The sequence below is a fragment of the Ascidiella aspersa genome, chromosome 9 (assembly GCF_963924565.1).
Source record: "Ascidiella aspersa chromosome 9, kaAscAspe10.2, whole genome shotgun sequence".
NCBI classification, from domain to species: domain Eukaryota; kingdom Metazoa; phylum Chordata; class Ascidiacea; order Phlebobranchia; family Ascidiidae; genus Ascidiella; species Ascidiella aspersa.
In genome coordinates, this window is record NC_139455.1 from 2325846 (window position 1) to 2386793 (window position 60948).

The following is a 60948-nucleotide window of genomic DNA, read 5'->3' on the forward strand; positions in this document are numbered from 1 at the left end:
TCGGACAAAAACTCAGCTTCCGAAGTTAATCCGTTGTAAGCGAATCTAAAAAAAAATTATTTTCCAGCAACTAAATGGCAAGGCTGCGGACTCGGGACTCGAGGAATCGGTTTGTTTTTGCTGGAGTCGGACTCGGGACTCGACTAAGACCTTGTAAAACTATCCGAGTCCCGAGTCCGACATGCGCATGCGCAGTACCAAATTTTAAAACTGAAACAGCCGCCAAATGGAAATTGTAAAAGCGAAATAGCATACGGCGGAATATTTTCCTACCATGTATTGCGAGTGAATGATACCACACCACTATAAGTGGATTGCTGAATATCCACGTTATTTTAGTTTCGTAAATTGGTGAAATACAGGCTGCAGAGTCCGGGCCGGACTCGGGACTCGACGAAATCGCACATTTGACCGGAGTCGGACTCGGGACTCGGGAGTCAGACTCTGGTAATTTTTAACCGACTCCGCAGCCCTGCTAAATGGTATGAGGGCTGCCTAATAACCATTTTAATCAGAAAGTTAGGGATATTTAATAAAATGGGATAGCAATAAAAACAACATTAGGTTTTTTGAAAAAATACATTGCTAAAAGAATGAGATAATTCAAAAACTTTAATTAGTATGCAAACCACTGTAGTAAAAGAAAACACATACACAATTTAAGTGGAAAATTCGACAAAAGAAGTTCAAATTTAAATATTAACGAAAACTTTAGCTCAAATTTGTATTCCTACCCGGAAAAGTTTTCATCGTCTGTGTATATGTCTGGTTCGGAGTGTCTCCCTTTAGCAATCACGGTCACATAATCTTCAACTTCGATTCTATTGTCGTCCGACTGATGCTCCGACTCACATCCACTTACTGCGGCGCTGATTGACTGAGAACCGTGTAATTCGTCCTGCAAAAATATAATTGTAGTTTTTTTTCAAGGCGTGTGTTCGAATGGATTGAGCATGCCGGATGCAGATTTTACAAAATTAAATTTTATAATTTCTTTTTATCTTTTAACTGTTTTTTGAATAAGCAATAATAATTAATCTTTAACAAATCTGTTTTAAATAATTGATGCTACTCTAAAAAAAAAAATTAAAAATTATGCAAATAAAAAGTTAGCATCTATTAAGGTAATAAAGGCATTTTTATTTGTTGTTGTTGTATATATATGAAAAAAAAATATATATATGGTTTATAGAACAAAAAAATATAGCTTATAAGCTTTGCCAATAAGTGAGCTTTTTTAAGTTTGTTGTGTTGCTAATAAACTGGAATAAACTAAAATACCTTTTTGATTGTGAGCGAATGTCTCTTGCCATCCAATTCCATCTTCTTTATTTTATCCATAGAATCGACGACTTGCTTATCCGCCCCGGGTGTTTTGTTCAGCAAAATATCCTTTGCGAAAAACTCGCCCAGGAGTTTCCAAGTCCTAGAAGCGTTAAGGAAACCGGCCTGGTGGGCTACAGCCGAATTGTGGGCACACAACTCGCGAAACGTCAACTTGGAAGTCGCCCCATCGAGTTCGTAGTTTTTCGCCACAAAGGCGAACTGTTTCATGGAGAGATGTTCAGTAACGATGCTTACAGAATCGACTTTAGCGTTCGTTTCCAGCGATGAATTGGAAAACACTGACAACCGAGAGGTGCAGTTTAAAAAATTGCTAGTCCTGGCCGACACCATTGTGGGTGAGGAGGAACCGGACGATATGGCGCCGTCAAAGTCCCCGCCCCCCTGTTTCCACCCCCCAAACAAGGACCCCGTTATTTTGGCCAATCCAGAAGGACTCTGGGCTCTTGGAGTTGAGTTAAGTACTTGACTTGCATGTGCAAGGTGTCCTGAAGGTCCAGCAGCTAAACCACGACTGTTTGAGTTATCAGCTGGGTATAGAGCGTCGCGCATCGAATGCATGATGAGCGAACCGTCTTTGGCGCACGAGAAAATGATGTTTGGGTTGGTTTGCTTCCAAGCTATTCCGGTCGGCGAGTCACGGTGGTCCTTGTGTTACAATAACAAAATGTTGTTTTAGCAGGATTGATATTAAAATATATATTTTTTTAGTGTCTACCAGTATTCGCCCGCACGAAAAAACGCTTGCAATAAATGTCGTAAAATTGCTTTTTGAGTTCCATACCTAATTTTTTTCTCATATGATTTCACCTGAATTGTGTTTCAGAGCGTTAACATAGTTGTTGTATAGTTGGACTCTTGGACTTAATTGTTTGCCGAGGTTTCAAATTCGGACCCCCCCTTTTCGTAAGTGACATTATCGTTTTTTGTTCGTTTTTGTCAGAGTTTTACTCATCGTCCGAAACTGCGTGATTTTCAATGTAATTGGGTCACGCGTCTTAAGCTAATGCGAAACCAAAATCAAACGCAAAAGCCGTTTTTCGTCTTTTGTTTGGTCGACCGTAAATGCTAGATAGTTTTTCTCTTTCCGCCTTTCGTTATTCGTTCGGGTTGGCTACACACAAGTGTGTGTTCGACAATTAATAATATAAATCAACCGGTTTCCGTTTTTTTCTCTCTGAAAACGTCGAGTTAGACGGTGCTGATGTTTCTCGCTGTTTGTTGTCTGCGTTAATATCAGATGTTGGTGTAAGACTGGGGTCGGCAACCTACTGTAATTCATCGGGCCCGTCGCCTCTTTGACAAACTTTACACGAGCTCATTTGAAATACTTTTTGACTATTTTAACTACGTAAGTGCGAAAAATTTTCGCGTTCGCGCGAATCATCTCACTACGTCCGGTTTGTTAACGTTTTGATGCTGTATTTTTGAACTAGAGCTTCTTTACCGTTGCGCCGTGGAAAGCTGCCAAGTGGACAAACCGAAAACGTAACCAAAAATATTTGACATATATTTTTTAACATTTTTCATTTTCGGCAATGTAATAAAAACTTGCCAAAAATTTAAAAGAAATGCCGTTATACCAAAAAAAAAATCGCGCTCGCTTCGCTCGCCAGGTGCGCTCAAACTTAAAACAATTATCAAACGCTGAACTAGATTAACTAACTATTAAAGTTAAAACGATCTCCGTTTAGTATTGCAGGTGGCGACAGACGTGCAAAATCAATCACATATATTTCACGGTCTTGGTTTAGTTTTTCGCCTGAAGTTAACGGTTGCACACTAAGCGGTTTCGCAGCTGGCGCCTGGCAGGATTGTCGATAACGCACGTGTTCGCTTTGCGTCTAAATGTTCGATTTTGCTGGACGTTAATTGGCTGTTTTGGATGATTTTTTTTCTTGTTTATGACGTCATTCCCATCGCTATTTTATGACGTCATTAACGTCAGACGAAAAAACAACGGGGAATTCCGTAAGTTGAAAATTCGGAACCCACCCTTTTTGAATTTTTGCATATGCCCCTGGTAGGCTTCCGACAAAAGAATTAACTGATTAAAAATAATGTTTTCAATATAGGTAAGTGAGCCTAAGAATAGTGTGCAAAAATTAATTCGTCAGTCCAAATGGCATTATTGCGTGTCTTTTACACAACAACAATACGATTAGAAAAAATCATGACATAATCAATAAAAAAAATTTCGTCAAAATAAAAAGTTTCTCACTGCAAAATGAGCGAAGGAGACGTATTTTCTTTTGAGATGCCAGACGTTGACGCTAAAGTCCAACATCATCGACACAGTGGCAAGTTGGTCGACATGCTGGGGTCGCCACTTGAGGCAGGCTACAGACGACATCGTCGGAATGTTGTTGATTTCCTTCTGTTTCGAACCTTCAATCGACCATACCTTTGTGTGGGTTTGTGAAAAAAATTGTGATAATGAACTTGAAGTTTTCAAAAAGTTCAGTAAAGCAATATAATCATTTAAAAAAAAGGTAGATGACAATTACTATATGAAACTTTTTTTTAAGCAAATGTGACAATTACGTTGTGAAAACTTTTTTTTAATATACTGAAATTTTAAACTTGCAGTATTTGTAATTATTAGTCAAATATCCAGTGTTGTACACAAGTCATTTGAAAAATAACTGAAGTCCAAGTCAAATCTTTTGCAAAAAAACAACTAATCAAGTCCTAGTCAAAGTTATCAATTTCCAAAGCCAAGCGCAGTTAACATACAAAAACTTAGATAAACAACCCAGTTTTATTTGAAAATATATTTTGTAAACACTTATATTTCAAACCAAGTTATTTAACACGATACCTCAGGTGCAAGTCAAGTCAATCGCCCCGAAAGACTTAAGTCAAGTCAATTCATTTGAAAACAGTGATTTAAGGGCACTTAAGTCGTCATTGACGTCATGAAAACATTTCAGGGGAGATGAATAATTTAGTTCACTATTTCAAGAATAAGATTTTTTTTTTTTTTTTTGTTTAACTTGACTGGATTTTTATTGTACCATTCTAACAGTGATCCTAAAAGAGAAGTTGTAAATTTTCAATTAAGTTTCATTTCAATATGATTCTAAAAGCAAACAAATAATCCATTAAATAAAGGCTCCTAAAAACCAAAAAACAATACTAGAGCGGGCATAAAGTGCACATATATACATGCATGAATATGAATACAATGTTGCTGCCATGCATTGCTTCAATTGTAAAATTGTTCTTCTGGACAATCCATAAATATGTATCTCAAGCAGTTTTAACTAAACTAGAATAAACTAATGTTAAATTCACATTAATGAGAATTGTTCTAAAACTATAAAAACATATAGGGTATTCAGTATTCACCAAATTGGTTGACCTGCGAAAATTTTATCACAAACAAGGCATTGGCCCCTATGAAATTAGGTATAGTACCATAAATTCACCTTAACCATGTTGTCTCTTCCACCTGTTGCAAGTCTAAACGTGTGTTTTGGATCTTGATGCCAATCTAGCGTATACACAGAACCCTTGTGTGCCAGAAACTGACAAATGGCACTGTTCTTGTGTCGATAATCCCATACCTGTTTATTAAATTTGCAATATTCAGTATGCATAGTTATAAATCAACTATTTCAATATAAATATTGTTGGAAAAATTACTGTTTTATGCCGTATTTTTATTTTTTTTTAAACAATAAGGAAAAATTACTTTATAAGCAAATCTTTATTAAACAAAAACAATACATTATTTGATGTCTTTCTATTGTTTGATTTTAATGGAATTTAGTTACACCTGACATATACTTATAAATAATTTAGTAAGAGTAAAACAACATGGATAAAAAGTTTGTACATTTATAAACAAAAAAAAGTTGCAACTAAAGCTTAGTGACTGAAACGTAAATATGCACAATGTATATTCTGTTATCTAGCCCTTCTGGAGCCGTACTGGCCAACGATAACGTCACCCATCTAAATTCCCTTCAATTAAGGTTAAGTTTGCATGTACAAACAAAATGTAGCAGGCAATGGCATATGGTTATTTCTTGAATTCCTCCCTCTGAGCCTGTGTATCTAAGGTGGTAGAGCGAAGGTCCCGTTATGACCGAACGTCGTGAGTTCGAACCTCACTGCAGACTAGTTGTTTTTTTAGCTTGCATCATAGATTAACAGATTCCGTGAGCCTGCAATGGCTTTCGGTGTATGATGGAGGTTGTGAGTTGGAACCTTACAACATACTAGTTTTACGAACATGATGCAGCAGGCAATGGCATGGTGGTTTCTGACTCGCTCCCCTCTAAGCCTGTGTAGTTCATTTGGTAGAGCGACAGTCCCAGTATGACCGAGGTTGTGAGTTTAAACCTAACCACAGGTGAGTTGTTTTTCTAGCCTCTTTCTTGCACTACAATCCTGATCACACTGACTGATTCTGGTAACCCTTTTTCAAGGCAACTTGTGTAAAGCTTGGCAAAGCATAACTTTTACCTGAACATTTCCGTTGTCAAAACTAGCAGCAAAGAAGAAATACTGGTGAGGGTTGAACTGAACGCTTCGCACGCCGTCAGCCTTGCTCTCCAAAGTCATCACACACTCCTTGTTACGCAGATCAAACAGCTTCATTGATCCATCCTGCAATTACAGTTTGATTATAGCAAGTTTTTAAAAAAGTCAAGTTTAAAAATACTATATGATTCTGGACACAGGGTTGACCTTGAATTAAAATTAACACTGCCAGGTGAGTGTCTACCAATCAGCACATGCCTGGACGAATTTACACTGGCCAAAATGCCTGCAAATTTAGGTTCAAATAAAGTTTTCCAATAATCTAACCTGCCTTTTTAATTCGTATATATGAACATAGTTCTCACATGACAAGCCTTAATTGTTTAAAGTTACAACTATAAAGTGCGTTGTACGTTTTACCAATTTCTTTTAACATAAAGAGCAGATTACCTGTGAACCACTAAGAAGTAGGTTGGACTCTGAGTTATGGAAAGACACTTTGGTGACGGTTCTTCTGTGTTCTGTAAGGACCGCCAGTTTTTTATCGCGTCCAGGTGCGGTCAGGTCCCAAGCGATGATTGCTCCGTTTGTTGCGGCAGTCGCAATTAGGTTGTCGTCCACGTGGCTCCAAGCAACATCAGAACAAGCCATGTTGAGGCCCTATGAGGAAAAGTATACACACTTTCTAAAGCATTCAATGAAAATGCACACACATATGTGTGTTAACAACTGTGATCTCTTGTGAAGCTCTGCTTTTTGCTATCATATCATTAGTAAGCCATGGCAGACTCGCCAAAATGGTGCAAGTGGGGCAGACCATAAAAACAACTCGCCTACAGTGGGATTCCAACCCATGACGTCCGGACATATTGGACCGTCGCTCTACCAACTGAGCAACACAATCTCAGAGAGGAGCAAGTCGAGAAACAACCATATGCCAATGCTTGCTACATTCTTTTAGTACAAGCAACTTCATATTAAATGGGATCTACAGTACTATATCCTTGCTTGAATCATTGATCGGCAGATTTAGTGAGTCTGCGATGGCTTTCGGTGTACACTTTCTAAAGCAGTGGTTCCCTAAATGTATATATTGCTAGTTCTTATTAAACAGTCAAAAGACCGAGATAGACAAGTGAATTCAGTTTTATTGACCCTGGTACAAAATACTTAAATTGATTACAATTTTTAAGTCACTATTTGTAAAATTATTTCTAGTTGTTATATTTTGCCTCTGAATTGAATAAAGCCCCATTTGTAACAAAAAAATGTTTCCACAATCAGTTAATGATATTTTTGAATGTTTATTAGAATAAAACTTACTTGTTTCCTACCAACGTGTAGGTTAATTGGATCGTGGAAACCATTGAATTCGTCGATTTGGTAAATTTTAAGGACTGATCTGCCAGCAGCCACAATCCTGGTATTGTCTTTGCTTAGGCATAATGCATTGATTGCTGAGCCAACGTTTAACTTGATTGTCTTCGTTGAATGAGGCATGGTTGGATTTTATGTTAACGAACACAAATATCTCAATGACAGTTAACACATTACATGATTTAGTCTGTTTTCTGGGCAAGAAATTATATCAATAAAATAAAGCCTTAACCATGGTAAGACAGACATAACAATAAGCGATGCTCTTTTAAATAACATTTATAAACTAAAACTTTAAATAACCTTAAGGATTTATCGGCCTTTCTTTTCAACCTGGCTGGTGAACAGTTTGGGCTAGTGTGGCTTAGATATCAGAATCAGATTTTTAATTGGCAAGGATAAGGTTTTGTAATAAAGTTACTGCTTAAAATTTTAAGGCTGCAAAAAAGCTATTGTTAGACGTTGCGCAACTGAAAACTGTAAAGGCAACTGAAATGTTGCACATGTGTTATCAACGTTAAGCACACGGACACATTTATAGCTATTTTCCACAAAATGCATGACTACGGCCGCGGCTTGAAGTGCAACTACATGGGCACTGCTGAAAAGTATGGCAGATTTCGACGAGATCTCGCGGGTGCACGGCCGAAAAAATCCGGGTGACCGGGTTTAACAACAGTTGAAAAAGTGCACCTCGGGTGCACTTTTAAATTTTCCGATGTACACTGTATTGCATACATTGCACTGTAAATGTATGCCGCACAAGCATTTTACATATTTGGGGTGCATTTCAATTATTTTTTCCGGGTGCACTTTTGAGTGGTAGAAAAAAACCCGCGGGTACACTTGCCATACTTTCCACAGTGGTACATGGGGAATACTATGAATCCCCACACAGGTTAAAATTTCCAATCTGGGTTGCTGCTGTATCTCCTTTTGGATTAGATGGCTTATTTCAGTTATACTCCAGTTGAATATTTCGGTTGTAAGGCTTTAGCAATTAGGGAAGTTATCATTAAACTTGTTTTATTGATTTTTTCTTGTATGGCTAACACATGATTTTAAGTCTGGGACAAAAAATGATTAAATTAAGTAGTTTTGAATAATATAGGGCGTGGTGAAATATACAATTACAACAACATTGTGAACCTTATTCCAGCTCCAAAATACACTTTTCGTGGATTAAATACAGTGCAATGCACAAAAATTAATAAAGTTATAATTTGTTACGTTTTCATACTGTTTAAAATTATTACATTTTTAAACTTTGAACTCAATTCCCAAACACGTCAACATTAAGTAGTTGGAAAGCTATTTACTACGGGAGATACCCCAAAGTTTTAGTACTACAGTAAGCATTTTACAAGAACTTTAATGTTAACAAATTTTAATATATTATAACTTCTCTACAAAAAATATAAATTTGTTGAACTATGTAACTGGATAACAAAATAACAATTGTGCCTTTTGCGTTTAAATTCCGCCCAAAACTACAACGTAGATTGGTAAATAAATAAGGGGTTCCCCATAAATATGCTTGTTTATAACTACATTTTTCTACATTGTTTTGTCTTTTCTAAACCACTGATTTTTAAAATATAATCCTTTTAGCAGAAAACAGTGGAAAAAGTGTTTCTTACTCAAAGAAGATTCGTTCAGCAAGCTAGACCACTGGTTCCGAACTCAGGGCCTTGAAAAAGGATTTAGGGGCCCGCTAGTTCACTCAAAATTAACAGAATGCTACTTTTACCGTTCTTTTATATTTAGTGTGATGACAATGTTGCGTTTAAAGTTTTATCATATTAGTTTGGCAAAAATATTGGTTAGGGTCAGTCTCAAAAAGTTTGAGTAGGAGGCTTAACCACTTTTTGAAAAGCTACAAAATTAAAAAAATGTTAGAAATTACTCATCCATGCTAGAGTACGGTACCAATTTGTTAAATGATTTTTCTCTATTTTATATTCTTTAATGTGTGATCCATTTCTATAACTTAGGCAAGGTGACGTCTATAGTAGAAAAATATAGCAACATTCAGTCTTGGAACGGTGCTAATAAATAAAACAAGGCTAAAGTATAAAATCCTCAAATCACGATATGAAGAAACTTTTATTGACCACAAACAAGCACTATACAGCAAAATTTTGCAAAAAGAACAAAGTAATAATTAACAAATTTCTTATTGTTCGTCGACTATGTAACAGGTCAAATTTGGATGAGCATAATGCATATGCGTTTAGTGAAACAAAAAATCAGCATAAATAATACTTATGGGTGCAGTACCATGATGCACAAATAAAAATAAAACAGTAACACTGTTAACTTGCAAGCGTAAAAAAAGCGTAATCAAAATAATAAAACAGTGTTTTGTACTGTGCGTTGAATTCAATTGCAATACAGTATACTTGATAGGGATAAAAATTTGTTCAATTCTGGTGGAAAATAATCTCATCAAGCACCAACATAAAAGTTGAAGAAATCAAAAAGTAGAATACTGACAGTGAGCAAGATGTTTAACCAAACAGAGTTTGTGTCCTGAAGATTTTGCCATTTATTAGACAAACCACATAAAAATCATAAATAGGCAATTTATTATACTTAAATAGTTTATATACTGTGAGATCAGAATACAAGAAGTAGATTTCACAGTATATGATTGTCAAACGTTTGTCTAAATAGTCGCCGATGTTTTATAGATAAACAGTATAATACACACAAAATCAAGGCAAACGCATTGAGCAGCATTACAATTTCCATGTTGAGTAGTAAATAGAAAAACAAAATAGGTTTGAGGTTGTTATTACAGCTCAGTGTTTCTCGAAATTTGGGTGGCAACCCGAAATTGGTTGGCCGTATGATTTGATTGGGTCGCCAACTACCGTAATTTACATGGTTCGATTTATTGAGAATGGTTCTGAACAAGATATCTCCATAATTTAAAAAAATTGCTGAAAAAATGCGAAAACATGTCCCATTTAATTTAACTTAAATTCGAAATTAAATTTTTTTTTAAAATTAAATTAAAAGTTTTTCATGCTAATGTCTCATTTTTTTCTCTTACAAAAAAGCTCAGTGAGATAATTAGGTAGGCAAAGTGTCCCTGTTAAATTAACCCTAAGTGTTTGGGTCTCCAAGAAAAAAAAGTTTGAGAAACACTGTTAAAGGTATCAGAAATGGCAAGGATTTGCATTTTAACCATCCAATTGTCATTAATCGACTAATTGCAAATAGCTGACTAATATTGACATAACACTCATCGCATTAAAATAAATTGCAACACAGTATAGCAGCAAAAATAAAAAGCGTAACAGTGGGTTTGACAATAACTTACAATGTGCAACAGCAGATATGTGACTGGGCTTATATTGCATGCAAGGATCTAGCTACCAGACTTGAACAACTAGATAATTCTATCTTTCTAATTCAAAGAATTAGAGCAAAATGCGACTAGTTCCAATCCTAATCGAACTTATGAATTGCTTGTACGTTGTAATTCTCGTTCTAATCTAATTCAGATTTTACCAAAAATGCTGCTTTGTCCAAGATGTGTTTGGTCTCTCAGTCGAAACCAAGAATTTGGATTGATGGCAACTACTTATAGGTAAGTTAAATTTACAGCCTGATAAGAATACAATTTGCGTATACGAATAATCATAGGGATATTTGCCATTTACATTTCTATGAGAATAAATTGCTATTTAAATAAATTAGTTGTGAATAACTGAATTAAAATACTTTTGAAACCAGGCAATGTAACATTCGTAAAGTTGTTCCTTTCAGCAATATAATATTGCCAAAAAACACAATTTTCTAATTCAATAATTATATGTAATTCCAGTTTAAATTATAGTTGATATTCTGGTTTTTAATACAGTAATTCTAATCTAATTCGAGACATCATAAATGATCTAATTCTAATTTAATTTGGAAAAAACTGAAATGCTCTAATGTTAATTCTAATCTAATTTCAAAAAGGTAAAATAAAACTAGTTGTCCAAGTCTGCTAAGCACAACTAACTACGCACAAGGTTGATTTTCGGAACGATAAAGACACCGTTTCTTTACATAAGACAGAACGCTTGGATCAAGCATTGATTCCGCTTGAAGAAAGTCTTTTTCTTGAATGGCATTCCTAAATAACACAAAACTCCTTTAAATGAAATTAGGTTCTTCGTTTTCATGTTTTATTTTGTTTTGCATAGTAAAAAAAAATTTTCGTAATCAAGCAAACCATTTTGAATTTTTAGTAACTGCTTTTTGACCTTAACATATTTGTAACTAACAACCTTAAATTCAATTGCCTGAGTAAATTATTTTAGTTAGGTTTCAACAAATTATTTGCTTTTCAGTCCAGGTATCTTTAATATTGTAAACATTTCTGACGTCCGCGATATTTTATATTCTGTTAAGATACTGGTTAACAGATATTTTAGGCTAAAGGTTCAGCCGTTCAATATAATACCAAGGCATTTTTACTTTAATCAAACTGAAGCAACTTAAAGGGAATATTTTTTAGGTTGTTTAGCCAAAAATTGCTTCAGCGATAGTAAATGTAGCAAGCTGTGATTGTTATTCTTTTTTCTAAGAATTTTTTTTCCTGGAAAACGCTGAGTTAGAACGTAAACCCTGGGTAAAGTTTGATATCAGATACTGATACTATTACTTGATGTCTATTATCGACTTTGATCTGATATTTCAATTGTTTTTTACTAAATTAAGTTTTGAAAATTGATACATAATCCTATATTGTTGTGCCAAGTCCACAAAAAAACTAAATAGGTTCTTAAAACGTAAGTAGCATCCATGGATGTTTTTTTTTTAGAATGAAAAAAAGTTTTGTTTGAAACATTGATTAAAATAAACATAACTTGGAACCAGCTTTTTTTTTAACTTTGCACTACAATTACAAAAAACACAAACCTGCATTTTGTCGAACTGATGTGTGCGATTTCTGCACGTCGCGCATCATTGACTATGATCACGGTGCCTTGAACTTTATGGAATATCTGTTGCATTCGGTCAAGCGCGTCGCGCATACACTGACCCTTATTCGGGCTCGACGACGCAATGTTTCGTGGAATGCAAACAATTCCGTACTCCGAAACTATCTCGCTTATCTGTTGAAAAAAGTTATGTCATTTGTGCTGATGGTACAATTTAGAAAAAGGAAACTTTTTCAAAGATATTTTAATTTTTTTTTCTGGTGCTGGTAATTACAGATCAATATTGAATTTTTTTGGTTTTGTTTTTTTAATAATATCAACATCCTAATATTAACATGTGGTAACTTGCTTAAATAAATGTCAAAATTTATTTGACTATGTAGAAAAATCTATATCACCATTTTGCTTTGGGGCATTTAAAATAATTAAGGTAATGACATACTGCAGCAAAAAATGCAAAATGGTGTTTTGCAAAAGAAATAAATCTAACCTATTCAATAAAATTGTCTATATATTTCTCAGTGTTATAATTTAAAAAAATTGGTGCAATTTTCAATTACCTAAACATCACTTGCTAAATATTTTCAACGAATCATATTAAAGGTTACACGAAAAGCAAAGAATTATTACAGCAGGATTAAGCTTGAGCAAAACAGATCTCGGCCATAAAAAATCCATTTTATTGATTACGTGCCTCATCGTCAGACCAAAGACCAGGGATTCCAAACGACTCGAGAAAATCTCCGCCGCAAAGTAACATCACCCTCGTTCGTCGTAGATCGTACGCAGCCCCGTATATAAAGTTGTCCTATGAGTAGAAAATAGAAAACTCTAGATGAATTTTGTGAACATAATTAAAATGTTTAATTTGTATGAAAATAACAGACTCTATATTTAATATATTACCATTACATCTATAATTTTGTGTGAACAATACATCCACAAAAACATTTAAAAATTACATTCATAATTTTTCTCAATATTTAGCTTAATTATTCCCAAAAAATATAGCTAATAATTTAACCAAGTTTTAACAAGGTATTAGTCATAGGAAAAAAGTGTGTATAAAATATAACTTAGTATGTAGGTAAACTAGGTTGCTTAAAAAGCTTTATGCAAAATAGGAATAAATTAATTGTTGTTGAATATGCATGAAATCTGGGACATTGTAATGAACTCTAACTAAGCTGGTATAACTCATTTCTGCAATAAAACCTATTTAGTTGCTAAAAAAAGCTTTTTTAAAGGTTGCTTTAACTGTATCATACAACTCAAAAAATGTTTGTTATTGTGATATAGTCACCTGTAAATTGAAGGCAATCGGTGGAGCACAACACATCTTCTGAAAATTGTTGCTCAGTCGATCAAAAACAACTCCTAAAATACAGTCAATGCAGCTTAGTAAATGTCAATTACTTCCAGTTCTCAAAGTTAATTTACCTATTTTATGCATTGTTTATTAGTTCAAGACTTTTTATGGAATGTTTAAGAAGAAAACAATTTTTTTTTTTTTTTTAAATATGTTTTAATGTAAACTTCTAGTGGTATGTAATTGTATGTTGCTTAAATACGATTCGTAAAGCAAGTGACCGATACAAATACAGCCCAAGGTTCAATGAAGTGTTTTTCGCTGTCTACTTTGCAAATTAAAGATTGCTCGATAAAAATGCATTTAATTTAAACTTTAAGAGTACAGAACACATCAGGAAATAATTAGTCAGACAAAAAGTTAAAACAATTGTATGGGCAGTAGCTTACCAATACAAATATTCAAGATTGCTACACAGTTTCTTTAAAGGAAACAGAATAAAAACAGTTAAAATATAGTTCGTTGAACTGCACTCACATAATTTGAATTAAATTCAAAGAATACCTAAAAGCCTTTGAAAAAACAAAGGGTTTTTTAAAGACTTAGTAACACACAAATCAATTCAAAGACACTTAAAGACTTTGTGGCAACCCTGTACATTGATAATAATTTTACAAAACTTAATGACAATGTAAACCTAATTTATAAAATTAGTTTATCTAAAATTATTCTAAATATTACAGAAAATATTTTTTTTATTATATAAATGATATTAAATTTTTATAGTAATCATAGTTACATATTATTATATAATAAAAAAAAAAAAAAAAAAATATGTAATACATAATAACAATACCTCTGCTGTCTGGTTCTGATGCTTCATTTAACTCCAGACTATCGTCAGGTTTGTTAGTGTGTGTTGAACACGATATCACGGACGGAGATTGCTGCGTTCTGTTGCGATTTTGCATCACTTGGTGGTGTAGTGATCCATTAGGTTGAAGGGTGACCGCGCTTTGCGGAAATCTTGGTGCTTTCGAGTTAATGCGGCTTGGTTTTAACTCCTCAATGCCGTAGTCAGACTGCGAAAAAAACAATTACTTAAAACTAATTTCTAACCATGTAAACTGTGGTCTATTAATTAAGGAAAACAATACTTTTTTTCTCCTGTCAAAGACATGCTCTTCTAAAACATTTGTTTTAATTACAGATAAATAATTTGTGCAACATAATTATTTAAAGATTCAAATTGATGATAGATTTACATAAAAGCAAACAAGTATATAATATTATAGTAACCGAAATTTGATGCAATGTTTTTAGGAATATTTTACATCACAATATTTTACAAGAAAATAAAGCTTAAAAATACTTTGTGACAGTACAAACTGTGGTCCATACATCAACTATTATTTGGGGATAAAATCTACAAGTTTCTACTTTTTAAGATATATGTCTTTTTAAAACATCTAGTAAAAAGAAAGATATGATTAGTATTAAATAATGCTTAAAGATTCCAAAGAATAATATAGATACAAAATAAAAGCAAACAATTAAACAATATAGTGGCAAATTTTTAATTTTTTTTTAAAGATTATTTCTTACAAGGGATAGTCTACCACCAAATTATGTTAATTTGTACATTAACTGATTTATTTATTATATGACAAGCAAATGTGGCTATTACTATGACAAGAAATCCTTGACAGTTGTCTTGACAAAACAAACACTGTGCAAATACTATCATTTGGCACCCTGTAGTGTTAACAGCGTCCAGCAGCTTGTTAACTGATGTTACCATAGAAGTGGACAATGAAGGATTAGGGTCAAGTTTATTAAACAAATTCCAGAGACAGTATAACACAAGTTATATTTGAAGATTATCAAACAAAATAGATAAATAACAGTAAAAATGCAAATTGTATGAGTAAAAAAACGCAACAAAAATTTTATCTAGCAAAAACTTGCTTTACTTCTTAAAGGCCACTTTTATATGAGTTAATATGTGGATAGCATTGAAACTTATATACATATTGGTGCAACAACTGTGATGTGGCCCTTCAGACTGTTTTGTATGTGTTATGTGTATACTAAAATCAAAAAATTTTTGAGGAGCTTCTTGATAGTAAAGAAAACTTTTTTTTATTTAAAAGTTAGGTTTTGAGTTTGTATTACATGTCAATAAATTCTAGATATCCCTACTGATGGCAAAAAAAAGTATTTAAAAGTTAGGAATAAGTGTATAGCTTGTATAGCATGTTACTAAATTCTAGATATATACCCCTACTGGTGGCAAAAAAAAATTATTTATAAGTTAGGAATAAGTGAATAGATTGTATAGCATGTCAATAAATTATAGATATCCCTACTGATGGCAAAAAAAATTATTTAAAAGTTAGGAATAAGTGTATAGCTTGTATAGCATGTCACTAAATTCTAGATATCTTCACTGATAGTGGAAAAGTTACATCTTTAAAAGTTTGAAGGGAAAATACCTTAATTTTGTTGGAGATTTGTTGAAGAACTTTTACAGTTTTTACCCAACCGGTCTGTGATGATTCCCACGGGTCGACACTAAAAGAAATATTAAAAAATATTAGGCAATGAACTGCGAAAAAACATGTTTCAACGTGTCAGGTTTGACCGCATTCTATCGAATGAACAGACTGGGGTTTTTCAGTCTGATCGAAACCCAGTGACACAAGAGAAACAAGGCTAAAAACACATTAAAATTGCATGAAGACATCCGTTCCCGGCTGCGCAAACTACAGAGAGAGCTGTGGCACTTACACATTACATCATCGTTTCATTTAAATGCCTATACTTCCATTGTAGCCTATACCTCAAAAGCAATGATATTAATCTTGGGCATATTATATACTGTTTTAGTTTGATTTTGCTTTAATGGTAGCACATTGCATTTGAAAGGTTCTCCAGACTAATTCCTATTCCATTGGGATTTACTCAGTCATTCTTCCCAGCCAATAAGGCAATTTAAAAATCAATAAGGCACAAACAGCCGTTGAGTTATTTTCTTTTAAAGTCAACCGGATATGATTGACTGTATAGGAAATTTACGGAAGTTTTAAATAACTGAAGAAAATTTCCCCTCATAGACAGATATTTATCTTAATTAAACAAACATACATGGTATCCCTTCATACTTTCAAAACACATTGGACAGAATAGTTGTAAACCTTGCATATTATTTTTTGAACTTTGAAACATGCCATTTTTGCATAAAAATTATTTAAGCCCTCATCACTGATTATAGCGAAATCAAATCACCAAAGTAACAATTCAGTAAAATAGAAATAAATCATATATACACTGTGCAGAAAAGAAATGGCGGCTCCCTATGCATTTTTATGTTAAGAAATTTTTTTTAAATATTATGTACAACCTTGTATTATTTGTGTTTAATTTTTCAGTACTTTTATAACTAAACACACATTTAAAATGACATTGAAACATGTTTATATTATGGCAGATATATACCAATATAAGTTTTCCTTTTAAACTCATATTTTACTACAACATTATACACTGCCAATCAGATTAAAAAAAATTTAGTACATATAAAGTCCTGCAGATTTTATTTATTCAGTTGGATGTGTAATTGTGAAAAAAAAATCAATTAATATTTTCAACAATAAATTTAAAAAGTCCTAAAAATAGTATTGGCCTTTCATCTGATTGAATTTTTACCAAACAACAATATGTTTATCATTGAATGCAAATTTTGTGACTTTGTGTTTTAAAAAAGGTTGTAAAAAAATTGTAAATGAAAAACAGGTATAAAAGTACTGGTATTACAAAAGGTTTAACACAACATATTTAACCAACTTTTACTTGGCATTCAAATGCAGAATTTTAATCAATTTGTGCATTTTTACACTACACTGTTTCTTAAAAAAAATTCCAAATTTGCTTTCACAGAGCTAAACAATATTTATTCATTTTCTCACCTGAGCCAGAGCTGCTTTTTAACGGCTGTTTCGCACATTGCTATCCGTTCTGTCGATGAAGTTCCTCTTGAAGATGGATGTAGATCATGGCAAGGGGAAATAACCCCACTGATGACTATGTGATTTCCTGTGCGCTCCAAAAAATTTCTCGCGATCTCTGAAATTGAATAAAAATTTTTGATAAACTTTATCATATGCAAATAGAAGACCAGTTGTATGAAATTTGAAAAACAAAACATACAAACACAATTACAGTTTCATATTTTGTTTTCTTATAAATTTATCTTCCATTCTGCAGAGAAGTAAATAAGAAGGCCACATAAAACTTTCACTATCAGTTGCACCTGTTTTTTTATGTAATATCGCCGTAAAATGCATTGAGAGGCGAAATCTAAAACGCTTAAAAGTTATGTCCGCTCACGTTTATTAGTAGAGAACTGAAGTTTCATCTATGCAAATTTTAGAAATAAACTTATTTTAGCCATGCAAATTTAAGCTGAAACTCCCCAGCGCGATAGCCAATGATTCAACTTAGGCAGTGGAGTATAAATGTTTTGCAGAAAGAAAAATACACTGGTAAAACCCAAGGTATACAAAACTAAAAATTGAAGAAGTCCTGAACATATAAAATAAACTAACACTCACCAAACATCTGTGTATGAGCGAGTGTGATAGGATTAAAAGCTCCACAGCATAGCAGGACTACAGGGCACCTATGTTCCAGAGACATCTTATTGTGTTTTATATATATTTCGGCAAAATTTACTTTATTCCAGTTATTATGCTACCCTCGTTACTAAAAATAGCTGCCTAATGAGCATCTCAAACCATCCTTAAAAAAGTAAAAGATCATGTTGAACATAATATAGCCACTGGTTAGAATTCTGCCAAATTTTTGTTAGGTGGGAAGGGGGAGAATTAGCCTTTAAGTTGGGTAGGTCAAGTTTTATTAGTACTATTATTCTCCCATATTTATTTATTGATTGCAATTTTTATTTTGACAACTCGTTTCGTTGCTGTAAAAAGCAGGATTTTAGACCAGCGCCAAACTTGACCTTAAAGCACGATTAGATGTTAAAAATAAATAAAAAATATATTTAAAACAGTCAAAATGATACCTGCATCTGTATGGGCTTTAATATTGTTACTACATCTAACAAAAACCTCCAACCATTATGCTGCAAAACACAACATCATTTCATTGTTTTCAACTTCAGCTATTTTCAATTGAAGACTTGTTGCTTATATTCACTGCTTAGTTAAAATACAACTAAAACCGAACTTATAGAAAAAAAGTTTTTAAAACTTTGCTGACCCAATTGCAAAGTGCGAGTTTAACAGGTCTTCATTAATTAAACAAGTCTGCAGACAATTAACACAAAGAGACGTATTACATTTCAAGCAATTGGTCATACAACTAAAAAGCGAATAATTATATCGTGCGCCATTAGCATTGTACAACATCATTTGAAAAACGCCTAAAGAATTCCAAAGCACGTCTAACTTCTAGAAACGAAAATAATACCGAGATACGATCAATTAATCAATCAATAATGCATTTAGCGTAGGGCTCATAGAAACAACACGCGTCTCTAGCGATGCAGGATTTTCAACCTTTTTTCAACCAGCCTCTGTTTTCAACTTTTGGTCGCAAAATGTGACATATTGCTTTCCAAGGTTTATTACGTCTTGTAAAATGACTTAAATCGATTACCACGATTTTAATGTAAATAAAACCTATTTATTTTTCTACTGATGTGTTTGTTTATTACAATGTGCACCCAAGTGTAGCAAAATTTTGATTTACTGGGATTTTCATTAGTTTTCAAGTGTTTTTTGATTTTCACATTGTTTCAGAGTAATGTTAAATTATTGAACAATAAAACCTTTCAACATCTTAATAGTTCACAAAAAATTTTCTTCTGATAAAAAAACGCCATATAAATTTTGGTTTAGTACCGGACTTACTTGGGAAATTAGTTGGGTGAATTTCAATTTTTTAATGTGAAGTCATTCGCAAAATAGCGAAAAGTTAGGTTAAACAGATTGAAGGAGGAAATATCGTTCCCCTAGCTTTATTATTTGGGCTTTAAAAGGGTCTTTTTAATAATGGTCTTTATTTCAACAAAAGGCCTAAATAATTTAACATTCACTAATTTTACGCAACTTTTAATCTGTGCTGACATGTTTCTCAACAATTTTAGTATGTGGCATGACATATTACACCGAACAAAAGGTTTTGATTATTATACCACAAAAACTCTCAGTGAATTATATTGTGTATAAATAAACTTCATACCAACCAACCTTGGTTGTAGCGACTATAATTCGAAAAAAATCTGGAGTCTTAGCACACAGCGCTGCGCAGTCGGTTACTAATAATAGGCCGAGATCGACTCAAGCAATTTGCCGATTTCATCGAGTCTCGAATCCGGTTCCGACTCTATATTGTGTATTACACCATTTGGGCCTATGTCTAAAATGAGATGTAGGCTATATACGGCAATCCATTCAAGGTAGGCCATATATAACTTTTTCATCTACAATAGATGATTGTAAGATTTTCAACCTTACAATTCACAGTTGGCGGCCTTATCGATTTTGAATTTGGTCTCGCGCATGCGCAAGTTTAAATCTGACTTTACTTGACCGAGATCGGGGTCCGACTCGTTCCTGGTCTTACTGGGTCTAACAGACTCTTAGACTCCACCAATAACACCGAAATTGCAATAACATCAACGTCGGAATTGAACACGGTTCGCGATATGGCCAAAATAGAACAATAGTCGGAGTAGGATCAAAATAGTCGAAGTATGATAGAATGAGACTTAAACTCGCCAGAAAAATACGTAAGAACAAAGTAAAAATTTTTTTTTACTTAATCCAAACCCAACCCCTGATTTCATGGTTAACTTCGGCTTGAAACAGCAACAGCGGCGCCTACACTGTGTTGTTCAAACTAGAGCGCCATAACGTCAATAACAAAACAGCCAAAACCAGACCAGTGCCCCATAATCCTAACATAACCTCTCTTTTTTTCTGGTGTTATTTAAGCCGTTTAGGCGTTATTTCGATGATTTTAAGTCTTGTTTCGTCGTAGACATTACTGCGTATTTGGTTTTATTATGTCGTTGGACCTAATTATAGATTATTACACTTTAGATGAATTGTTGCTTTATGTAAATCTTATTGTGTGTTCTGTCCAATCATATCGATACACGTCACACATATGTATGCTTGCAGCTGTAGGATCCATTGTTGTAACGAATTAAGTCAATGCACATAAGTCAGTGTTTTTAAATGACTTAACTAAGGTATTTTGGACAACTGGTTTGAATTGACTTAAGTCTTTTTGACAAATGACTTGGGTGAAATGAAATGTTTACATTAGGCAACTGTTTTATTAATTTTGGTGATTTATCCTAAAGTTTGCACATAAAACAACTTGCTTGCTGTAGCCTATATTGCGTTTTTGGTATTTTTTATTTGAGGTATTCCGCATTACCCGACGGGAACGTGTAATTTTTTTGACAATGTCTTGACTTGGAATTGACTTGCTCCAATTTACTGGGACTTGACTTGTTGTTAATTTGTGGTGGCAGTGGCCATTTTTACATGTTTAATTAATCGTTTTAAGTAATTAACGAATAACAAAAACATGCGCCCCTTTATTATTTTTGTCTATTTATCAAAATTGTCATAACGCATCCTTACCGTAATACATTTTCGAGTTTAGACACATAAAGCTCTTTGATAAATAGATATATTATTACAATTTTGATAAATATACAACAGGATGTTTTTGGTAAGGATGCGTTATAACAATTTTGATAAATAGACAAAAATAATAAAGGGGCGCATGTTTTTGTTATTCGTTAATTACTTAAAACGATTAATTAAACATGTAAAAATGGCCACTGCCACCACAAATTCAAAAAGACTTTGCTAGGACTTATTTTTACAAATGACTTCGCTGGGAGTCGTTTAAAAACGACTTGATTACAACACTGGTTGGATCAGGTACTTCAAAGTGGTGTTTGATAACGATAACGGCTTGCGTACCTAAAGCCGTACAACCTTTGAGAAAATATATACTTGCCACAAAATCCGTTAAAACATTGACTGTTAGCAATGCCGCTCAAGATGATATACAAATCCGCAAATGATTTGTACATACCAACGATGACTTACGCATCCGCCGAAACTTTACACATCCGTCCAACAGCTGAAGTTCAATTTTGAGCACAGTCAAATGATTTTTAGCGGTCATTGCCCCGCATAGGTTTTTTGCCGTTCTTTGGTTAGTAAAGGTTGAACGGAGCTGTCCACTTCAGGTAAGTAGACCTAGCTTTTTCAATATTGCTTTATGTTAGGACGAATATAATACATTTTTGCTTATTAATATTTTATCATTAACAACAGTAATGTCGCATTGCTTTAAAATTATCCGCAGTAATTAAAGATGGAAGAGACGAATGCCTGTGATGTTTATGAATTGTTGACAATATTAAATAAGTCTTGTTTCATTTATTGTAAACTTATGGATAAATTTACAATTGTCGATAATACCGATGATATCAATAAACAATATATATGAGTGCTTGTGCTCATTAAAAACCAATAATAAACTTTGGATTTAAAAATGAAAATCCCCCGCAAACTAGTTAGGTACCTAAACATTTCATACTTCCCTGAATCGCAATGACGTCACAATTTGCAATTCGTACCCAGTGACGTCATCCGTCCGACAGGGGCCTTTCACCGCAATGTTCGCTTTTAGCGACAGACATCAGAGCTAAGACACAAACGTCAAAAGCCAATCTATCTGCTCGGTATTCGCAGTTCAACTTGCAACCGAATGCCTTTTTTCTTTTTCTTCTGGCGCCGGGTCGACAGAGAGTCGTTAATGACGTCACGGTGCGTTCAGCTGTTGTGCAATTATCAGGCCGGGACCCCAGGGGTCGGCTTCGACATGTCTGTGCGATTTGCGCACTTTGTCCGCGCTAACGTTGACTGACTGACAAGGCCAGTGTTTATGGCCCATGCCGTCAAGCCCTGTTGGAGTTGCATGATGTCCTGACATTTGTCTGGCCACTAAAACAAATTAGAAGCAGTAAAACTGTTTGTTCGATTCACAAATGACGTAATATTTAGGGTATTTTACAACTTATTTGGTTAATACCATTATAAGTTAATAACTGAGAAATTCAAATGAAAAAAAAATAGACTAAAATGTATTACTGAATTGAATAGTTAAAAAAATAGTGAAAAAATCCCAAATAAAGTTTTTAAGGAAAATTTATGATTTATTTCGGGTAATCGCGACAATGATTTATTAACAGGGAAATTTAAGTTAATTTTTTTTAAATGTGAATACAAAATGCACCGTTTTATTGAGTGGGTCACTGTGATTATGAACGTTGCGGTCTTGCTGTGCCAAAGTTGTCCTACCATGTCAGAAAAACGAAAAACAATAAAACGCCTTAATTTACAAAGTTTTTGAATTTTCAATTTTTCAAAAGTCGGTTGCACCATTAAGAACCAAAAAGCTGAGAATTCCATGTGAAAACTTGACAACCTGAATGTAACATTTAAATTATGGTTCAGATCTGTTTAGGGCTTGACCCATCATTTATACATGACGCGCAGCTGGATTAGTTGTTAGTTGTCCAGTCACTTCGCTGGGAACGAACACCAATAAAAGGCAATACAACTGTACCCTTGATTTACAAGTGGCGTAACTATTTGGGAATTTAGTGTTCACTAGGCCCAAAGAAACATTAACAAAAGCAGCTGACCTAGCAAGCGATCGATAAAATGGCGATTCAATTCGTGAAAAAACGTTATTTCTGGATAATAACCACCGTTAAAATAGGAATAAAAGTCGACTTTTCCAACAATAAATATCTAATGTTTTGAGCTGTACCCATGCAGAAAATATTTTACAATCTCAAAAATTTTAAAATTTAGCATCACTTTCAATATCTTTTAATTTAAGGTAAAAAATTGATGACGTGCCACCTTACTTTTTTATGTTTACCATTTGCTTAAGTCACAGCACAACTAATAGCAACATGTTAAGGATTGTATACTTTATGTTAATTTTTTAACACTTAAAGTACCAAAAAAACCAACAGCTTGAAAATCCTACGTTATCTTTATAAAGAAACGGTGTCCGATTATTTTGGTACTGTCATAAAACCACTAGTTTATTAATTTCAAACTTCAAGTCCAAGTTTTGGTATCATGTCGATTTTTTTAACAATATTACGAAAACCCCCGTAAGGAAATTGAGTCCCCTTATCCAGATACCGTCACACGATTAACTCAAATGCCTAACAGGTTTTTAGTAAAACACATTTTTAACAAAACAGAATTGTCCAGAATTATTCAGTTGCCTTGTTTATTTTAAAGACTATTTTCCAAGACATAAAAAAAATGTTCGAAAACCGCCACACGCTATAATATTACGAAAACTCCGTAGGTATTCCCAATACAACACTTAGGGAAAATAGGCCCAATTAATCTTGCACTGTCACAACTTGACCGTCACATAATTAACTCAAAATGCCGAACAGGTTGAGATTTTTCGAGAAGCGATCATCGCCTGTAAGCATCACCAAAGGGGTGACGAAAATAGAAGGCAGCCGCCGACAGCCCATCTGCTTCTGAACAGCAGCCATTGCTAGACGGGGTCGTCACATAAATAGTCTTGAAGGGCGAATTCTCGGAGACAGAGCGCAGAACATACCGACCAGCCGCCGACCAGTTTGAGATTACAAGTTCAAGTATTACAGTAAGTCTTGTTTGAGAGATTATAACTCAAGGTCATTGTATTGCTTCATGGTAAGGTTTGACGGTTTAAAGTCGCTACGGTTACAGGCCTTTTAAAAGATAGAGAAATGAAATACGAATTAAACTTTCTGCCAGGGGTTTTAAATAGGCAATTGGTGGGCCAATATCATCGAAAGATAAGAAATGGTCAAACATTAGCCGGTTAAAATATAATTTTAGTTGCTTACCAACTTTAAGTCTACAGAAAGTGAAACAAATCTATAGAAAAGCTGTCAATCTGTAACCGATAAATTAATGAATTAGAAGTCATTCTATTAGTAATTAGACCATTTTAGGCGACATTTTATTCAAACTAAAAAAAAAAAAAAAAAAAATTGTAAATTCGAGATTAGTCTTCCAATTCGTTTTATAGACGCCCTTTGAGTTAATATATATAAATTACAATTTACGATAGTAGCGTGATGCCAAAATATTGCATTGAGATATAGAATAAGATAATGTTACTATTTTACCTTATAAGTTAAAAAGTAAGGCGAGATGCGTTAAAAAATTATTCCACGCGTAAGACATTATGGCTTAAGATGCTACAGACTAAAGATGTTTAATTTTTTTTAATTATTCTTAACTGAGATAATTTAGCCTTGGTCTGATTTAGATTGTGGTTGTCGGATTGAATATTATTTTTTCGCTATTGGGTAAATATAGTGTTGAAAGGTGTTACAGCTTTACAATAGCAGTTCTTATGGTCAACAAACGAAATCGCTTCATTGCTAAGCTTGTCAACTTAAATTGAATCGGATCGGCACCGATATTACACTGCCAGTATCGGACGAATACCGATGTTTGACGTGGCATCGGCCCCGATCCGATATTATCGGGCAATCAATTCAAAAATATTTCTTTAACGTGAACCATAAGCACGTAAAAGCTGATCTGACAAGCGCCGCTTAAGGCTTGTAGTGCGTCAAACGTTTTCAATTCCGCTACGCCCATGAGCAGCAGCAACAATATGTCAGCAAGAACCTATGTTTGGTACTAGGGATAGGTAATTCTTATACTTTTTCCTAAATACTAAATTTTGGTTGAAATTATGGTCGTCTAAATTATCACTATGTGTTTTATTACTTAGTTTGAATAAACAAAGTAAAATAAATCACCCCTTATTACAAACTCCGTTCATCACCTCCAGTCAGGATCAGCAACCTATAATATCTCGCAGAACCTACGCTTTAAACTATAAGGATTTTTAATTCCTTACGTTTTACGAAATCCGATATCTTGCTTTAAATTTACCGATACCACGACGTGAAATCGGCCCCGATTCGATACTATCGGACATACCAATCACCCTCCATTACGCACAGTTAGTAGCAGTAAAGACAGCAGGATGTCCCGAAGATCATACGAAGAGCGCAATTCGAGCTACAAGCGAACATTCGGCGATGGCCCTTCCCGCTTCACCTATTCCTCGAAGTCGCCCGCCCGCAAAGTCACAAGCTCCAAGAACTTCAGGTAAACAGCGTGACGTCAGTAATGATGACGTCATGGAGTGGACGCGTGGCCAGAACAACACTGGATATACGAAACTATATTGACCTTGAAATGAAGTCGTTGGTTTGCAAGTTGTTTGGAAATGTTCAAAAAATTACCTCGCGAATTCTAAACTTGTTATCTCTAACCTCAAATAGAAAATTCTCTAAAGAATACTTGTTTATCCCGCAACTTATTTAAAAGATTAATATTATTACGGTTTGAACTATGATCCGATGTTCAGAATTTTTTTGAGAACTTAAGGAAATCTAAAACGAACCTACGTTTAGCTACAAAAGCGAAAATCGTCCAGTTGTCTGTATTTTAACTTTGCTGGTAAACTAATTTTGCCCGGCATAACAGATTTCTTGTTCGAATCTTACCTTGAGCTAGTTTTGTTCTTGTCTTTATCTGATATCCTTGTTAGGGGGATTGAAAGAGCTTAATATTAGTAATTGGCGCGAAGTTTCCTTTTATTAGTTCGTCTATAGAAGAAATATATAAAAGAACACGTATGTGTATATAATATGCTAAAGCGACTGTTATAAGTTGACAGAATATTTATTTTCAGGCCACCTTCGTGTTTTGGTCGTAATTGATTTTACATTAAGGTTTTATTTTCTTTTAAAATTCACAATTTACACTTCACTAAAAAGCACAAAAAGTTCACTAAATAGCATTTGAGTTTGGGAAGGTTAAATAAATATTATTAAACCATACGCTAACTCGCACCCTAACCCAAATTATGTTAGCAATATAAACTCCCGGGCGAAAATGTGTAGGATTGTAGAGCAGTGCCGAGAAAAGAAATAAAGTACTGTAAAACATTTTCTGTGTCTGATTCCACTTGTATAAACCCTTTGGGGCCTTGCTTTATATGCATAAGCCAGTTTTGGTTTTCAATTAATAACCTGAACTTCAACGTTTCAGGTTTTCCAGCAGTTCAACAGGTGCTGGTCCCAGCGGGCGATCGAGCATGGGTGAAAGAATCCGGGTCTCCAGGGCCCACCCTGTGTCGAGTGGAGTCACCATGGGCGACATCAACGTCATGGCCGACAGCCTTGGTCCGGAATTCCAGGGTATGCGCGTAAACGAGAAGGAAGAACTGCAGCACCTTAACTCTCGCTTCGCCGGCTACATCACAAAGGTCCGGATATTTTAAGCGTTGTTTTTTTTATTTGATTTCGACACCATTGTCTTTCTATTTTGATAAAAAATGGCTGCCGTTTTAACCGAGAATGTTTACATAAAGAAGGGGAATACAAAACAATCTTTTAATTCTTACTTAATCAGTCGGATATATCACAAAGGTCTTGATATTTTGCTTATTTTCAATTAAATTCCGATCGCAGCTTAACACAAAGTTTACTTGTTCCGTTTGGCCCGTCTAATTTTATCCAGCATTCAAAACAACATACGTTTAAGTGTCGATTTTATTTCAATTAACTGGTTGAATTATTTTCAACGGTAATGACACAAGAATACTTATTACAATGGGAATACTATCCCCATGAAAAAATCTATTTTTGTCATAACTTTCTGAATATAGCTTGATAATAAATTGCAAAGCCAAAAAGGTCGAGTAGATCGACATCATCTTGATTAAGACGTTTCGATACGAACTTGTATCATCTTCAGTTAATGTTTCTGGATATAGGTAAAACAAATGCCTTACCGGTACTAAAAAAGTATAATTTCAAATTTTTGTTTAACGTTTCTAATATCTTGACATTTAGCAACGATATCAACACTGTCATTACTTACATTTGTAATTGATTTAGGTTGTGAATAATGAGCTTGTAACTATTCTGGGCAGAGTAACGCGAAAACGATTCTAAAAAAATGAAAGTTAATAATGAGCTAGCGCATTGTAGGTGCGAGCTCTCGAGCAAGCCAACAGAGTTTTGGAAGCCCAAGTTGAACAACTCAGCGCTTCTGCTCCTTCGAGAATCGCTGATATGTACGATGACGAACTAAACAGGTAAGTTTATATGCTCAATAGTAAGAAAGTAATATGGGCAAAAACAGGACACGATGCGGATCTAAGATATATCATGGACATTTTTCGGAGATGACGTTTCAAAGTTACTTTAAAACGTGACGTCACAACATTACATCTATGCGTGACATCATAAAGAAGTAATCTTAAGAAAGCTACACTGTTTGTTTATTTGTTTGTTTGTAGATTTAGGTTGGAGAGGTGTTAGGTTTAATACAAAAGCTACATTACAAAGATGTTATCGATTCAAACAAAGTGAAAAAACGCCTTTATACTTTTTAAGTTGCCAAAACTTTTATTTTCGAAGGTGCGATGAGACATCATATTAATATGGGGTAAAGCGTATTAGAAACGTAATCCAGTTTCGCGCGAGCGTTTGAATACCGTGTTTACCCTAAATTGGGTCCAAAAGACCGTGAAAGGATTTTACATTTTTGTGTATACAGTTTGGTTGAGTAGAATCTAGCAAATAAAATATAATGGGATGTACACCAGTTCGAAAAGTATCAATTTTACAAATAAACACCGATCACTTTTTTGGAAGAAGGATGACAAGTAACATTTCGTTCTCAAATAATGCCCTGTTAGCAGAGGACAAGATATTATGTCACAGTTTTCCCGACACCATGTTTCCTCTAAAATATGGACATACTTTTTACACAATAAAAACTCGATTCAAGTGTTTATAGTTATACCATTCTGTGTTTTATTCCAGGCTGAGAAGAGAGATTGACTCACTGACCGCCCAAAAAGACAACATCCAATTGCAGATGGACAACGTAACTACTGAAGCTGCGAAGTGGAGGCAAAAGTAAGTATGGAGTTCTGTATGACTTCTGTACACAGCAGTCGCTGTTTTGTGAATAACTAGATGCATGTTTCTCAACTTTACTAGAAATTCGGGAAAATTCGGAGCCTTATTTCTAAAGGAAGAATGCGATTAGTATTTTAGGACTTCTTTGGTTAGTTTTTAGCAACACAAGTGTTGAGCCAGGTCAGGGTTTCTCAAACTGGGGTCTGTCGACTAATCTTAGGGGTCTTAGACGGCCTGATTGAATCTTGGTGTATATTTTAAAACTACTGAAAAATTTAATAAAAACACCTTGACGCCTTATTGTTGAATGTAGCTAAGCTAAGCTAGGTTGTTACGCACAATTAAACCCAACCCAACCCCGGGATTGTTATAGAGTTAAAATCAAATACAAACGGTTAAGGGATATGGACAACTATTATTTTGTCTTAGGATTAATCCTACAAACCAACTTTTGAAATTATATTTGCCTTTAAAGTTTGAAATGCCCCTATTTTAAATATCACTGTCGTCTGAGTTTCACTTTAGACACAGCACAGGTGTAGACTAGCATCCATATAAGCACAGTTCGTTGAATAGCACTTAGTTTTCCTATCAAAGAACAGCGGGCGAATTATGATAAGCGCTTTGCATATACTGACGTACAAGGAAGTCGATTGAGTATTAGCCTTTGCCGTGTAAGCCATCATGTGTTGCATGATCCCCTTGAGATTGCGTATTCCCATGAGGCTCTGCAGACATTTAGAGTTAAATGATGATCTATATATAAGAACGAGGTAAGACGGACATGCATAAATTATGTTAGGCGTTAACCTACAGTCGTCATCTCGCAACGAAGCTGAAGTTTAAAGTATTGGGACAAATGTGCAAAACACACTAGCAATACGTTAGAAGAATATTAAAGCCCATACAGAAGTTGGTATCATTTTGAACGTTTCGAATATCTCTTTATTTATTTTCAACATAGAGGGAAGGCACTGACACTAGCAATGTTTATACAGTTTTGTCACAAATATGTCATACATTTTTACAAGCAATTAGGCAAACAAAACCTTAACCAGTTTTCTTTGTACTTTGATGTTAGACTGATTAGTCAATAAATAAAACGGTTATATGGTGGCAATATATAACGACAAATTGTATTAAAATCTTGACAAGCTTTTGTACATCCGTGCTTCATCAGATCAACGCAGAAATGAAACCAATAAAATGCACGAAGTAGCAACACTGGTGCGAGTAAAAGGATATAAGAAAAATGAATGATAATAATTTTCATAGTTGAAAATCACGGTAGTAATTCATCGATATTCTTAGTTGTTTGCATTAAAAACTGTTTTTTAATATTTACTCTCATTAACAGTGCATTTCTTGTTGTGGAACGTCCACTTTGTTATTATTGCAAACACCTCACCCAGTCCCCAAAACAATTATTTACCTCCGTGGCGCCATCCGCAGGTACGAAGAGGAAGCGGTAGCAAAGCGTGACCTTGAAGATGACCTCAACGACATGAGAAAGGACTGTGATGACGCAACACTCGTCAGACTGGATCTCGAGCGCCGCCTAGAGACCCTTCAGGAGGAGATTGAGTTCCTCAAGAGAACCAACGAACAGGTCAGGGTTGGAAACAGTGGTTGGGGTGGGAAAATAATTAATAAGGGGGTTTATAAATTGGTCTGGTTGTAGGTCAGTAAAGCTAGGTGTCAAAAGGGCCTTAACCCAAAGCACTGTTCAACGGAGTTAAGGGTTGGATTGGTCGATTGGTATCATAAGAAGGGATTACACTCACTAAGCTCACTAAGCCATGAAATTTACAAAATATACTATGATCTAACCCTGTTAAAGGGTGGAGTTTGAAAAAAAAAGATGGGATTTGAATAAGAGTTAAAAAGAAAGTTTATAGCGTGATCTAGTTGTACCGTACGCCAGTAAAACTAGGTGATAAAAGAGCTTAAACCTGGAGCACTGACCAACGAACGGAGGGTTGAAAAATAGTAGCTGGGTTAAAAAAATAGTTAAAATTAGGGTACATAGCTAGGTCTAGTTGTACGCCAGTAAAGCTAGGTTATAAAAGGACTTAAACCTTACGCACTGACCAACGACTATGGCTTACTGAGCCATATAATCTAAATTAGTATATGCTGTGATATACCCCTGCAAAAACGCACTGACCAACGAACATTTGAGGGTTGAAAAGAGTTAAAACGGGGGTTTATGTCTTGGTGAACAGGTGAGGGTTGGAAACAGTGGTGGTGTTGAAAAATGTTAAAAAGGGGGACTTTACCGTGGTCTAGTTGTACGGGATAAAGCTAGGTGATAAAAGGGCTTAAACCAGAAGCACTGACCAACGAACAGGTTCTACAAGTTGGAATGGTGGCTTGAAACCTCAATAAGAGGTTAAACAGCCTACTGAGTTATGGAATCTACATAGGAATACACTGTATTCTAGCAATGGTATCATTGAACAACGAACGGTTAAGTGTTGAAAACAGAAGGTTGAACAGAGTTAAAATTGGGGTTATAGCTTGGTCTAGTGATCAAAGGGCCTCAACCTAAATTGCAATCGAAACATATATTTTTGTTAATTCATCACGGAAAAGGTGACAGGAACTGCCAAAAAATAAACGAAAAAAAATTAGTTGAATCGTAAGTACTTTTGGTTACACATTTTCTATTGACCAAAAGTCCAGCGCCATTTGGAACCTTCTTTATTTAAATACTTTTTTTCCAACAAACTGTTCATTGCAAAGTTTTGGCGGCCATTGTATCATTTGTTAGGTGTTCAAACTATACCTTCCAAAACATTATCCTTCCATAATTATGGCAAATGTTTCATCGTTTTTTTTGTCTTCTTCCTCCAGGAAGTTGCCGAACTTCAGGAGCAGATCCGGAACACTGAGATTAGGATTGAGTCGACTCCTGGACCTGATCTGGAGGAACTTCTTGATGACATGAGAAACCAGTACGAGAAGATGTCGGCCAAGCACAGAGCTGATGCAGAGAACTGGTACACAGAGAAGGTGAGGTGTTTTGATGAGTTATTTGGTAACAATAAATACGGTTGGTTTATGAAATGGTATACAGACATGGTGAGAGACAATGATAAATTGTTTGGTAATATCATATATGGTTGGTTTATGAATTGGTACAGCTAGAAGGTAAGAAATTCTGATGAGTTATTTGGTAATATTACATATGGTTGGTTCATAAAACGGCAAACGGAGAAGGTAAGAGATGAAGATAAGGTATTTGGTAATTTTACGTATGGTTGCTTTATAAAATGGTAGGTTAGGGATTTCTAACTAGTTTTTTTAATTTATTATTTGAGATTACTTAGAACTGGTATACAGAGCGTCTAATGTCGATTTACTCGACTATTTTGGCTTTGCATTTATTATCTACCATTTAGAAACTGCTCAAGCCGCGAACTGTAAATTGTAAAGGTGGAATGGCTTATTGTAGAATATTTTTAACAACTTTCAATTTTTCAGGTCGACAACTTGCAGCAGCAGGCGTCTAAGAACGACGACGCTCTTCGTGCAGTTCGCAGCGAAGTGAGCGAATACCGCAAGAGCGTGCAGACACTCAACATGGAAATCGACTCACTGCGAGGCACCGTAAGTTGGTTTTCATTTACCGCTAGACGACGCCCCTGAGCGGCTCCTAGCGAGGCTGTGAAATGAGAATAATAATGTGTATACTGGTGGTGATATTACTTACTATCTAAGGCAGTGGACCCAAATCCCTTTAAAAGCTATGGTACGCCCACTAGGTGAAACCTCCTTAGTTCAATAAATAAACGAACCCACATTTGGCGCATAGTTTAAACTGTTGCATCAGTTTAAACTGTTCATTCATTGCAAACCCACCTGCAAATTGTTGTTGGGTGGAAAACAAAACAAATGAAACCTTAAATTGCACAACCTCTAAAAATAATTACCAGTTGACTAAGTTGTTCAATATATCTACCGATGTAAAATGCGAAGGCCGAACAGTGATCTAAGGGTTTTGTATACAAAGTGTTAAAAAGTTATTCTTTTGAAGCACAATGCTTTGAGGTTGTAATTAGACGTAGAAAAATAATCGAGCCCGTACAGAAATAGATAACTAACGTGACACGTCTTTAATGGCCTAACCGACGTTTGGTTAGTTTCAAACGTGTCGTAAAAGTCCTAATCAGCGTTTTATTTGCAGAACGACTCTCTGCAGAGGACTCTTGGAGAGATGGAGGATCGTTACAACAGAGACACCGGAGATTTGCAAGACACCATCAACAACTTGCAGGTCGGTAACAACAGTGTTGTGGATCCAAAGTCGTTTTGGAAATGACTAAAGTCCAAGTCAAGTCATTTCAAAAATATCTTAAATCCAAGTCTAGTCATTTGTCCAAACCAACTTAGGTCAAGCCAAGTCTTTTAAAAACAGTGACTTAAGTGCATTACAACACTGGGTATAAAAGCATTTTCAATGACTTGAATCCCAGTCAAGTCATTTGTAAAATACTTCAAGTCGAAGTCAACTTTTTTCAACAAAAAACAAATTTGGTTCCAATAGAAGTCATAAGTTGCCCCCAGCAGTCAAGTTATTATCAGAGCAAGTCAAACTAAAGTCATTGATTAAAATAGGTATTTTAAACAAATACACTCACATTGGAAGATAAACTGAGCAAAACTAGTGTTTGGGTAAAAATCGTAAAAAACTAACTTTTCCAAACTACCGTTAGAGGTTTATCACTCCAATGTTCTTTACCCGAAAATACCAAAAAAGCTATCACATTTTCAGCATTCAATAAAATTAATAGCAAGTTATCAACAAAAAACTAGACTAATAAAGAGATAACCCAACAAGAAATTAGGCTAATAAAAAGATAAACCATGAACTGATTTAAACATTTAAACGACAAACTGGGGAAAATTTAATCTTACGAATCACTCACAAAAAAATATTATCCAGGCGGAATGCAATGACCTTAAGGGACAAATGGCGCAACACCTTCGTCAATATCAAGAACTCATGGACGTCAAGATGGCGCTCGACATTGAGATCGCCACCTACCGGAAGTTGCTCGAAGGAGAAGAATCAAGGTAATTTTTTTTTTGCTGGGGAGTGCTCTATTATCGTTGAGTGAATTGTATTGAAGTTTGAAACTCTTTATCATCGTGAAATGTTTTATTGTCCAAAAATCTTTATCATGAGTGAATCGCTTTGATGTTTTACACTTTTATAAGCTTTTTACCTCATAACAAGTCGCTCCATTTTTAAGAAACTATACCTTTCTCGGTAAATGGTTTATCTGCATGTTGACACCGTATATATCAGTGATTCTCAACCTATTTTCTTTCGTGGCCCATTTTCGTTGCACAAAAAAATTGTGGCCCAATGAATTTTTATGAATGCACAAACTATAAAAAGGTTTAGAACAAAATATAGCGGAGCATATAACAATAAATGTACGTTTTATTTGCATTCCTACTCATTTCCCCCCCTAAGCCATTATTCCTGTAAAATTAGGTATAGTGACACAAATGAAACTAATTCTTCAATAAATCTAGCTTTTTTAAAGTGGCCCATCTAAAACGTTTCCATGGGCCATGGCCCACTGGTTGAGAACCGCTGGTATATATATATAAAAAAAAAATAAAACTGAAACCTTAGAAAGTAATTTTTTTCAGGTTATTAGGACAAAATTTGTTTTAGCGTTAAAAAATTCAGTTAAATTTACCGAAAAGGTAAAAAAAATCGCTGCGTGAAACTCTACACTAATTTGCTATCGAATCGGCACCGATACACCCAACTATCGGACGATACTGATACTATCATTTGGTATCTGCTCCCAATATTATGGGACATCCCTGATTCTAACATAACGAAGACTTTAGTTTGCTTAATGTTCAGCATCATCGTTAAACAAATTTGTGTTTCATTAAATTTTGTGGCTGATCAACCATTGTCATTACATGCTTTTAATTTCACGCTTCACACATTTTGCAGGGTCGACACCTACGACGAATCTTACAGGTAGGAAATGTTATTTATTACGTCACATTCAAACGCAGCTTGAATGGATTTTGTTGTTGTTCAAACTTTTATCTTTATTGTGTTGAAACCAGGGAGTATAAGTTTGATCTCTTAGGTTCAGATTTTTTTGAGGTTTAGGTTCGGTAAAGGTTAAAATTTTTGCAAAATAATCTCGGTCCTAGAATGAATACCAAAAAGCCAACCATTTATCTATGGATTTATTTGAAACGTTAACAAAATGCCACCTATACTTTAGCATGAGCTTTGATATTTATCTTATGCGTCCAACTACAACCTCCATCCAACATTTTAAGATTTATTTAAAACGTTCACAAAATGCTAAATAATTTTGTATGGGTTTGAAATTTATTTTACGTCCAATTACAAACTCCAGAAATTATTTTCCTTGAGCAGAAAATTGGTTCCGATTCGGTTTGAATCAATTCAAAACCAGTTTATAAAATTCTGGTTAGGGCACCATTTGACTCCCTGGTTAAAATACAATTAAAGTAGAAAGGTAAAAACCGAAGTATGCGATTTTAGTAGAAACATTTAAACTGTCGTCAAAATAATTTGGTGCATGCATTGCAAGTTGAAATTTCATTTAAATAAGCAAATCTTACAGTAGTGAAAAATACTTTGTGCATGTTTACTTATCTTGGACCAAAAGCGCCCCAGATCTTTGTAGCAACACGTTACTTCAAACTTCATTGTACTTTATAGAATCTCTGACCGTATGACTATGATGAAAGTTGGCACCATGAAGTCTGGATACGTTCCACTCAGGAAATGTAAGTATTGCGTTTGGGACGCCATTTTGCAGTGTTGTAAACAAGTAATTTTTAAAATAACTCAAGTCCAAGTCTAGTATATTTCATTTAATAAAATGTCAAGTCCCAGTCAAGTTCATCAGTTGCCCAAGTCTAATCCTAGTCAAGTCATGATTACAGCAAGTCAACTTCAAGTCGAGTTCTTGTCATAAAAATCAAAGTTAACCTAAGGTAATTTCGTACGATTATTAATAATACTGGAACAAAAAATAAGGAAAACGCAACATATTGCAAGCAAATTGTTTAATGGCAAAAAGTTTATAAAAGAAATGCTTAATGAAAATACTTCATTTCAATCCAAGTTATATGTCCGAAAAACTTAAATTAATTCAAGTCATTTGTCCGAAAGACTGAACTCAAATCAAATTATGCTCCTTAAAAAAAGTATGCAGGTCAAGGTCATTTGAACACAGTGACTTAAGATAGCTTAATTTAAGGCATTAGCCAAAGTCATGACAACACTGCAATAATATGTCTAAGACCCCATCTTAATGGTATCGCGACTAACCCAACTTTTCGTTTAGCTGCTACTTACCAAGGCAGCCAGAAGGATTTGAGCGGCAAAGACGTTGAGGATTTTGAGACTGTCACCACCAAGAAAGTTGTGGTTAAGACCATCGAGACTAAAGACGGAAAGGTAAAGGATTGGAGTTCGTAAAATTTCGTCCTTGGTAATCTTTTGGACGGCTAAGCTTGCAAGCACATGGGTCACAATAATAGTTGCATTTTTTCGCCGGGCAACACGCAATAGGCCAGTGTTTCTCAACCTGTTATCGCGGCGGCAAAAATGCTAAACGCAATTATCACAAATCATTCTTTGGCGACACGTTTAATTTGAAGCATTAAATCTCTAGCTAAAATGGTTGTACTCTAGCTAAAAATTTTCTACAAATTTGAAATATCTTTATTTTCCCAACAGTATGCCTTCACAACATTCCTAATTAATCAGTGTGGTAAAAGGAAGTCTGTTATCTCGATGCCTCACATTATAGTCTTTCGCAGACTTGTTCCTATCCTAACTGTTTGCGCAATGTCGTTATGTCACGTTTGCATGTGGGCTGATAACTAATGATCAATTTCAATACCAAATAATTTTCTCAACTCAAACGAAACCAAATCATAACTAAATTATTCACAACACGTGTAATAACATATTAGCATATTTAAAATAAAAATCACACTACAACATTAACTAATAGCTTATTTTGCTTACCATGTATTACCCGTTTCAGGCAAGAATCATAAACCTAATTATTCTACATATTTTTGAAGGCCAATCATGTATGTAACATATTTCAAACAAAAAAATCGACTTAGAACAAGTTTAAATGACATTTTGCACTTTTCGCCCACGTTGCATGCAACTTATAAACACTGTTGCTTTTATCATTTTGAATTGTATGCAACTTATTGAAAACCAAAAATATTTTACAACAATTCCAATCGTTTTTTTCTTAAGATTGGAGCATAATGGTTGGAGGTTGTAGTTACACGTAAATAAATATATCAAAACCAACACAGAAGTCAGAAACAATGTTTAGATGTTAAGAGACGTGAAAATAATATACAAATAATGTGACATACCACTATATGGGCTTCGAATTTACTACCCATGCAATGTTATATAGCCTTCTTAACTGATAGCATTTTCAGGTTGTAAGCCAAACTGAGGACGTTCGTGAACAACAATCTGGAGACGACCACACCCACCAGACCCTGTAAATCGCCTCTGTCGGCCCTGTAGTTTGAATCTGGGTCTCGGCTTCTTATTGACAGAAGTCTGTTTTAAGAAGCCACACATATACATTTGTAATACCTTGACAGCGCTGCTTAATTATATTCATTATATTATATACATTGCTTCTTATATTTGATTGTATACGACCTTTTGCGTAACTATATACTGATATAAATAGTGTAAAAGTGTTAACGCAAGTAACCTTACGAATTATTAACACCAATGTATATCGGTGTTGGATATTTATTGACTTACCCTACGCCTTATGCTATGTGTGATGTAAAGATAAGAAGACCAGCTGAATAGAGCTATAAAATGTTGTATGTAAACAAAATAATTGCCTTGTAAAGCCTGTTTGAATATAATGTTTATCAATTTGTGCGGTATTTATTTGCAATAGAGCAAAATGCAGCGGAACAGGTCAAAAAATCTCGAGTTTTACTGTTTTCTTTACATACGTTATAAGGTTTTAAGATGCAGTTGCTTTGTATTTGTTGTTTGTGTACAAATTGCTTGAGCAGAAGGTCACGGGTTCGAATCCCGAAGGCGGTAACGTCGACAATTGAAAAGTGTACAGCGCCTTAACTGCCTGTGATCGCTGAAGTTTGAATGCTGGGAAAGGTTGTGGGAAATATTTGGAAGTAATTGTGTGCCTTATATAAATAAAAAATAAAATGTAAAATAAATATATTTCTGTGAGCAAATAGAGAATGTTTGTCGCTAAGTGTCGCTTTTTAACCATGGTTTTAACTGATAATTATCTTGAACTTGATCTATATAGAGTTGAAATTACAACAGAACTGCAATCTATAAAAACATAAGTCTGTTATAAAAATTAGAAACTTGTTAACGTAGTGGAATAAACTCGGATTTTGCTGCGAAAACTACTAATGCTATACTATTTTGTTTCCGAAATTTAGGAGAAGTATTAGGACGTTTACCCGAAACACACAAACGGCCCGTATTGGATGATAAAGTCAGAGGCACACACAACCCGTACTAAAGTCATAAACTCTTTATTCAAGTTGCTTTACCCAAACATTTTAATCATTCTTTTAAAGCAGGGGTTCTCAAACTTTTTTTACCGCGGACCCCTAAAATTTTCTTTCATCTCGCGTGGATCACTGAAGGCCAAAAAAAGACGTCACAGTACAGATAAACTTCACCAACTTACTGATTTTGGTCCAAAAATGTGAAAGTGAAATGGAGTCTAAATACATTTAGTTCAAAACCTTTTTATTTTTAAATAAATTAATTTCTTTAATAAAGTGATTACTGCTTAAATATACACTAATGTTACAATCAGACCTTCATGGACCCCCTAGAACTAGTTCACGGACCCCCAAGGGGTCCATGGACCCCAAGAACCCCTGTGTTAAAGGAAATGCGAATAGCCAGTAAAGTTTAGATTGTTTTAATAAAGACCCAAAGTCAACTAATTTGTCCTGCGCCGAAACCGAAAAGATCAAACACCGAAAATCGTAAAGTTTACTTTTTTACCCATCGTTTAATTGTTTTACATGAATGGGTGGATTTAGGGTTGTAGAGTCAAAGGCGGAAAAGCTAAATAAAAAGTTGGCAATATTTTAACATTTATTAGGAGTCTTCAACTTCGTTCAGCAAGCCAAAATGTTCAGGATAATGCTCAAAATATTAAGTGATATAGAGAAAAATAGGGTTTGCACCTTGGCGTGGGTTCAATTATCAACAACAGCAACAAAAATGAATCCATTAACTTTTTTAAAATAACATTGGAGAAACAAATGACAAAAAAACAACAAAAAAAAACACAAGGCAAATCTCCAACATTTTCAGTCAGCTTTTTGATTCGCACAATTTAATTTCTAAGGTTTAAACCGTTAACTTTACAATGTAATGTTGCAGGTTTCTAAGCGTTAATTAATTTAATAAAGGTATATTTAGAAGTTTTTTCGGAGCCCCTGAAACGTTTTGCGGACCCCCAGTTGAGAACCACTGACAATCAACAATACTATTTTGTTTTTCCCGAAATCAATACAGGACAGTTTTATTAAAGGCCACATGCTAACTAAGAGTCTAAACGTGTTTTATTTGTGGTTCAACTTTTCTGGTATTTTTTTATCAAAAAGCGTGTTCTTTACTCGGTTAAGTTATATTTTTTGTCACAAAAGACAACAGAAGTCATCATTTTTGTGCGATTCATCACAAAAGCATTTCAAGAGCCACTCACAAACCAAAGCAGTCAACAAGTTTTCGAGGTTTCAGGGTAAACTTTGTTGGGTAAACAATGGCCATTGTGCGTCGACACCGGCCCGCCGATCGACTCCCCCTCGCCCATTCATCGCGACACATTGTGACGTCACTTGGGGGAGAGTGCTTTCGGAGGAGTGGCACTCGAAGCGGACAAACGCCCACTTTGTGATTTGCATTGTGAGTCATAATGAAATCGCGGCAGTAGAACGATGGCCTTCGGGGTTAAGGATGTTTATTGCAAGTTCGTTACGATTTTAACGAATATAACCTATAGCTAATTTTAAATAATTAACTGAACTATTAGTTAGGTTACCTTTTTTAGTTTGGGTAACTTTTTAATAGTAATTTCCAACGTATTACCTAACCATACATAAACAATGCCAGTTATAAAAAAATGACTGTAACATTATTCTTTTTTAATTACTCCAATAATACCTTACTTAGCACATCCCTCAATCAAAGTAAAGCTTACCGCCAATTTCGTGAATATTACAATTTTGAAAACAGGGCGGATTTTTATAATAATAAAAAATGTTTTTCCAGTCGCCCACCTCGCTAGCAGATAAACCCAAAATAAATGAAGAATTTAAGCTAAAAATCGTAGGTTTCACTATATTATAAAATCGAACGAAACTTCGGTACTTTCTTAGATATCATAGATTTTAATATTTAGGACAATTATTTATTAGCTCACGCGATAAAACGTACACACTAATATTTCCCAATGCTTACTATATTCATATTTGAAGAAAATAGCGTTAACGCAACACATCCAACTTAATAAATCTTATTTTTCAAGCAAAATGGCCTACAGGTCACTAAGCATTAAAAAACATTTTAGTGTAAATTGTTTACAACTAAGCGTAAAGCCAACATTCTGTTCTGATTACTATGTTGGATTGATATTAAACCAGGCCTTAGTTCTACCTGAAAATAGCAAGAAATTTCTTGGACCGTTTGGCAGAAGGTCAACAAGCAAGATAAATGACTTCTTACATCAGACCAACGTAACGACAGGGAAGCTTAATTTGTCTTGCAACATCGGTTTGCGGATAAAGCAATCCTATAGGAGCTGGAGAAAACAAATTTGAGTCGATCTTATGAATTTCGCACTTGATTAACTGCAATGATTTTCGTTTTAAATGAAGTTGCGGTTTTAACTTTTTGTGTTTTTGTTTAGTCTTTGATATAGAAAAATTCGACAAGTTAGCAGCGAAGCAAAAAGCATAGATCGTGAAATCTTCAACGTTATAATTACTTCAACAACATCAATGTAAATGGCCATCACTTTAACCGACATGTCTATGACCCTTACGAGCACTACCGTGTGAAAACATACTTATTTTTCAACCATTTATTTGTGAGCAAAGAGCCACTTAGACACGCTACTACAAACCTACCATTATTAACGCATTATGCTAGGTTGAAAATAGTAGGTTTTGGTGCCAGATAGCAATAACAACTGTCGCTGTAAGCCACTGGTTGTCAAACTTTATTTCGTGCTACCCCTTTAGAAAAGTTTGTTTGGGAGTTATTTCAAACAAACTTCCTGCACTAGGCACATTTTATTTTTATATATGTGTTTTTAAGAAATCATAATCTTGAAAAATCATGAGCAAGGAATATTAATATCTGCAAGCATTTAATTGCCGCAATTAAGTTTAAATAGAAAACCGAATCACCCCGCGACGTTCTTAGGTAATTAAAACTCATTTAAAAACATGACTTAAGTGTAAGTGCAAATCAAAGACTTAAGTTATACAATACACTGAAAAACAACAGTTTCATAGAAATAGAAGTATAGCCCCCTTTAACTAAATCCGGGTGTTTAGATAACAAAATAAGGCCCCTATTTTGCTGCGCTCTAAAAGGGTATTTGCGTAACCCAGCATTTAAAGCGATCTAAAAGCAAACAACGCACGAATCACTGATCACGTGTCCCTTAGCTCGTAGCTGGGCGCGAACAAGTTGGTAAACAAGTCCCGTGTCCGTGTTCGTTCCGTGTTTTTGCTCGTAGTTTTGGTTTTACGATGTTTGCTCGGTGTGGCCTGAGCTTGTCTAGCAATAATCGACTGGTGTTTTTATTGGCACAAAGGGAGGTATGGTGGCCCTTGCATGTATAGTGGCTTGGGGTGACGGCTAGGAATTTTTAAAGACCGCTACTATTTTATCTAAGTATATCAAATAACTATAGCTAAAACTAGAGTACTATGAACTTAAAGACTGTATTTTGAGGTGTTGTTGAAGAAATTTAAGAGACGTTTCGGATCGCCAAAACACCTTCCATAATTTTCACAAAAGTGTGATTGTAGTTAGGGAAAGGGCAAAAAAAAAAGCTTGCTTTTAAAAAGGAGTTTGCAGATATCAATGAAGACGCTAAAGTCTGAAAGAATCGCGCCTAAAAAAGTTTTGCTTTTTTTCAGTGCTTGTTTTTATAACGTTGGATATAAAAATGTTATGTCTTCGGTTTATTGTTGTCTTACACATTTGAAAGACATTTTAAACCTATTCTTATGTATAAAAGACTTTAGACTTTGATTAAATTTACTTGCATCAGATTATTTTTTTACTCCTATATTTTTTTGAAACATTTCCCTAAAATAAATCATTTTAAGGTGGAGCTCAAAAATTAACGGAATATTTTATATCTTTAAAATCACTTTGTTATTTGAGATTACCAACCCCGTTTTTTCACAAGGCTTAAAGAGAACATAATGCTTTTTGTTAGCTTTATTTATTTTACCTCCCTCTGATTTTTTTCATGCCTAACCCTGACTAGGGAGTGGAACGTATTTGCTCTGTCTTGTCTGTGATACGCGTTACTGTGTTGTGGTGATGTCTGTTGATTAGTAGAGTGTGTAGTCAATATACACGAAGAAAACAAGGAAAGTGAGTCTGTTATCAGTTAACGAAATAAACTTCATTAGCGTTTGAGTGAGCTAAACACGTTTCGAGTGCTATAAATAGGTTAATGTGTGGTTTGGTGGGAATTGTAGTCAGTATATAAAAGAACAAATTAAAGGTAGCAATTCGTGCTCAAAAGAGTGAAATAATTTGTAGTTGCTAACTGAGGTGTGCGTTTTCTTTCCAATAGGTAATTGTTGAAAAAATCGTAAGCAACATAGTTAGTTATGTTCTGTCAACGTCTTATATTTGATTTCTAGTAAACTATAGTTTAATTAAATAAACGAATCGTCTTATTTTGGGGTTGTAGCGTCTCATTAAAAGTCTGAGATGGTATTGTTCAACATTCCTGCGATATTAAATAACGCAGATTAGTCAGTACATAAAATAAAATTGAAAAGTTGGTTTGTTATCGGTTAAAACTTCAGAATTAATTAGTGGTTGAATATCACGTATATATAGGCTAGTTTGTGATTAACACAATGTTCTATAATTTGAGTATAACAGAGTTCTGGTTTGATTTGCACAAAGTGAAGTGGTAACGTTTGTGTGCATTAATTTAGCAAGTTTATCGCATTATTAGACTCGATATTAAAACACACATCGCATAACATTACTAAAACGAACATGTTGGACCACAATACTAACTAGTTAAGCATATAAATTGATAGCGGGTTATTATATGGGTAAAACTCGCATGTAGTAGGTGTTCAGCTTGTAGGCCATCAGTATTGAGAATTTAACCCTACTAATACCCCCCTGTAAAGAGAAAATTCGTTGAGAACAATCACATGGATTTCTCCAAAAGCAACTTTTAACTTGGGAATAAATCAAAACGCTTAAATCGCGCTTTCAAAACCGCAACAAAAAGTTGATAATAGCGTGTGAGAGAAAGTAACTCCAATGAAGTAAACATCAGCGAAAGGTGAAAAAGTCGTGTCATTCCGAACCGTTGAGGCCAGGAAAAATAAATTCGCTTTAGATGAAAAGCAAAACAAGTTGTTATCGACCCACCATGGCGTGCTTTTGTTGTGATAGCTGAGCGCTATAAAATAACGCCGCGTTGGCCATTTGGTCAGAAGACAGATGCCATGGTATGGTTTAACTCAGGGGTCGGGAACCTTTTAGCTAAGGGAGACATATAAGCCAGTTATAGGGTGAAAAAAATAGTTAATTAAGCAGGGCCATTTATTTTGTTGTCATTTAAAGGACAGAACATGCTATGCACCAAAATGAATTAGGTTATTTTGCGAACTTTGATTACGGAGTTCCTTTGAAAGAATAGGGCCTTTTGATATTAGGAGATTCCATCAAAAAGGGTAACTGTCTCGAAAAGCAAATAGGATTCGCGCAGAGCGTCGAAAATTTGGCATTATTTGCGTTGAAAATGGAAAAATAAAGTTAGGAAAGCGGTCGTAACCGCGTGCAGTTTTATTTGAGATCATGCTGAGAAATGATAGCTTAGATTTTTCTGCAAGTCAAATTCTGTCATCAAAATAGCCATATGGCGTCACAAAAAGATCTATAGGTTCCCGACACCTGGTTTAACTCTAACTTATGAAATACATTATCGATCGTTAAGGACGTTGGTTTAAATCTGGTGTGAAATGTGTTTTATAGACGTTTTTGTCTTTTAACAGGGCAACCTTTTGGTTTGGAATCGTTGTTGACAGTAAATAGATGTTTTGCAATTAACTTAGAAGATATATTTTGTAATTTAAGGAAATAATTTTATGCTTTTATTTCTGTTTTTTTCTGAACAGTTAAATATCTAAACGCTCATATACCGTACACAACGCAATGCGTATTGTGTGACCATCAGGCCATTCTTGAGTCGTACCGGTAAACGATAACGGCATGTACAACGGATGGCATAGAAAAGGCTTACCAAAATCAGTTGGCGCAATTAGGCTTTCCCGAAGGTCTCCTGTGTACAGACTAAATACATCGTCAGATTTTGAAGCAAAATTTTCTTTTACATTTTATTGCCTTAAACAAAGTATTTTAGCAAATTTTAAAGAAAAAATTATTTCGCCAATGGTTTGTTCAGGAACTAGTTTAACCTCTGTTCACTTTGCGTTTCCCTGCTTTAAAGCATTCTAATTCTGCAAAACATAGTGGTTTGAGGTTTTAGTTAGACGTATAGTAGGAATTTTAAAGCCTATGCATATAACTACATTGAAACAATTGCAGACTCACCGAATCTGTCGATCAATGACGCAAGCAAGGTAGCCTAACAAACAACTAGCCTGTGGTGAGGTTCGAACTCACGACCTCCGGCCATACTGTGACCTTTGCTCTACCAACTGAGCTACACAGGCTCAGAGAGGAGCGATTCGAGAAACAACCATGCCAAATGCATAGCATAGAAGGGCTAGATCACAGTAGCTTAATGGTTTACTTTCATTTTCCAATTCATTTTTATTTTTACCAGATTTATCAATACGGTAACCTTTATAAAAATCTACAAAACTTAAACTCAAGACCGAGAAAAATATGTGGAGTCTCATTTTCATTTTTCCTAAACAATTTATTTTTATTTCTACTAGATTTCCTAATACGGAAACTTTTATTAAAATCTGCAAAACTTGAACTCAAGGCCAAGACAAAAAATGTCGAGTCTTTTTTCATTTTTCCTAAACAATTTATTTTTATTTCTACTAGATTTCCTAATACGGAAACTTTTATTAAAATCTGCAAACACTAAAACTCAAGACCAAGACAAAAAATGTCGAGTCTAGCTTGGTCAAGATCCCCGCTCTTCGATGCCACCCAGCGGTCAAACAGCCGTCCTCTCCAAAGCTCTGTTCCCAGCGGTTTTAAGATCTTCCTTCAGAACAAGATTAGACCGGTACCCATGCATGACGAACTGGAGCGGGATCACGTGATCAGGAGGGCCGTTGCTCTCTGGCGTCTCTGCTGGCGTGACGTGCCCGACGGATGGGAGCTTTTGGACGAGCGGATGAGAGCTACGTTGGGCGAGGGATGGCTTGAAGCGTTTGAGAAGAGAAATGACGAAAACGTTTTGCTGTCTTGAAATGATTCCAGAGTTTGGGCGGAGTTAAAATGAGCTTGACTTTTGCAGAGTGTGAGGCGTGAATTTGGCAGTGTTTTGTTTTTTTTTAACCCGTTTTGCAGTTAATGCTTTGATGTTATATTAAGAAAATATGGCATGATTTTGGTTTTCTGGTGTACATTTTTTTCATTTTCTTTTCTGTTTTTTATGATCTTTGTTGCTTTTTATGCTGTTGTGACGTTTGCATTTTATATATTTATGTGTTGGTGCATATAAGTGTGAACTAAAAACTGTGATTTCTTAAAGTTATTTCATTAGATATCTAATTTAAAAAAACGTTTCATGTTTTCCTTGATCTACTTTTTCAACTAAACGTTGTTTCTTTTTATTCTTTCGCCAGCTATAAAATATCTTCAAAATGACTTGTTTACATCACTGCTTTTATCTAAATTTGTTACACTGACTTTTTTTTAATTTTAACGTAATATGTTCACCATTTAATGCACTTTAAACACACGTTCAAAACGTAAAACTATTAAAGGTTTTCTTTGAAGATTCTCAGTAAAGTGGTATTTCTTTTTTATATGTATTGTTATGCTTGTGTCTTTAATTGTTTTTATACATAAGACTTTTTTGTTAATGTGTCACGTTGATCGCTATGTATTTTAAATGCAGTCAGACGTTGTACGTATCTTTGTATTGTATTCATCTCAGGTCAAATAAATACACCACAACATTGTAATTTATCGACTGCTAGAAACTGTGTATTTTCAATATTTTTTTTTTTTTTTTTTTTTTTTTAGTTTTTTAGAGATAAAAATACCGTAAGAAAATTAGTTTTTATCGTTAAATTAGGCCTGTCGTTTCTTATCACATATATTAGAAAGAATATAGTTAAAACAAAATAATAATAAAAAAGTTTCGTCTAGCCAAGTGGTTTAGATTTTTCAAAAACATTTAGGTGAGAAACCGTTATTGATTTTGAATGGCTTGCCTTCCAAGGCAAACAAAATAATTAACTTCAGTATATAAATACACAGACTAAGGAAGGTTAACTAATAAATGGCAAAGTTTATTCGGATGAGTTCAATTATTTTAAGTTAAGTCATTTTGAAACGACTTAAGTCCATGTCAAATCTTTTTAAGATGACTTAAATAAACGTCAAGTCATTTGTAAAATTAATCAAGTCTTTTAAAAAATCATTAAAGTCCCATCAAGCCTTTTCGAATAAATACCAAGACAAGAACCAGTTTCATTGCAGGCACAACTGTATGCTCTTTTACTTATCTTCGAATGTATTAAGGACCACAATTTTTTTTTATTTGCGGACCTTTAAAATGAAGTATGGAGTAAAAATGGCTTTTTAGCATATTTTTTTAACTTTAGATAAGTAATTGATATAATTGTGTGAATTACTAAATGCACTATTATATTAATTTGATGTCATGTTTGCTGCATCTACTTTATTTTAAAATTTTAAGCCATTTTTCATACATAACAGCCTAACAAATATGGTTGAAAGGTGACATTTGTACCATGACTACTCAATTTTTTACTGCAAAACAGGTTTATTTATGGCTATTCAAGTGCAAAGCAATGCAAAAAAGAAGAAAAAAATTTTTTTAGAGGGAGGACAATTAATTTTTTTCAAAATTTTAGCCCAAATCTGAATTTTCAAACTGACGTAGCACGGTCAATACTGAACCAAACGTGCTCAGATTTGGTTTATAGGGTTTTTAGACGCAACCTAACAATTCCAGGGGGGTCCCCACTGAAATTTGACAAAAAAGTGTTTTTTTGAACAACCCTAATGTACATACATCCTTTTTTCTCAATGTTAAACATAGCAGATTGTAAAATGGCACGATAGCATTTATTTGGTCTGACGGGCTGCCAATTTAAGCACCTTAGAACAATGCCCGCGAGTCTCCAGAAATTATAGCGGTTCAAAAAAACACGTATGAAATATCGTGACGTCACGTAAAAGACACGCGCACGTATTTTTATCTGCAAACGAAATTGGGAGTCAGTAAAACGGGGCTTTATAAAGTAGTGGTTCCCAAAACATGGGTCGCGAAGAGAGAAAAAAAAATGGGTCGCGCAAGTACGATTCGAATCTGGTGAAAATTTTGTAATAATTAAAACACACTCCGGCAATTACATTTCTGCTCACACGTTTTGGCAAACTATACAAATTGGCTTTTTTAATGACGTCGAACGATCATAATAATACAAGATAAAGAAGGCGAATTGAATAGGTTTTCCAAAACGTTAGAAAAGAAATATAATTAACAGATTTTTCCACTATGACCTTATGAAACTCAGCTGTGCGAAAGTTTGACGAGAATTCAATTTGTCTCTGATAGTGCCACCTGATTACCACATAAGTATACCAGAGGAGCGGTGTCTTGTGATTAATATTATGCCAGGTACCAAATAGCATCAGTTTAAATTAGAAATTTACTTTTTTCTTAATATTTAAGTTCGTTCCATTCCAACATAGACTAAGCCAGTGCTTTTCAGCCCGTGGGATGGTACGCACTTGTGCGGATGAAAAAAATTGAAGTGCGGATAAAAATGGGGCATATTATTATATTTTATGATGCGTAATACAGTCAAATAAGCTGGTGCGCCCACTTATGCGTTACAGGCACAGGAATATAGTCTCGTACAGTGGTTCTTGCCGCTTAAGCTATTTATTTTATATCGGTCAAGGCTTAGGCACACGGTTTTAATACACAAACCTTTCATTGTTGTTTCACAAATAAAACTGAAGGTTGCAAACTTACTGTGCTTGTTTTGTGCGGATGAAAATTTTCCGAAATAAAAAAGTGCGGATGGAAATTTTAAAGGTTGAAAAGCACTGCACTGAGTTATTGAATCAAAGGCATTTATTTAGTTTGTCGTATTGAATTATTGCACCATAAGCAGTTTTGTCGGTATTCAAGGCAACATTAGTTAATAACGGAACAATATTGGAGCTGAATAATGTAGTTTTAGTAAATAGGCCAGTAAAGCAAACAGCCTTTAAAATATTTTGAACAATTGACTAAACCTGCTACAAACTAACATATTTTGTGCTATAGCTTTCCATAAAAGGGTCACGAGATGTTCAGAAAACTCAAATTTGGGCCGCACTTAAAATGTTGCGAACCACAGGTTTAGAAGAAATCTGACGCCGTTTTGCGTTTCTTCACTCTCGGCAACGTGTTGGTGCCTTGGGTGGGTCTCTTGGGTTTCAGGACCCCGAAATCGGGGGTCTTTTGGGGGTCAAAGGCCACAGAGGAGGGTGAGGGGCTGAGAACGATCGACTTGTCGGTTTTGCGAAACGCTTGCACCTGGAAAAGTAATTTATAGGTTTAATAAAACGTTTTGGATGTAATGGTTAAATGCTGAGGTGTCCTGTGGTGGGCTATACTTCACTTCATATATTACCTTTTTTAAATCTTTTGGAGGAAAAAAAACGATGGGAATATGTACCTTTTTTGGAAAAACTTTTAAAAAGAGTAAATCAGATTATTTTGAAATTACACCTTTTAAATCCTCTGCATAAATTAAACGTCATTTTGCTTTTAAAACTTTAAAACATAAGACACACAAAAAAGATTTTTTAAAACATAAGCCACAAAAACAATAAATTATTCATTTTCAGCATAGTGAGAAGGCACTGATTCAGTGCTAAACGTTTACAATAAGCTACCTACTTCTTAATGGGCTTTGATATTCATTGTACATCTAACTACAACCTCTAGCCATTATCTTGGATTTATTTGAAACGTTCAAATGGATTTATTTGAAACGTTCAAAATGATACCTACTTCAGAATGGGCTTTGATATTCTTATTAAGTCTTACTACAACCTCAACCGTTATGCTCCAAAAGTTATCTGTTTACAAAAAAACTACCTGAGTTTTCGCCATTTGGAAGGTGACGTGTTTTGCGCCGTCAGATGGCGCCAGAGCGGAAAGCGATTTCCTCTTTGCTCCTCCTGAAGAGAAAGAGTGAGACACAGGGTGAGAGGAGGACTTTCTCATGCTCTTTTGTCTCTCAACCTTGGAAGCTGCTACTCTGAGGAATGAAGATGTTGGAAGAGGTTTGGGAGTAAAGGAGGCGAAGTCATCATCTCGGCTCTTCCCTTGCGAACCTCTGGAAGACATTTTGTCTTCCGACGTCACGCCGATCTTTATTGCGTCACAGTCGGCGTTTGTTTCGCACGCGGAATCTACTTGTTTGGCCTTTTTGCTCTTTTTCGACTTTTTTGCGCTGGAAATTGTGGTTTTAACTGGATTTTCTTCTTCTCCGTTGATTTCGGTTGGATTTTCGTCGGAATTTGCTGAATTTATCGTGGATTTTTTTTTATTATTTTTGTTTTTTGGCAATTTTTTTTCATTCGAATTGATAATTACCTTTTCATTGTTTTCTTCGGCAGCGTTTTCAAGTGATTCGCTCGTATTTTCTGAAATTTCTTTCTCTTTTTTACCCTTTTTCGACTTTTTGCTGCGAATATTCGCTGTTTCTACAATATTGTCTTGATCGTTTTCCAAATCATTTTCACCTTCGTTTGCCAAACTTGTCTCTAATTTTTTCCCCTTTCCTTTCTTTTTAGTTGTGGACTTTTTAGCGCTGGAATTGCGTGTATGCGGGGTTTTCTTGAAATCAGCATCAGTTTCGGATTGAACTTCGTTAACAACTTTTGAATCCATTTCTGATACTTTGCTTTCAACCATCACAGACTTTTTGGCGCTCAAAGTGCGACTTTTTTTCTTGTCCTCTTGAATTTTAGGGGTAATTTCGCTTTTAACGTCCGATTGCGAAACGGGTTCAGCGTTTTCGATAGGTTCATTTTCTTTTGGAGAATCGTCATTTTCACTCAGTTTTTCCAGGAGTTTTTGCTTTTTCGTGGACATGGCCTTACCGGCGGTCGCTTTTCGTTTTTTCATAGTTTTTTGAGCGCTTTTAACCGTTTTGGCGGCTGAAGCATCCACAAAAAGTTCATCCAAGTCTTCTTGCTGTGTTTTTTCATCGCAAACGCCAACATTTGTCTGCTTTGTCTTTTTGGCACTTTTCGGCTTCTGCAATTGAGTCACAGTTGTGTCAAGATCTGATGAGGAACTGTCCCCGGGAAAGTCCCCGGCTTCCAAAGCGCTCCCTAAAAGAACACCCATGTTGTTGTTTCCCTCAAGGGAGTCCGTGTTATCTTCTGAATCCCCCTGTCTCGATTTTTTCGCCTTTTTCTTCTTTGGTTTCTTTTTATCGATGGCGATTGTGTCAGGTGTTTCTGTGGATGTTTCGTCCACGGGTAGATCTTGGGAAAAAAAAAAAAAAAAGCATTATAAAACCGTATAAATTGTAAATAAAAGTCGAAAAATTTATCGTGTAATGTGAAAAAAATAAATAAAATAACAGTAAATTTTTCCCCGTTTTCGCTGTGTATACTTTGAGCCAGTGTTGTAAAGACTTAAGTCAATGACTTAACTTAAGTGCACTTAAATCACTGTTTTAAACGACTTGACTTGACTGAAGTTTTTTGGGTAAATTGACTTGACTTAAGCCTAACGGACGGAATTACCTGGGTTAAAATGAGGTGTTTCTATCCAGCCCTTGTTTTAAATTGGGCGTTTATCTAAATTTTTCTACATTACCCACACTCGCTTGCAATATGTTGCATTTTTTGTTTTAAATTAATAATTAAAAAAAAAACGCTTCGATTAAATTGAATAGAAAAGTAAATTTTTCTTCATTTTTGGCCAAAAATTGTTTAAAGCAAATATCTAAACTTTTACGAAAGTTGTTAAATTTAACAAAACACAATACAATTAAGTAATGAAAATTAATTAAAGCACGGGAGCCTTTTAAATAACAATATATAAAGTATTAGCAATATCGCTTCTAATTCTTACAAACCTTCAGACACTTCTTGTGGCATCGGTTCTGTTGGGAATCCTTCGTAAAATCCATCATCGACAAAGTGAGGAAATTTCTTGCGCTTCTTCTTAAATGTCTCCTTTTCTGACTTCATGGTGCTAAAATATTTGAAAAATATATGATTTAAATTGCAGAGGAGGCCAAACTTACGTCATTACTTAAGATAACTACATGATGGTCCATGTGCTCAAGGACATAAAGTGTTTTGATAATTAGTATTTTATATATTTGATTGTGATAAAATTAGCTAACGTTGGTAAGAACGTCTAAACCAAGAATTACGTTATGTTGTTAATATTGCTGTATTTACAATTCAGTAGAAAATTTGTGGACTTAGCTAAATTAAAAAAACAATTACGGTGACTTGCTGATTTTTCATTTTTTTTTTTGCCTTATCTGCAAAAACGGCAAAGTGTATTTTTAAGTAGGAGAACAATATTGCTCGATAGATTTGAAAAGATAGGTTGGCAAACACAATGAATTTAAAGATAAAAAATATAGACAAAGCCACTGTTGATCATTAAACTATTTTTTTGTAAATTTTTCAATGACAGTGTGTATTGAGCCACATTTGCGTTCTTATAATTCGTGTTTATATATTTTGGTTCAAAAAAGGCACGATTTAAATGGAGTTGCCCTAATAAAACAATTTTGGTATCCATGTTTACCGAAAAGTCCATGTTTACCGAAAGTATAGATCTAATCAGCAATGAAAAATAACCATGGTAACGGCCAGTTTTATTTCACTTTATTTTTGTTGCACAGTTCTACAAAACGGTTCCTGCCATTCGATATATCGGCCTACCTCTAGCAGACTTTGGTAAACTACGGACACAGGCTAAATCCGGCCCGCAAAGTAATTTAATTCAGCCGGCGCTTTACTTTTTATAAAACTTTTTCAATAGAAATATGCCTACAAGTTTTTTTAGTCATTTTGGAATATTCTATTGAATGAATTACGCAAGGCATCCTGACTTATTCGTATACTCTTACCAGCATGTCAAAACTAAAATATTTACAGCAATCTTTACAAAGGAATCTATTTTATGTGTATTTCAAATTAGATTATTTGTATTTTCTCTTTTGATCCAGCCCTTCATAACATTTTTTGTCTCATATGCGGCCCTTTGTAAATAATTGCACACCCCTGGTCTAGAACGCACAGCATTAAACCTTAAGTCAAGCACTCAGACTCACTCGTATTCTTTTTCCAGTTCATTTGCTAGTTTGCCCATAAAGTCCTTTTCCTGTTCTTCTGGGTCAATATTTTCGTCAGGGAGAATATCGGGAAGGTCGTCGAGTGGAACCTGGCCTTCCGCAAGCGACCGCAACTTTTTCACCATCGCATACACCTGGAAAATTTGACGTTTTCAAATTTATCGGGGGGTTAAAAAAGCATGTTTGTGCTTAAAATCTTCATACTACTTAATTTAGTTAGCAATGCTAAAGAGTTTACCAGTTTTGTCCCTTCATTAATTTTAGTAAAAAACTTACGGTTAATTTAAAAAAAGTTTAACTAATTTTAAAATATATTTCGCAGGAATAGTAGGAGCGTATTTTTTTATTCTCATTTGTTAGGCTTCTCAATGTGCGGTTTTCATTAAATATTTTTTATCGTATTGTACATGTTTTACAATTAAAATGGTTATATATTTTTTTAACACTTGTCGTACATTTTTGATTAATATTAAATATTTCATATTTTATTAATTGTCAAAAAACATTTTTTTTGGCATTACAATCGATAAAAAAATTGAAAAACAACCATCAGTTGTTTTTAAAAAACATTGATTCTTTAGGCTCCGCATATTAATTGATACAAAACAGTTATTAATAAAAGTCTTTATAGTTAAAATAAAGCCAGTATCGTCAATTTTGAACCATTTCTTCATTTTATACTCTTTTATTAAATTTATATTTCCCAGTTACCTTCTTGCGATTTCTTGTCAATGTGGTTTCTTCATTAGCGGCATCAAACATTAAATCAGCAAGTGACGTGTAGTTGACACCGACAGCAGGTTTCACAACCTCTTCTGCTTCCTCTGGGTTCACCTCGTTAAATAATTCCTGAGCCGGTTCCGACTGGTCAACTATTTCCTGATTTTAAAGATACTTTTGTTAGCTTTTACATGCATGTCAAGGGAAACAGCATAAAATTTGTAAATAGTAAATATGAGAGTAGCTTTACTGTTAACACCTAAACAATACAATTGTATAACATTTTTATAAATATTGGATATGAGCTTACGTTGATAAGCCTAGTCAAGCTAAATAGCGGAGTTTGGCATATTTTAGAAGTTAGTCGACATTATATTACTTAAAAAAATTAGAAGTTAGGCGACATGATATTACTTAAAAAAACAGGGTAAGTGTATATCTTAGACAAGTTGAAAATATGTACATTTATACATTTTACACATTTTGCACAGTTTTTTATATTTTAAAAGTCAAGTTTAAATTCTAAAAAGACTGTTTCCTTTTTGATACCTGAAAGACTTTCTCCATAGATTTGTTTCTCAGCTCAAGTACAGTGGTTTTGCAGCAAAGACTCACAAACGGTTTCAACAGCAATTCAGACTGCAAAAACATTTTTTAGGTCTAAAATAAGTGTGAAAAGAGGCGAGTTATCCCCTAAATTAAAATAAACTATGTAATTGTGATTTGTTTCTTAAAATATATGTATAAAATGGTTCCAATTTAAAAGCATATACCCAACTTTTTAAGATTTTACATTTAATAGTATTCATAACATAAAAAAATAAATAGAATCAAGATTTAATCTAAAGTTTTTGAGAGACAACCAAAAAAATGCATTTGAAACCTTATAGAAGTATTATTGGAAAAAAGTTTTACACTTTATTCAACAAGATAAGTTTATGAGGTTTTTATGCATTATTAACTTAAAATATACAATACATACATCATGCTGTAAACAAATAAAGAGTAGTTTTATGCTAAACAACATATAAGCAAAATTGCAGGCAATATATAGATGTTATCTGTTGATTTTTACATACCTTATCTGGTGTTAGATTTTCGTCTGCGCATGATGATAGCTCTTCCATGTAGATTTCTATTATATGGAATCGAAGGCCCAGAGGGGGTCCACATGTTGCCGAGGGGCCGGGGGCTACTGGGATTAGGGGACCGTTTCTTAGAACTCCCATCACCCATTCAATAACACCTGTGAGAAAGATTTTAGTTGCATATTAGGTACGAGATAATAAAACAAACATATTTATCTTTTATCTCTTGATATATTTTTATCTCCTTAAAAAGTGTTTCACTACAAAGTATCAAGAAAATGACAAAATGTTATGCTAATACTTTCAATTATAAACGGAAATTTTGGGCAAAAAAGTAAGGCAGTCAGATCAGATGTCAAATGCTGTAATTTCTGTGATAAAATAATGACCTAATTATATCAAAAAAAACAAGCAAATGTTTTTACTTTTTTAGGGCAAATTTTGTGTTATTGTCACACAGCAAAATTACTTTTGACAGTAAATTGAAGATTTTTTAGGCTTTTTTTTAATAATTAAGTTGCCTTATTCCGCAAACCTTGTCTGTAAGCCTGTAATCCAACAAAAATTATTTGGTATCAGGTCAGCATCGATACTACCCTAGTATGGAACAGTTAAGACCAAATCATAGACGCCGACTTTTGTATTTCAAAGGGGTGCTCAAAATTTACCGCTAAAATGACATCACTAAACGCCCGTTGAAAAGATAAGTATATATATGTGGAGTAATATATAACTTTTGGTATTTTATACTTTTATTGATTAAAAATGCGAAAAATGCATCTTTAGGGAAAGCCCCTTAATGGTTTACAAAAAACAATTTTTATGATAAAGGTGTAAATAAATCAAACTACTGGAGACTGGGCAGCAACAGTTTATTTGCTAGGCAGGCATGCTGAATTGAATTATTAAAAACAATGCTAATCAGTAACTTCCATTAAAATATTGCTAACTAGAGTGCCAAACAGCTTGTATAAAACAAAGTATTAAGTGTTTTACAGATACATTTACCATTACTTAGTAGGGATGAGCACCCAAGTATTTGCTAAGGGTGCTTGGAGCACCCCCTAAACTCGGCATTTATGAAACAAATATTCAGAAACCTAATCTCATATCATATGCATCAAACGAAATACATTGTAATTTAAAGGAATATTTATCATTATTTAGGAAAATTGAGCATCCTAAGTTTCTGTTAAGCGTGTTCGGACTTCGGGAGCACCCCAAACTCGGCGTCCATGAACTAAATGTTATCAAACAAGCTGACGTACCTTCATCCCATCCATTGTTCTTGATTAGGACAAATGAATTCTGGAGCATGAATCTGCACAGAAGAAGAAACTTGTCCATCCTTAACCTATCAATTCCCATCCATTCGCGACCCATTGTGGCAAGGAAAGTCTCCAAATACATGATTGACGCCTTGATATTCTTTAACCTGGAAAAAGTGTTTGTTGGTAATAAATAAAAGTTAAATAAACTATGATAGAATAGTAGGACATATTAGTGTTTAAACAAAAAAAACTTTATTAAACCAAAAAACATTACTGAAATCCCAAAGCTTTTTTAAAAATTTAATTGAAAAGAGAGTATTAGAAATAAGATTTTGTTGCGATAAATATCAGCTTAATAGTAGATTTGACTTTCATCAAAAAAAAGTTTGGGTGTAAAATTAAATTGCACAAACTGTAATATTTAGTGTATGTAACTGTATTTAAAAAAATAAAATGGAATAGTACTTGTACAATGAACAAGACCTGAAGATGATTATAAGAACTGAATATGACCAACAATTCAATACCAAGCAATTCGATTTGAGTCATTTGCCAAGTAATTTAAAAAAAGATTAACTTGATATACATGTAATATAACCATACAACTTTTAAAATAATAATTTTATACAAAGTATAAGGCAAATTCCGCCGTTTTGACAAGATTTAAATAATAGTAAGACTCCTTGTTCAACTTACTCAGAAAGCAACTTTGCAATTCCCCTGGCCAACTCCTCCTGGATAAGAGGTTTATCAGACATCCACATACAATAGAAAATGCCCTTCCAGATTCGGATCATTTCATCTCTAAAAAATGGGTTAAAATTTAACAAAAAACTGACACTACTAAAAGGGTTTTATAACTAAATCAAGTTGTTGGGAGTTAATAGTATTAGGTAAATTTCTCAAAAAACAAGAAACAAAATCACAACAGATCTAAAATACTAAAAATGCGTTCAAGAAAGGCAATATAAATTAGTAAAACATAATTATATTAACACAACATCACAAATTCATATGTTTATGTATGTCATGTAAACTTTTCCATAAAAAATATGCTGTTGCTACCAGGCATAGTATGCAAAAAGAAGCTCTTCAGGTTACTAATTTATTTTATCCAACTTTTCGGCTCCCTATACAGGATGCCATCATTAAGGAATGTAACAACACCAAAAAGTAAATAAACATGTGGTAACCTACAAAAATTGTTTAGTAAAAAATCTCCTTTACCTTGAAAAGCCACTATTTGACTTTGCAGACCGGGCCATCAGAAACTGTCTAAGTTTTTTAAATGCCCGATCGCGGATCTTCTTCTCATTTGCAGCCAGTCGTTGTGCAAATTTTGCCTCAACACTGTTTGCTATGGCCACCATACTGTCTTCTTTTTCCGTCATTACAGTCATTGTCCTGACAAGGATTAAAGACAATACAAACCTGTCCTATTTAAATTGTACACCCTAACGTTTAATGAAATAACATACCTTTTGAATAAAACAAGTTTAAATAATATAATAAAGGACAATAAGGAGCTGGCCTTTTTAAAAATCATGACAATTCTAATGAAAATAAACATGTACTATTGGTTATAAATTTTCAAGTACCTATGTTATGTTCAGTGTTGTAATAGGGTAAAAAAATTAAGATGCCTTAAAACATAATCAAATAACAATAAACAATTGATATATTTCTTCAAACCTACCCTTTAATTTTTAAGGCAATTCAATGATAATTGAGTTACATTTAAAACTATTATTATGCCTGTATATTGCCAGTATTAATGCATAGGGTGGCATAAGAACTTATTTTAACTATGGTATTGCTATATTTTGCTTTGGTTTTTATAGTACTTTGAAATGCATGACATGTTTAACTGCATCAATTTTTCGCATATTAAAACACTGAAAATGACATTGGCACTTGTAGAAATATAGGAACCTTCAACATTTATTCAAAACTTTTCAATCCCACTGGTTATCTTTGGAAGGCTATAAAAACTTTAGTCAAGCTTATCGGGATTGTAGTGCAGGCAAGAAACAGCTTACAAGCCTAACCTTGGACTAAAATACTGATTTCGGGAACAGCTTTTTCAAAAGAGCCTGTCACAGTGTAATGAGGTATCAGGTGGCACTTTATAAAGGTAATTTGTCGGGAATACAATACAATTTGTCTGATGATTACCACATTAAAAATTAGACAAATATGCCAATTCGCAAATATATTTTTTAAATGAGTATTCTGTAATCGTAGGTCAGTACTCCTTTAGTATGGCTAAATCACAGTAAATACCTATGTTTATTTCATGGCACTTTAAATATTGAAGATTATAAAAATGTCTATATTAATGTTACAGCATAACTTTGTCATGTTCATCTAAAAGACCTTTTAAAATAGTTCGCTTAGAATCGTGGATGTAGTTTATGTCCAAGGCCTCCATCATGTTCTCCAAATCCTTGCCTCCGCTAAGGAAATCCTGAACTCCGTAGGACGTCCGACCAATTCTGTGGTCGGTAACACGGTCGTGTGGAAAGTTGTACGTCCGAAGTTTATCCGACCTTTCCCGACTGCGGATCTGGTTGCTTCTCAGCGAAGACTCTTTGCTGGAAGTTTCGGAAAAAGCTTTCTGATTAAGTATCTCAGTCAATTGGATCATGGCCCTGTTCAAATTCTGAACTTGGTTTCTTGTGGCTTCACAGGTGACTAGAGTGCCGGTGGGTAGATGCTTGAGATTAACGCAGCTGTGCGATTTCTGGACGGCTTGGCCGCCTTTTCCGCTGGCCAACGTGTAGCTTATTTGCAAGTCGCCCTTGTCGATTTTTTGCAAAACCTGCTTGCGTTTTTGAAGAACGGAGACAGTCGCAGTGCTTGTGTGAAGTCGGCCTTTTGAGTCAGTCGCAGGGAAGCGTTGAACCCGATGTGTACCGGCCTCATGGCGCAAATACCTAAATATGCTGCCATCGTGCTCTAGTATAACGGCGCTGGCACTCGCAATTCCACCCGCATCATGTTCTTTATAGTTAATCTGCTGAAAGTCGAGGCCCATTCTTTCGCAGAAGCTGTAATACATTTCGTACAAGTCGCGAGCAAAGAGCATGGCCTCGGCTCCACCCACGCCTGGTAACACTTCAAGAATAGCGCCTTCGCACGTCTCCAATTCCTGATCCTCTATGAGCGAGTCAACGATGTCTGTCCTCAAATCTTCAATCTGCTTTTCAAGTTCACCCTGATCGTTTCGAATCTGTTTCAGCAAGGTTTTATCGTCGTCGAATTCGGCGGCAAAAGCTTTGAGATCACTCAGGTCGGATTCCTTTTCTTGGAAATCTTCGATGACGTCGACGATGGAGTTTAGCTTGTGAAAAGCTTGCCTTGTTCCGCCGCCAAGCTCCTCCAGGAGAGTTTTGGGGATGTGATCTGTGGCTTTCATATCTTCTCTAGTCGCCGGGTTGTGCAACACGCTCTTGACAAAGTTGAGGAACGAAGAAAATCTTTGCTCCTCGCCTTTGAGAACATAGCTTGAGGCGAGCCTGTAACACTTAAGGGAAGTCGGTTTCGTTAAGCATCTTGACAGCAGCTGTGCCAGCATTTTTTAGACTTTCGTAAAGCTAAATGTTTGACATTATGAAGCTAGCATGCTGTGTCCCTTACTGAAGCAGAAAAAAACATTTAGGTGTTTAAATATTGGATTAGATTGATTGATAATTGGGAAATTTTTAAAGCTTTTTCTATTTGGTACCCAGGTTAGAAAGTAAGGCCTGCATGGGGGATTTATTCCCCGCAACGTTTCCCGCTCAGCCGCGGTCGTAGCCTCACATTTCATGTAAAATCAAGGTCAAATGCGGCCAGCCACGAAAAATCGCTCAAACGCGAAAAATTTTCTTCGAGGTAACGGTTTTCAGTATAGTCCTCCATTTTTAGCCATGCAAATTTTACAAATACCGTTATTACAGCCGCACGCAATTTCAAGCTACAAAATCGTCTCCCCCGCGCAAAATCCAAAGTTTCCAATCTGGTTTGGTACTGAAAGTAGCACAAAAATGGGTTACAAATACTGCATACCGGCTGTGCCAGCTTTTTTTAACTTTTGTAAAAGCTAAATGTTTGACATTATATAGCTAGCGTGCTGTGTTCACTAATGAAGCCGTAAAAACGTTTGTCAAAAAAACATTTTCATTTGTTCCAGTATTTTGATAAGTTTAATGATAATTAGTTCTGTTTTCTGAATAAGATAAACCTCTAAATATCAAGTAGTGGTTGTCATAAAGTTGATTATAAAGCTTAGTTTCCAATAATAGCATCAAAAAATAAAACATCCGCTAAAGTTGCTCAAAGGTTAAGGAAAAGACCATCACAAATCTGTGAATTTACAATAGGATAAATTGCTAAACCCAAGAACAGTATATTGAAAACTGAAGTTTGACGTGGATTTCTGTGGATTGATCCATGGAAAATAGTGTACATTTTAAAGTTTGATGCAGTGTTGTAAACAATTTTAAAACAAATAACACATATCACCGATTCAGTTTAACCAAGGGTTTATGGATTGTTATAATTACCGCAACATATAGTTCTAGGTTACACTACAGGCTAGCTGTAGCTCATCGGAAAAGGAATGAGTTTTGGCTGGTATGTTAGCTGAATGTTATTAAATTTAACTCATCCAATCTTGTATTTTTCTCATGACATCTGTTCAAAATTAGCTCTATTGAAGATGCACCTAATGGCCAATAGGCAATATTTTTTAAGCACAAAACATTTTTATATGCAAAATACCTGAAAACCAAAATTTTCGGGTAACACTAATTTACGGAATGATGAATGGTCGGAATAGTCGGAACGCTCACTAATTTACGGAATGGTCGGAATTGTCGGAATGGAATGAATAGGGCCGAAACTAAATTGATGAATGGTCGGAACGGAATGAACTGTCGGAATAGAATGAACTGTCGGAATAGAATGTATGACGCTGTAGTAGCAGAATGAACTGTCGGAATGAAATGAACGAGCTGTAGGAACAGAATGAAACCTAACCCCAACCCCACCCCAACCCCAACCCTAACCCTAACAGCTTCGTTCATCTCATTCCGACAGTTCATTCTGTTCCTACAGCTTCGTTCATTTCATTCCAACAGTTCATTCTGTTCCTACACTTCGTTCATTTCATTCCGACAGTTAATTTCGTTCCGACCATTCATCAAATTAGTTTCGGCCCTATTCATTCCATTCCGACAATTCCGACCATTCCGTAAATTAGTGAGCGTTCCGACCATTCCGACCATTCATCATTCCGTAAATTAGTATTACCCAAATTTTCAATCCACTGTTATATTAGAAACTACTATTAGTGGGCACACGTGTGGATTTTAACCAGTTGAACAAAAATTAGACGCCATTTTTAATCTAGTGCAATTCTTAGTCCTTAGGCCTAATTATT

At 34.7% G+C, this 60948-nt stretch overlaps 5 protein-coding genes across 5 annotated transcripts in view; 2 read left to right on the forward strand and 3 right to left on the reverse strand.

The window, feature by feature from the left end:
• LOC146131851 (GATOR2 complex protein WDR24-like) overlaps positions 1-7281 on the reverse strand; it is an 11805-nt gene extending 4524 nt beyond the window's left edge. The window contains exons 1-8 of the mRNA XM_083396868.1: positions 7159-7281; positions 6286-6495; positions 5818-5961; positions 4776-4913; positions 3566-3748; positions 1282-1992; positions 735-898; positions 1-45 (exon numbers count right to left, since the gene is read on the reverse strand). The exon at positions 1-45 is cut by the window's left edge and continues 46 nt beyond it. Coding sequence (XP_083252994.1) covers positions 1-45; positions 735-898; positions 1282-1992; positions 3566-3748; positions 4776-4913; positions 5818-5961; positions 6286-6486 — 1586 coding nt within the window. The 5' untranslated portion in view covers positions 6487-6495; positions 7159-7281. The remainder of the gene's footprint in view (positions 46-734; positions 899-1281; positions 1993-3565; positions 3749-4775; positions 4914-5817; positions 5962-6285; positions 6496-7158) is intronic.
• A 3443-nt stretch (positions 7282-10724) lies between these two features.
• On the reverse strand, positions 10725-18255 carry LOC146131852 (nicotinamide/nicotinic acid mononucleotide adenylyltransferase 2-like). The gene is made up of 8 exons (XM_083397084.1): positions 18075-18255; positions 17430-17586; positions 15957-16035; positions 14318-14543; positions 13456-13529; positions 12847-12960; positions 12130-12326; positions 10725-11341 (listed from the first exon to the last, which is right to left on the reverse strand). The coding sequence occupies exons 1-8, from the start codon at positions 18157-18159 to the stop codon at positions 11227-11229; spliced, it is 1047 nt and encodes a 348-aa protein (XP_083253210.1). The 5' UTR covers positions 18160-18255; the 3' UTR covers positions 10725-11226.
• A 5839-nt stretch (positions 18256-24094) lies between these two features.
• LOC146131853 (desmin-like) lies at positions 24095-37563 on the forward strand. The gene is made up of 13 exons (XM_083396654.1): positions 24095-24225; positions 25589-25736; positions 26685-26901; positions 27629-27735; positions 28469-28564; positions 30020-30176; positions 31424-31582; positions 32054-32179; positions 32757-32846; positions 33516-33646; positions 35304-35371; positions 35935-36047; positions 37064-37563. Exons 2-13 carry the CDS (start codon positions 25612-25614, stop codon positions 37130-37132), a joined length of 1458 nt encoding a protein of 485 aa, XP_083252780.1. The 5' UTR covers positions 24095-24225; positions 25589-25611; the 3' UTR covers positions 37133-37563.
• A 6490-nt stretch (positions 37564-44053) lies between these two features.
• Positions 44054-45636, forward strand: LOC146131854 (uncharacterized). Its single transcript, XM_083397416.1, has one exon. The coding sequence runs from the start codon at positions 45013-45015 to the stop codon at positions 45319-45321; it is 309 nt and encodes a 102-aa protein (XP_083253542.1). The 5' UTR covers positions 44054-45012; the 3' UTR covers positions 45322-45636.
• A 2542-nt stretch (positions 45637-48178) lies between these two features.
• LOC146131855 (uncharacterized) lies at positions 48179-56984 on the reverse strand. The gene is made up of 10 exons (XM_083397108.1): positions 56751-56984; positions 56220-56327; positions 55521-55687; positions 54244-54410; positions 53714-53803; positions 53156-53323; positions 52424-52578; positions 51206-51324; positions 49207-50606; positions 48179-48639 (listed from the first exon to the last, which is right to left on the reverse strand). Exons 1-10 carry the CDS (start codon positions 56921-56923, stop codon positions 48463-48465), a joined length of 2724 nt encoding a protein of 907 aa, XP_083253234.1. The 5' UTR covers positions 56924-56984; the 3' UTR covers positions 48179-48462.
• Between the last annotated feature and the right edge of the window lie 3964 nt (positions 56985-60948).

Bases quoted from the DNA above. Each gene is read 5' to 3' on its own strand.
- LOC146131852 (XM_083397084.1), bottom strand. From the start codon at position 18,159: ATGTCTCTGGAACATAGGTGCCCTGTAGTCCTGCTATGCTGTGGAGCT. The intron at 17,587-18,074 runs GTGAGTGTTAGT...ATTCAATTTCAG, and splicing joins CGCTCATACACAGATGTTTG to AGATCGCGAGAAATTTTTTG. The intron at 16,036-17,429 runs GTGAGAAAATGA...TATTTCTTTTAG, and splicing joins AAAAAGCAGCTCTGGCTCAG to TGTCGACCCGTGGGAATCAT.
- LOC146131853 (XM_083396654.1), top strand. From the start codon at position 25,612: ATGTCCCGAAGATCATACGAAGAGCGCAATTCGAGCTACAAGCGAACA. The intron at 25,737-26,684 runs GTAAACAGCGTG...TCAACGTTTCAG, and splicing joins ACAAGCTCCAAGAACTTCAG to GTTTTCCAGCAGTTCAACAG. The intron at 27,736-28,468 runs GTAAGTTTATAT...GTTTTATTCCAG, and splicing joins TACGATGACGAACTAAACAG to GCTGAGAAGAGAGATTGACT.
- LOC146131855 (XM_083397108.1), bottom strand. From the start codon at position 56,923: ATGACTGTAATGACGGAAAAAGAAGACAGTATGGTGGCCATAGCAAAC. The intron at 54,411-55,520 runs GTACGTCAGCTT...TCTTTCTCACAG, and splicing joins GAACAATGGATGGGATGAAG to GTGTTATTGAATGGGTGATG. The intron at 52,579-53,155 runs GTAACTGGGAAA...CAAATTTTCCAG, and splicing joins TGACAAGAAATCGCAAGAAG to GTGTATGCGATGGTGAAAAA.
- LOC146131854 (XM_083397416.1), top strand. From the start codon at position 45,013: ATGTCGAGTCTAGCTTGGTCAAGATCCCCGCTCTTCGATGCCACCCAG.